Source organism: Talpa occidentalis, unplaced genomic scaffold (assembly GCF_014898055.3).
Source record: "Talpa occidentalis isolate TD23 unplaced genomic scaffold, MPIMG_talOcc4v2.1, whole genome shotgun sequence".
Classification (NCBI taxonomy): domain Eukaryota; kingdom Metazoa; phylum Chordata; class Mammalia; order Eulipotyphla; family Talpidae; genus Talpa; species Talpa occidentalis.
This window is the reverse complement of record NW_026555331.1, coordinates 35,833,863-35,885,403: the sequence shown is the minus strand read 5'-3', so window position 1 is coordinate 35,885,403 and position 51,541 is coordinate 35,833,863. Positions and strand designations below refer to the sequence as shown.

General features: G+C 36.8%; 1 protein-coding gene and 1 non-coding gene across 2 annotated transcripts; one reads left to right on the top strand and one right to left on the bottom strand.

The window, feature by feature from the left end:
- Positions 1–11,945: 11,945 nt before the first annotated feature.
- On the bottom strand, positions 11,946–12,051 carry LOC119251772 (U6 spliceosomal RNA). The gene has a single exon (XR_005126600.1). It is a non-coding gene; the product is annotated as a U6 spliceosomal RNA (small nuclear RNA).
- A 904-nt stretch (positions 12,052–12,955) lies between these two features.
- On the top strand, positions 12,956–50,668 carry TMEM67 (transmembrane protein 67). The gene is made up of 28 exons (XM_037504173.2): positions 12,956–13,188; positions 15,305–15,393; positions 16,996–17,089; positions 18,172–18,265; positions 20,331–20,400; positions 20,493–20,567; positions 21,864–21,926; positions 23,356–23,510; positions 23,618–23,726; positions 24,384–24,470; positions 24,798–24,863; positions 26,917–27,073; positions 27,647–27,770; positions 29,347–29,452; positions 30,523–30,579; positions 31,598–31,696; positions 33,262–33,360; positions 33,608–33,694; positions 34,688–34,787; positions 34,882–35,021; positions 36,868–37,008; positions 40,942–41,022; positions 41,484–41,600; positions 44,953–45,069; positions 45,173–45,277; positions 45,820–45,922; positions 47,870–48,012; positions 49,151–50,668. The coding sequence occupies exons 1-28, from the start codon at positions 12,996–12,998 to the stop codon at positions 49,229–49,231; spliced, it is 2,952 nt and encodes a 983-aa protein (XP_037360070.1). The 5' UTR covers positions 12,956–12,995; the 3' UTR covers positions 49,232–50,668.
- The last annotated feature ends 873 nt before the right edge of the window (positions 50,669–51,541 follow it).

Here is a 51,541-nt window from a genome sequence, read left to right as displayed (position 1 = left end):
TTAAGTAAATCTAAAAATTTCAGTTTTGTATTTTATAAAATCCCTTGCCTTTTTGGTAATGCATTGCTGGATTTTGGCAATTGCCTATTCATTGCTTGGTTAAAAAAAAAACCAACTATTTTATCCCATGTGCCCCTGACAAAAAGGTGTTATATACAAAAGTGTGTATGTAAAAAATAGTAACATTCTAAACACAGGACAGGTAAACAAGGTAAAGTAAAATAATTTATATCAAACACCTGTTTTATAGTTAATGACAGAAATGGTGAAAAACTAGTTACCTTCTTCACAAAAGAGACAGCATAATAACTTTTGTGTTTCCTGTATTTTTCTCTCCAGTATTATATGTAGACACTATATAAAAAAAAAATATAATGTTTAATTATTCAAAATTGGGAAAATATTATTCACTGTTTTGGTGTCACTTAATATCCAAGTGGTCTCTAGTCTCTATTTTATAAAAATTGTATAAAACATATAAAAATGTGTAATTAAAATATATATCTTTTAGCCATCCTTGTTCTGACATCAGGTGCAGGCTCCGGAAACTAAATCAAGGGCCTAAAATCCTTTTAACACTTTTATTAGACATAGCCTTCAAGGCCTACAGTAATATGGAGGGGACTTAGTAAAAAAAAAAAAAAAAAAAAAAAAAAAGAGGCAAAAAAAAGGGCCCAGTAGATGGCAGTTGCCATCACAGTATTCTGCCACCTCAGACTCACCCAAGGCCCCATGCGCCCTAGGGCATTCGGGACCTCAACCTCTCAATGGGCTGCCAGCTTGCATCCACTGCCAGCAACCAGGATACCTCAGCTGCAAAAAACTGTCCCCAGGGCCATGCCTTCAGTGCCATCATACAAGGCTCTAAAAAGGGGGACTGTCCCACTCTCCAGAGAGGGAGGGGGCCAGCCCAAACCACGGGCCAGGATGGGAGGACAGGCTTGACGGTCAGCTGCCTCTGATGAAGAATCCAGTGCAGGAGAAGACCTCTGAAGAAGCCCAGAGGTGAGACAAGCTCCCCTGTTTACTGTTTATACGAATAAGCCTCGGGTGACCCTAGAAGTGGCAGACAAAAAAAAATCATCTTTTTGGTAAATAAGGGGCCACTTGCTCTGCCTTACTCCAATTCTTTGGATTGACCTACTGGTCGATTGCCCCCCTCACTAGTAAAGATGGCCAGACTGAGCCAAGACACTTTACAGCACTGCTACCTTGCTCACTACGAGGCTACTTGTTTGTACATTCTCAGTGGTTAAATAAAATAAAAAAATAACATTGTGTTTCTTTGTCATTGACAAAGTTGCACCAGAAATGTTTATGAAAGTATTTCTTTAAGACCGTTTTATAAAACATAAAAATATAATTGTAAAAAATTTTTGTTTGCATGATCATGGTTGGCCAGGTCTCATTGTGCATTGATGTTGAGCATCAATTCAAAGGAACTGTTCATTGCAGATTTTGATTGGTACCGGTGAGTCTGTGATTTTGCAACTTGTCTGTTCACATTTAAAAAAAAATTATCATGTAAAATTTCCATTTTTCTGTAAAAATAGGTGCAATAATAATCAAAGTTTTAATGTCCTGAGTCTTCATCTTGGAAAATTACCTTATTCTGTTTAAACTTAACATTTTATGCACTAACATTTAGAGGGCCTCATTTTGATAACTGCAGTAACATTAAGTATGTATAAAACCCTAAAGCCCTAGACCTGTTAATGGCTAAAGTTAAAAAAAAAAAAAAAATTTGTGACCTACTTACTCTTGAACTAAAATCTTTTGTTTTTGTTTTTCTCTTGCTTGGGCCTTACATCCTCAATGCCTTCATCGAGGTCATTTCTCGCCTGGAGACCATCAAACTATGAAGCCTCCACTGTCCTTTCGAGGTCCCTTAGATCATCGCCCTGCAGTGGAGCCCTGACTGTTTCCCCTCATCGCCCACTTTCAGCAGGAAGCAGTTACTGATCAGAACGACGCCCCTTTTCCTAACTGCAGTTAGGGGCTCCATTCGCAGAAGGGGAGGAATAAGACATAGGGCAAGTTAGGGTAATTAGGCAGTTTTAGGGACAGTGCAGGAGGGGACCTCTGAAGAGTTTAGGAAGGCTTCAGAGATAACAACTAAAGGAATGTGTTAACGTTGGCCTTGGTTTCCTTCAAGTGATAACAGAGAGTGTTTTAATTGGAGCAGCAGACTCATTTATGCAAGGAGAAAATAAAAAGGGGTTAGTATTAAGACTGGTGGGCAGCAACCTGTTTTATTCAATAGCTGATGTTTAGTGACCAAATGAATAACTCTGTGACTGGCTAACTGGAGAGAAATCCCTTGTTTGAGCAGAGTAATTCTCATTTGTTACTGAAGATAATACCTCTTGCTGACTAGATAGATGGTTTAGAGTCTGATTTTCAGAGGTCATGGTCTGAGATGACCCAGAAAAAGTCAGTGTTTTGTATAAGGATGGCAATTTTAAATTTTCCTGTACCTATAAACCTGTGAACACATTATGTGGCTGAACTTAACCATAATTCTGAGACTGACTAACGGATAAAAGGCTTGGTAGCTGTTGTTTTCTTAGCTGACTAGCCGTTTTTCAGAAAAAAAAAAAAAAAAATGGGGAATGTGGAACCAAGCTTAGCCGAGGTTTCGCCATTTTGTATATCCTCCACCTTGCTATGTTAGTCCTTGTCCAGCCGCATTCCGGAGATAGTTTCAGCAGTCACAACCCTCACTCCACTTGGTGACGAAAAAGCAGACCACCCCAGCCACCAATAAGGGCAGTCCTATCCATAAATGGGACAGCATCTCTAACTGTCCAATCAGTTTGAAACTAACCGCACGCGCCAAAATGCCTTTGTAGTAGCCAATGAGTAATTGCCAGCTTCTTGCAAAGTTCGCGTCACTCGCGACCCAATAAGATACCCCTGCTTCCTCTATTCGGGGCTCTCGACCTCTGCCGTTGCATCGGTGCGTGTCGAGGGCCCGGTCTCGAGCCCGTAATAAACTCCCTTTTGCGTTTGCATCAGCTGTCCTTGGATTCTTGGAGGCTATGCTCGCCGAGTCTGCTGATCTTGGGCACAACAGTAAGGGTACCTGGAAATATTTTCATCCATCTAAATAAAAATACCGCTATCATTTAATCAGCACTTATTATAAAACTCATCTGGCCAAATGTGCTTAGATCAGATTCCTTCCCCTGGACGGGTTTAGACAGGTTTTGCCAGACTCCTTCACCAGAGACAGAGAAGATTCACCAGAGACAGAGGGGGAAACAGAACAGGCAGACTGATGAAACACACTGCTGAGGGGAGGGGCGAGACAGGAGAGGTCTGCCTTGCCATGTGGGATTTTCGCCGGCAGGCAAGCCAGGATCAAACCTGTGCTGCAGAGGCTGCAGACAGCTTCACAGTGCGGCGCTGAACCGCCTGCCCCACCAGAGAGGCCCTGAAAGCCTGTCTTTTCTATGCTATCTGCCTCTCTCAAATGGCTATACCATTACAATTGGGGTGGGGGGGAGGAGAGAGAGAGAGAGGAAAGTCTCAGTCTAGGTAGTTGATGTAATTACATGATATTCTATCTATTGAATATTTCTTGAGCTTTTGGTGTGTCAGCATGAAAACCTAGTCATGTTAGAGAACAGAGAGAGAAAACAGTATCGAAACAGAAGATGAGATCCTGAATCATGTGACCTACCCCCCAACCCAAGCAATGCCTATTTTTGGATCTGCCTGTGCCTCCCCGTGGGCTTTATCACAACTGCAGCACTACCTACTCTCCTGAATGATTCAGCTGCCCTTCCTCTCTCTTCAACATCCTTCAAGAATAGCCTTTCATCACTTAGTCTGAGTTCCTCAATCTTCTGAACTCCAAGGACTTTATCTTCTTGCACACCTTGACGCCTATTTAATTCCGCTAGCACTCATCATAGACTGCGCAAGCATCTTATTAAGGCTCCTGAAAGATGGAGGTGAAGAACTTAGAGTTCTCCTTCCTCACACTCTAGCTCATACTGTGCTCTAGCCGAGCAGACAGCACACACATGCAGCCAGTCATCACATGTGGATGCGTAGAGCTTAGGGCTAGAACTAGGCTCTTGAGTCAGGCAGAACAAGTGTAAGTTCCAGCTCTGCTACATCGTGTCTATGGATGAATTCTTTACCATTATGTTTCTCCATTTGTAGAGTGAAGATAACAGTACCCACCATACAGGTCCATTATGAAGACCAAAAGAAATAATGATTATAAAACACTTAGTGTAATCCCTAACTCACAATAAACTCCAATATAACTTAGAAATTAAGAATGCTGGCTCAAAAATCAGAATACCATGATAAGCCTCACTCTGACATGTACTAGCTGTATCACTTTTGTTGCTGAACCTTTGCTTCAGTTTCTTCACCTATTAATTGAAGATGATAATACGGCTGTTGAGCTAGTTATATATTAAAATATTAAAGGAATATAGTAAAGCACCAATAAAGGCATGTAACATGAAATCTTACATGTTACTCTGGTGACCTGAATTTCCTTGACAATTTTCCCCCTCTAGAGATCCTCAGAGGCACAACTGAAAGCACCTAGGGATGGTTGGAGCATTATTTGGGCACCGAGTAAATAAAAGAGCTTGGTCCATTGTGTATGACAGAACTCTGATTCTAGGAACTTAACAGAATCAACAAATGAGAGCATGTGGTAAATAAGAATCAAATGGGACTCCCAACATTCCAACTTGGACAGCTTCTCAACTGAGGTAAGAAGTTTCTGCCTGTCTGCACAGCAGAATGTTAGAGGAGATTGAGATGCTGAAAACTTACCACTGTTAGTGGTTAAGAAAGGAGTCATGCAGACAAGGTATTAGATAAAATCCTCATGCTTTACTGCTGAAACTTTGCCCCCAAAGCTCAGTGTAGAACCCATTCCTAGTAAGTGGGCAGGACCCCGTCAGAAATAGAATGTCTCCTCTTAGACTTCCTTTCTCTGGATTCTATCCAGTCCCAAGTACATAAACAGAAGAAGCTAGAGGAAGAAATCATTCTAAAGAGAAATTCTTAAGCAAATGTAAGAAAAAAAGAGACTCCAAAAGACCACGTGTTGAAAAAGACAATCTCATATACTAGTATTTTAGCTCTCACTCAGCCATATGCAAATGGACCTTGGAGAATGGAACACTTCCTTACCAAGAGTTAAAGAGCCTGTAGAGAGTATGCCTGGCTTATCACCTATCATCTTCCCTTGTTTCGGACTCAATGAGTACTCTTTTGTCTTTGCATAAAGTGTGTGGGCCATATGGCACTTGGCCAACCCCACTATTAAATCTGTCCTCCCAGAGTAGGGCACTGGATTCCTTCCACTGCAGCATGAAAGGGTGTCATGTATAGGCCAATTGCCTATGTCACCAACTAGAAGAGACCATTAGCCATGAGCACCAACACCAATTTTGAGACCGATCTTGCTCTGTCTCTTCTATGTGTATAGAAAGTTTTGTCCCATTCAGAATTTGACTGCATTGTGTTCTCCTTGGTCACTCTGATCCAAAGTAGAATGGACACAAGTGTTCAGAATCCTCCCTTAGAATTGATAACTGGTGTGTGATACTCTGTTTGACATCATGTCATGTGGACACAGAGAATTCTGTTCTTTAGTGCTGTAACCAGAGACCTTGTGGTCCAGACCCTAATCCACATTGGTCCTCTGCTCCTTCCCAGTGTTAAAATGAGAGGAGAAAGCATAAAGCTCCACTTAATTTGGAAGAAGGCAATAACCTAGTGGATGAGGGGAATAAGGCAAATTTTGAGACTTTTCCCATTGCAATAAATATGTGTTAAACTCTTGCAATGGGATGTGCACAACTCCAGGTACTAAAGGGACAAGAGTGAGGAAAAAATGGGCATGTCCTTGTTCTTCAGAAGTTTGCAGTCTCGGAGAGGAGAGAAACTCAAATGAGCAAGCTCTTCAACTAGATATAATTTTACAACAGGGATAAGAGCTATAAAGGAAAAATCTGTGGTTCTGTGACAGTATTTCAAGGGATGAACCTGCCTGGTCACAAAGGGCAGGGGGAGTTCCTTAAGGAATTGATGGATGAAGTGAGAGGAAAAGAGGAGTTAGCAAGGTACAGGGAAATAGGAGTGGTGAGGTAAGAGAGCTTGTTCAGACAGAGAGTGGACAGACAGCAGCATTCAGCAAACTGAATGAAGACCAGTGCTGCTAGAGTACACTGGTGTGCAGTGAGAAGTCATGCCCGGTGTGTCATGTTAAAGACTTTGAACTTTGAACTGGAAAACCAATGAGCTATTTTAAGATGTGACATTGGAGTTGTACTTCAAAAGATTAGTTCTACTCTGGTATGGAAAATGGGTCAGAGGGTGGGAAGAGTAGGTGTATGAAGACAGGTTAGCAGGTTACTTTGGTTTCTAGTTTTAGGTGGCAGTTTGTACACAGGCATTTACTTCAACTCCTTCTAGATATCGTAATAAAATAACAGAAAAGAAGTTCACAAAGAAGCAAAAGCTGACAAGAATGAAAATAATAGGGCATGAGGTAGCAGCAATAAAACTTTCCAAGCAGGAAGTAGATGGATAGGTGATCATTTCTTTTGTGAATCCAAGAGGTCTAAATCCTAAATTGACCGTGGGAAAAGCTCAGAAGCAATTGGAGAAGTCCTCAAAGACATACAAGGAGGTATCAAACTTGTGTTGGGGAAAAAGTTAATTGAACATCAATTTATAAAGCACTAAAAACATGAATTTAAGACCCCTTCCCTCCAGCACCAGAAACCTGTCTCTCCCCCACTACAGCAGAAGATTGCAGGTTTATTCTCTGGATGGAATATGACTAGGGAACAAACAGTACAGTTGAAATCAGGGGTTCTATATGTATATAAGAAGGGTATTACATGAATGATGAAACAGAATGATGAAACTTATACTCTTTTCCCACTAACCCTAGCAGCCAGGCTTAAATTCTCGAGGGAGAAGAGCCTGGAAATTTATTAGCACAACAAGGGGTGAGCAGTGGGGATAGAATGTACCAACATGGGAATGCCCTATGAACTGCCCAGACAAATCACCCTGGACATTGTAGACATGCCAAGAAGCTCCACCTAGTTTGTAAGTCTTCCAATTAGCTTTTGCAGTGTGCTCCATTCCAATGTACGTACAGTACAAAGACAAAGTATATATATATATATATATATATATATATATACACATACATACATAAATAGCAAAGATTCACCAGATTAATGAAGAAAGCCTTAATACAAAAATATAAATTTTAAGATTTTTTAAAATTTTATTTATGCATACAAGAACTAGGGTGCAGGCTAGAGGTGTGTTGGGGGGGGGGAGTGAGAGGATTCACCAGACACAGTGGGGAGCAGAACAGGCAGATCTACTGAAATGCACAGCTGAGAGAGAAGCAGCGGGTAAGACAGGAGAGGTCTGCTGTGCCATGTGGGTTAGCTCCCTGGCCAGGGATCAAACTCATGTGCAGTTGCTGGCAACAGCTTGACAGTGCTGAGGCTTTAACCCCTATGCCACTAGGGAGGCCCCCAAAAACATAACTTTGAAGAAACAGATGATGCAGGCAGAATCTTTAAAGGTTTAAGAAAACTTTAAGACAGTAATGTGTTCAAGAAAAATGCATCCATGAAAGACAACTAGGATATTATAAATAAGGTTGTTGGAAAATAAAAAGGGGCTCTTAGAAATTAATGACAGTGAAAACAAAAAGTTCACTGGAATGTTTCACAGGTAAATCTTAGAAAATCTTCCAAAAAGTATGAGCAAAACAAAATAAAATGGAGAAAACAATATAAGAAAATTAGAGGAATAGTTCAAGAGGTCCAATATCTGAAAAAAAAGATATCCGGGGGTGGGGGGGGGGAGAAAAAGGAAGGGAGTATTTGAAAGGAATTATTATGATCTAACAAATGCTCAACATGAAGACAGTGAAACACCCTATGACATATCAGTGTAAGCATCAAAAAAAAGGAGGACAGAGGAAACACCCTAAAGGCTTCCTGAGAGCAGAAAACAAATTACACAAGATTAAAAGTCAAAATGGCAACAGATATTTCTACAGTATATTAGAAAACAAAAGAAAAAGAGCAATGACTTTAAAATTCTGAGAGAAAATTATTTCCCAACTGTATTCTACACCCAAGTAAATCTATTAAGTGTGAGGGGGAAATACACATTTTCATCACGTGCACCCTCTCTCAGGAAGATGCTGAAATATATGGTCTAGCCAAACCAGGAAATAAGTTAAGAAATTAGAGGATATGCAATCCACTAAATTGGAGCTCTTTTTTTTTAAATATTTATTTTTTTATGCATACAAGAACTGGGGTACAGGTCAGAGGTATGGAGGGGGGTGAGAGGATTCACCAGAGACAGAGTGGGGAACAGAACAGGCAGATTGACATACACTGCTGAGGGGAGCAGCGGGCGAGGCAGGGGAGGTCTGCGCCATGCGGGTAGTTCCCTGGCTGGGGGATGGAACTCGTGTTGCAGTGGCTGTGGACAGCTTCGCAGATTGCTGTGCCATCAGGGAGGCCCTGGAGCTCTTTCTTTAACATCACCCTCTTTACCTCTTCCAGCTTAATAGATTACATATTCTCATCATTCTTGCTTTAATCCCATGACAAGAGACCTCATAACATCGTTGCTAAGAACAAAGATGCCTGAATCTTAATTGCAGTTCTTATTGACTCTCTCTCTGTACCTCAATTTGGGAGTATCAATACCTACCTTAAAGGGCTGTTATGAGGATTAAAAGCACTTGGAGGAGAACCTGGCACTTAGTAAATGTGTTAAACACATCGAAAAGAGGTTATTACTTCCAAGGAAAATTTCAGTAAAAAATGGTAAGTACATGATAAGAGCAAAGAAGACAATTATTCCCTTAAGAAAAAGACAAAAATTGTGATATGGCATATAACTCAGTTGGGAATAGGCTTTAAGTAGTTACAATAATGTGGAACTGATTGCTACTCTAATTGAAATTTTAAAATAAATATAAAAGATGGGGATCTGAAATGCACATTCAGAAAATATGCATTGTAGAAAGCAAACCTTCATCTTCCATAAAAGGCAATCAATTGATAGTGTCTAAAACTAAAAATTTAATTTTTAAAACACGTTGCTGCATTAATTCATATGGGAGAAGATAACATTTAGGATGCAGTGAAGGTAGAGGTTAAAAAAAGGATTCAGGGCCTCCCCGGTGGCGCAGCGGTTGAGCGCTGGGTTGCGAAGCTGCCCGCAGCCTCTGCAGCGCCGGTTCGATCCCCGGCTGCTCCCCGGCCACCAGAGGAGGGTCCCGCATGGCTGGCAGACCTCTCCTGCCGCCCGCTGCTCCCCTCAGCAGTGTACTTCGGTCCTTCTGCCTGCTCTGCTCCCCGTCTGGCTCTGGTGAATTCTCTCACCCTCCGCGCTTCTGACTGTACCCAGTGCTTGTATAAATAAATAAAAATAAATCTTTAAAAAAAAAAAAAAAAAAAAAAAAAAAGATTCAATTTGGGTGAGACATTTCAGAGATGATATTTGAGAAGAAGAAAATCAAGAAATCTTGCTATGGACTGAAATGAAAAGATAAAGGAAAATAAATATCAAAGTGCTTTTTTGGCCTAGATTACAAATTGGATGATGGTGCCATTAAATGACATAGAGGCCACTAGTGGCAAGAGGACAAGGAGGAAGGGGGAAAAGGATGGAGACTGAGCTATTCTTAGATACCCTTAATGAAAAATGCTTCATTCTACCCAGATGGAGCTTTCAAGCCAGCAATTGAAAATACTGGTTCAGATCTGGATATAAAGATGTGAGTCATCTGCTAAAAGTGGTCATTAAAGTCACAGACATAACTGACATCACCAAGGAGGGGAACCAAAGAATGAGAAGAGGCAAAAGTCTAGGACTGAGGGCTCAGATACTCCATATTTAATAACCAAGTAGGGGAGACTAAGCCTACAAAAGGCAAAGAGTAGGAGTAACCAGAAAGCTTATTCTAGAAATAACCTGGAGGAAAACCAGGAGTGTTTCATCAAGGAAGCCAAGTTCAGTCTGGAACGTATTGAATTTGACACCACAATTGCTTAAATATAGTAGTCATTGGCACAAAGAGTCTAGAGATTGGGAAAGTGCAGGGCTCACCACACAAAGTGCACCAACTTTAAGACCTTGAACTCATTTATTTCCCTTCCTAACCACAACCTCCACTTCTGCACTTTGAATCTTCTCTTTACCCTCTTTGTAGACTTTCAATTCATCAATCCCCTCATGTTCTCATTTGCCTTTTGGTTTTCTCTAGAGCAGCAGTAGCACACATATATGTAGACCCTAAAGTGAAGCCCCGCCTTGTTCTATAGAGTAAGGCACACCTCCCTCATCCCCATACCGGCCCCGGAGTTTGTACTGCTGAGCACTCTGACACCATGTTATCTTAGCAACAGCAGAGCCATATAGTAGCTCTGAAATACAGTAATATTACATTATAATAACTTTCTTCACACCTCCAAAAATTAAAGCACAGTTATTTTCACATTTATTTATTCTTTTTATAAATGCATTTGCTATTGGGAAAAAAAAGAATCAAGGTTGAGAGTGTGGGGTCTGGACCTCCTTGGTGGTGCAGGCGGTTGAGCATAGCGCTGTAAAGCTGCCTGCAGCCTCTGCAGCACAGGTTCAATCCCAGCCACCTGGCAAGATTCCCACATGGCGTGGCAGACCTCTCCTGTCTCACCACTTTTCCCCTCAGCAATGTATTTCAGTCAGTTTGCCTGTTCTGTTCCCCACTCAGTCTCTGGTGAATCCTCTCACCCTCCCGCACATCTGGCCTGTACCCTGGTTCTCATATGCATGAATAAATAAATCTTAAAAAAAAAGAGTGTGGGGTCTGATGTCAAACTGCCCAGGTTAAAATGATGACCTAAGTGTGCCCTTAGGTCATGCTTTCTGAGCCTTGGCTTTATCATCTGCAAAGCATGGTGGTACCAATTTGGGATCAAATGAAATATTGCAGTGCCTGAAAATGGAAAGCAAGGAATTAATGAAATTATTTCAATTATTATCCATGGCCTTAGTTGCCTTCAACATATTAAATAACCCCTATAATTTTCATTTTTGCTTTAAATTTATTTATTTAATCTATTCAATAAGGTGCATTTAGAAAGCTTTTATCAACCCCACATATTTTCTATCTATCTTAGCTACCCAAATCAGAAACCTGGGACTGATCCTTGGTTTCACACCCTCTGTCCAAACCATAAAAAATTCCTAGGATTCTTCCTCCTAAATGACTCTTTCATTCACCTTCTCCTGCCTCTTCCTTCTTCAGTTGCCCTAATTTAGACCCTGGATTTCTGTGTTAGCCTCACCAGTCACCTCTAACTCTAGATGGCATCTATGTATCTCCAGGATATTTTCTAAACTTCAGATCTTATAATTTTAGTCCCTAGCATAAAGTCTTAAGCTTGTAACCGTGGTAGCAAATATGAGCATTCAAATGCCTACATTTGTATTTCTTTCAAGCTGTCCAACCTCACCTCTTGTCATTGACCACACATACCCTGCACCCCAGGGACACTGAGATATGACTTTCCTGATATGACTGCTTTTACAAGCCTCTGTGTCAGTTCCTGCTGGGCTCTCAGTCTGACCTGTCCTACATATCTCTTCTTTTGTGACTTCTTTGCTGATATCCTTCCTTCCCCCAGCCCTCCAGGCAGAGTTCATCCTATCTTCCAGTTACACATCCTTAATTAGAACAGTAATTCCAATACATTTTAAGGATTTGTCTCTATGTTGATTTTTCTAACAAACTATGTGGTCTCTGAAGGAAAGCACCATGGATAGCCCTTGTCCTGACATGTGTCTACACATAGACATGCTCCATAAGTGTTTGGAAAATGATTTAACTCCCTGCAAGGATGATTACCACAAGAAGACTAAAAAATCTAGAACCCTTCATAAATTTGTGTATTGTCCCTGTGCAGTGGCCATGCTAGCCTTCTCCAAATCATTCCCATTTTAGTATATGTGTTACCAAGTGAGTCCCAAATACATAATAGACTTTGTAACACTCAAGATGATTCCCATTTCTAGTTCCAACTTCTTCCTCAATCACTAGACCTGCCCATTCATTTCTGCTATTCCTCTCTACCTGAGTCAGCAACTTATGTTCACCATAACAGAAGTATATTCTTCCCCACATCTTTCCTAGCCCCATCCTCTTAATTGCTCCCCTTCCAACATGATCTAGCCTTGCAAGCAAGGTGGAGACTTGATGCCAGTTTTCATCTCTGATTTTCCTTCCAAGAACTGTCTTTTCCCTTACTAAGGAAAGTGATCTTGCTCAGTTTCTCTGCACCCCAGTCCAGGACTTCTTTATGGCTTTATTCATCTCTCCTCTTTTCCTCCAGTCTGAGAGAAAATGACCATCTTCCCCCGAAATGGTTCTCCTACTCTGATCCCTTCCTGCTCAAGAGAAGGTCAATTATTGCTCCTCTTATATTTGACTCTCTCCTCTACGACTCTTTCGCCCCTGAGACATAGTACTATTCCACTATTGTATATTTAAAATTAATGTTTTTCATACTTCATTGACGTGTATTTTATAGAAAATCTTGAACATGAAAATTATCTAGTCTGGATAAATTATGATGTAAATAACATCCAACAGTTTAAATGAAACAATACTTACTCATAATTTATGTGACACAATCAGATATTTCCTTTGTTGTGATTTTCTATTTCCCGATCCCCTAAATTGATTTCAACTCCCACGCATGGGTCGCATCCCCCGGTTTTAAAAAGTCGGCGCGCCCCTAGCTCTCTAGCCAGCATCCGGCGGCCTTGGTAACCTAGCAACCAGGCATCTCGGGCGGACACCCGAACTTCCTGGTCGGAGTGGTCCAATCGGCTCTGTAGAATTGCCGCAGAGGCTCCTGGGACGCCGGCGTCTGCACCATGGTGACGGACGGCGCCGAGCCTGGGGAGCAATGGCGGCTTGGTGCATCTTATCGCTGGCGGCAGAGATTGCATTCCTCTCGTTGGTCCTCCCTGGCGTCTCGCAGGCCCAGACCTTTTCCTTTCCTTTCCGGCAGCCCGAGATGTGCGGCCACAACGAATACTTCGATATTTCCGCGCTCTCCTGTGTCCCCTGTGGAGCCAACCAGAAGCGGGACGCTCGAGGTGAGGCGGTTTGGGCTGGGCCCTGGGATAAGTAACACTCCCGCCTTGGTGTTGCGTCCAGTCCTTGTGTTGTAGAGCAACCCGGATACAAAACGGGGTGCCTGACTGTGGGTCCTCACCCGCGCGCTTAAAAGGACTTATCAATGCTCTACTGCAGGCACACGCGAAAGGTTAATAAAGGTTTATTTACAAGGGAAGGGGAAATGAGGAAATGTACAGCTCAGGGAGAAAAGTGGGAGACAAAGTTTTAAATGAGTCCTACCTGATCCGCCGATCAGGAATCCCAAAATGGCACTCTGAGAGCTGGCCGCGAGCCAGGAGCCGTGAAGCCAGGAGACGATGGACAGTGAGCCACCCCAAGGCCCACGTGTTTGGTTTTTATACCCAACCTGGCTGCCCAACTCCACCCTCAGGTCCCAGCCACCCTCCCTTTGGTGGTGATGGGATTTGTCTTTCCCAATGTCCTGATGGCTTTAGTCTGGACTGGGAGTGGAGTCCACAAAGCCTGTATGGGATTAGCTCAGGACATCATTTCTCCCTAACACTTGGACTTGTTGAAACACCTTTTCGTCTGTGTGAAGCATGGTTTAGCACAGTTAACTGCCAACGCCTGAGAGGATTTCCTGGAGGATTGCAGCTTGCATACACATGAGGCTGGAAAACCCTCAGTCCGATACTCCTTGAACTCGGGCTCGTAATTAATTTTTCGGCGCCAGACCTGCACACCTCAACTGAGGAGTCTTTAGGGAGGCATCTGGAAAGCCAGTCTCAAAGTAGAAAAGAAATGGGAAGTAATCTGAGGTGCAGAGGAGCCAATGACCGGACGGGGAGGATGTTATTTAGCACTATTTGCTTTGCAAATCCTAGAAACATTGAGCAGGAAGGGACCAACAGGTCCATCTTCGTTAGGATTTGGGAAACTGCTCAGAATAAAACTTTACCCAAAGTGTAAGATGTTTTCAATCTCAATTTGGTGACTCATCTAGTACTATCAGCCATCTCTAAATTTGATATGTTCATTTAAGTCATCATATAGGTCAGGTCAGGCTCTTCAAGTGAAGAACAATGAATGAAAAAGCAGTTCACAGACTTAAAGTAAGTGTAAGCTGTTGGTTTGATAATTATGAACCCAGATATCACATGCACTGTACTGCTTCCATTTATACCTCTTTAGAGAATACTGTCCTTTTCCAGAGTGCTGAACAGTGATTACCTTATAATATTTACTATCTGTCCAAACATATTTAAAAAAGCAATGGCTTGGACCTCCCCGGTGACGCAGCGGTTGAGCGCTGGGTTGCGAAGCTGGGTTGCGAAGCTGCTCGCTGCGGCGCCTGTTGGATCCCCGGCTGCTCCCCGCCCTGGAGGAGGGTCCCACATGGTGCGCAGACCTCTCTTGCGGCCCGCTGCTCCCCTCAGCAGTGTACTTCGGTCCTTCTGCCTGCTCTGCTCCCCGCTCTGGCTCTGGCGATTTCTCTCACCCTCCCGCGCTTCTGACTGTATCCAGTGCATGTATAAACAAACAAATAAATAAATAAATAAAACATGCCTCTATTAAAAAAATTTTTTTTAAATTAAAAAAAAGCAATGGCTTATTTGAATTAAGGTAATATTCTTTATGAAGTTTTGTTTGGTAAAGTAAACTTGAATTCATTGAATATATGTTTATGGTTGGGTAAAATAGAAATGTAAACTTTCCCATAATGGTTAATCAGTAGTTTGACTATTAGTTTATTAGTCCAATAATTTACTAATTTAGTTATGCTTGCACTTAAATAGTAGCAAACACAGCACCTACTGTATGCCAGACACATTCCAAGACTTCTACATATACTTGTACTAACCCTATGAGATAGTGGTGTTATACCCATTTATGAAAGAGAAAGCTGATGGCCAGAAAAGTTCAGTAACTTTTTCAAGGACACACAGCTAAGTAGCAGAATTGAAATTAGAACCCAAAGAATATGTTTATGGATATGAAAGCAGATGCACTGTTGCCAGAGTCTGGCCCTTAACTATTATACTACCTCTCAAGATCTTAAGAATTACCAAAAGTTTCCCTATCTTGGAGTTTCATTTTTATTGCTCAACATTAAAATTGGCTCTTCTTTTTTAGGAACTTCTTGTGTGTGTCTACCAGGATTTCAGATGATATCTAATAATGGAGGACCTAATATTATTTGTAAAAAGTGCCCAGAACCCATGGTATGGAATATTTAAAGTTATTTCACTGTAAAATTAGTTAATTAAATATCTTTATTTTTTTTAACTACAATTTAATGCCACACTCTAATGTTTTCCCACAGACTTTAAAGTTACTACACTAACTTTGATTTTACTAGAGTAAACTCTGGGAGATGGGTCAAATTTTATACAAGCTTAGAGAAAGCCCAGATGTACTATTTTACTTGAAATTGTTTTACTCTGAAATCCAAAAAGCACAAACCTATGAAAATTTATATATCTTTATTTTTCCTCTTAGAATAACTCAGTTATAAAGAAAAATAAAGATGAATGATGCATCTATAGGTCAATTTTGGATGTGTATATTCTTTGGTATAGATTGAGTTCAGTGCCTTAGACCTATTATATAAATTTTATATAAAAATTCAGGTTCATAATGACATCTAAGGTATAATAAGTTCATGAAATGTCAGTTGCATTATAAAATAGGTTAAATAATATCTTTTGCTGTTTTACTAGTCATTTCATTATATCATAAACTTTGGTAAATTGTTACTCTATGTGATGATTCTTAATGGACAACAATACATTTTCCAATCATTTTGGATAAGTAAGAGTCTCTGTGTGCCAGTTTTTTTTTTTTTTTTTTTATGGTACTGCTTCTTCTCATTACCTTAGGGAAAGAAAATTTATCTGAAAATTTAATATAAAGTTACCAGTTATCCTAACTTATGGTTAGGACATATATGTTTGATGATACTCATTTTTATATTTTTGGAAATATTGACCCTAGCTGAATTACCTGTGATAAAAAACAGTTAATATGAAATGTATCAAAGCAGATTTATTAATCAGTGATGTAATTAAACTATCATAATTTTAAAATAATCTTATATAAATATATTGTCACTATAGGAGCATTTCTTGATAATCTTTTCAGCCAAAATTTAAAATAATTTGCTGCATTGTTTTCTTATTACCATTGTTTTCTATTAATTTTGGTTCTATCCATGTTTGTAATGTATTTGCTGTAATTTTGTCCCAGGTTTTTCCTAACCCATATAATGTGAAAAGTCCAGTTTTGAACGATTGTCATATTTTACAAAAACCTTTACTAGAAACTATTAGTAGCTAGAGAAATATCCTTATAATTTGATTTAAATAACTATTTACATGTAATTTTTATATACCATAAAAACTTATTTTGAATCATAACTTAAATTTTTAAAGCTAGTGTATTTGAATTTTTTTAATTTACAGTAATTATTTTAGAAAAGACAAGACTAAGCTATTAATTGGCTATGGATTAAATTCTGTTGAGTTTTGCTGTGTTTTGTCTTTGTAAATGGAAAAACTGGATGGAAATACTAATTATGAAAATAAGGACTTATTTGAACTGGAAAATCACAAAAAAAGAACTATTGCCAGAGTCAGTGCATAGTATTAATGTATAGTTTAATTTTTGGAATATAAACACAAGTCAGCATCCAAGAAATTTTTATGTAACTCATATATATGATTTATCACCTGCAAATAGTAGAGTGTCTTGACATTTTTCATTTACATGATTAATTTTGAAAGGGTAAATTAAGAAGGATAAAATCATTTTTTTTCTTAATTTAGAATGGTGTTACTGAAGATGGATGGAATTGCATTGCATGCCCTCATGGTTTAACTGGAGAAGGAAAATGCCGTTGCCCCACTGGCCATATTTTAGGTAAGTAGATTCTTTATGACATAGTAATGTTGAATTTTCATTTGTGTTGTGCAAGTAGAGAGAATGCTTCATTTTAATCTATATTAAAAGGAGAGCTGACTGGATTTTCATATTTGCATATATATTTTAAATGTGGTGGATGGGCAGAAAAGTGGATACTAAGTATGGGACCTGAGTCAATGAGTCAGTAAATAATGCTGCCATTTACTGACACAGGAGATGACTATAGGAAGAAGCAATTTTTCACCTTTGCTTTTGTTAAGGTTATTTTTTTAATCACCTTGCAAAAACTTAAAATGTTAAGGATAAAACATGGAAACGTTATGGATTGGGACTAATGGTCTTGGGCCATTTTCCCAATGCTGATCTTCTGTTATTCCTTCAGCCATCAAGTAATTATCATTTTGATGTGTGACTGTGTCCTTCTAGAATCTCCTTTTTTTTCTGTTTTTAATGTACAGATAAACTTTGTAGCCACAGAAAATATGGTGGTATTAATAAATAAATGTTTCATACCAAAGATGTTGTTCTACATCATCCTTTTTTCAGCTACAATATAATCTGTTACATTACCTCATTCTTTTTAACCCACACCAGAGTATTTCATAGCATGGTTATAACACTATTTTGCTATTTTAAATATTTAGGTTGTTTTCTAACATATGCTTCCGTGACTATCCTTATACACATAGACAAGTGCTCTTATAGGTTAGTTATCTAAAATGAAATTGTAGCATTGTGAATTTAAAGTTTGAAGAGATTTTACCAAAAAGCTCTCCTAAGTTACAGCAACTTATCTGTAGTACATGAACATTATGCACTCTAAATGGATCATACAAGTAAGACATAAAATTTTAGAGGAAAAATATCACTTTATTATCATAATGCTTTGAGAAATTAGTTTCTGTGTTTTTATAGGAATGGGGAATATTTTACCTTTCTACACTTTGTTGTGGAGGTGCTTGACATGCCTTTTATGAAAATAAGGTGTTTTATTCTTACAGTAATAATTATAAGTGGATTTTACTAAGTATATAGAAGCTTATATGGTGACTAGTCAATTTTGTTTTTTAATTATTTAGTGGAAAGAGATACTAATGGAACATTGTTCTTTCAAGCAACTTGTAAGCTGTGTGCTGAAAATTCTTTTACAATAGCAAATGCTTTACAAAACAGGTAAGCAGTGTGCCGAGTCCTGTCTTCATGAATGTCATCTTCTAATGATGTAGAATCTGTGCTATTTTATTTTATTTTATTTTATTTTATTTTTTTAAAGATTTATTTATTTTTATTTATACAAGCACTGGGTACAGTCAGAAGCGCGGGAGGGTGAGAGAATTCACCAGAACAGGGAGCAGAGCAGGCAGAAGGACCGAAGTACACTGCTGAGGGGAGCAGTGGGCGGCAGGAGAGGTCTACGCGCCATGTGGGACCTTCCTCTGGTGGCCCAGGAGCAGCCGGGGATCGAACCGGCGCCGCAGAGGCTGCGGGCAGCTTCGCAACCCAGCGCTTAACCGCTGCGCCACTGGGGAGGCCTCTGTACCTTTTTAAAGTACTTTCCTATCATGTCATTTGCTAGTCTGCAAAGAATAAAATTGAGCATTAACATGTGAAGTTGAGACCCAGAGAAAGAGAGAGAATAGGGTTCAAATCTTATCTTAGTCTTCATCTGTTGTATGATGGTGAATAGCTCCCATTATTAACCCAGTAAATAGTCTCCTGTCTTTAGAATGAGGATATACCATCCATCTACTTCACAATTTATTGCATAGAAATTAAGTTTTTAGTATAATCCAGAGTAAGTGCTCAATGAAATGTAGCTATTTTTGTTTATTATGTAATTCGTACAAATCTATAGTGTAATATATAGTATATAATAATAAGTTCTATTTGCAACATACTTACTCTGTGCCAGGTACCAGGCTTTATGTTATTACATAAAAAGCATGTTAATAAATACATGATAATTGTAATAACCCGGGTAACCTGATATATAGCCCTGTTCTCTATTACTTCCCATTCCCCCTGTATGTACACATATGTGGACACACGGCACATATCCATCCCTCTCTCTCTAACTCAAACACATTATCCCTATTTCAACTTCTTTAGTTCAAAATGATAACTTCCTTCCAAATGATGACTTCTAAAATTATTGAAGATAATTTTATCTTCAATTCCCAAATTTAAGATAGAAACTACATGAGCAGCTTCTCCTGAGGATACTTAGCACTCATTTTTTCTCTCAAGCTGACTACCGGGCTGATCCCCAAGTCTTCCTCTCCCCAAGCCTAGTTTGAGTTCTATACCATGTCCCAGCCTCTCCTCTTACCAGCTCTATCTAGCAATTAATGCATTCTCATGTAAACCCATATTTCCACTAGTCCAATGTTCCCCCACCCTATCATTCATTAATAAAACATGTATTTTCCTAACATAAACAAAGATGATTAATTCACTTTGAAAGTATTTGTCGGAGGGATAGATCTATTTATCTTTTAGTTTATGTTACCTTTTTACTTTGTGGCAGATTAAATAAGAGTATATGTGATATAACTACTTATAATAATCATTGGGTTTCATTTATGAGTTTGTTGAACTTTTAATTGAGTAATTTAACCATTTTTGCTACTCATTACTACTTGTTTTATACATTTTATGTAGTTTTAAAAGAATGCTCTCTTGGGGCCTCCCCGGTGGCACAGCGGTTGAGCACTGGGTTGCGAAGCTGCCCGCGGCCTCTGCGGCGCCGGTTCGATCCCCGGCTGCTCCCCGGCCACTGGAGGAGGGTCCCACATGGTGCGCAGACCTCTCCTGCCGCCCGCTGCTCCCCTCAGCAGTGTCCTTCGGTCCTTCTGCCTGCTCTGCTCCCCGCTCTGGCTCTGGTGAATTCTCTCACCCTCCCGCGCTTCTGACTGTACCCAGTGCATGTATAAACAAAACAAACAAACAAATAAATAAATAAATAAAAACATGCCTCTATAAAAAAATAAATAAATAAATAAATAAATAAAAATAAAAGAATGCTCTCTTATTACTGATTTATATGATATATTTGCACCTTGCCTTATAATACAAAAAATGGTTAAAAAAACTATTCAAATCAGCATTGATTTGTCTGTTTTTAATTACTTAACAGAATGAATCTCTTCTAACCCAGTATTTAGGAAGATAAGTTCTCAAATAAATTAAGCTTTGTATAATTCATTAACATTTTAAATTATTCTTGTTATGTTGACAGGTGTATCCGATGTGAACCAACATTCATTAATGCCAGCAGGTCCTGTGCATGTCTAAAACCTAACATTTTAGTAAGCCTAATCAAATTGTTAAAGCACACATTTTAAAATTGAATGGCTTATACCTTTCCATAAACTTTTTTTTTCCCTTTTTATTTATGAAGACAGGGGGATTATGTTTCAGCAGCACAGTGAATTTTCCTCCACGTATGATTTCAACTGCCCGTTATGGAGAGCTTGTAAGTATGATTTGATGTATTTGTTCCATTCTTAAAGATCTTTTGCATTTCTATTTTTGCTAATTAATTTGGGAGTAAAATGAGAACTATTAACGTGTAAATCACTTTAAAGTAGAAATTATCAATCTAAAAACAATAGATTCACAAGTAATTATGCATTATAATACAGTTATTTTCTTCACTATCTTACCTCATTTTTTTTTTAGTGAATATCAGATTGTTTAGACTAGAAAGGTCTTTACAGATCCTGCAAATGCTTGTAATATTCTGTCCTTGTTATTGGCTTTTACCGGGTTAATTTTAATGTATATCAGCCTGGTATTATTTTGTATGGTACTCTTTAGACTTCTTGGATCAGGATGTCTGGTTCATCTCCCAGATTAAGTTGATTCTCAGCATTATTTCTTTAAATAAATTTCCTGTACCTTATCTCCTTCTGGAGCCCCCACTATATGGATATTATTTCTCTTTAGGTTATCCCAAAGACTCATACAGTTTTCATTTTTTTCTCTTTATTATTCTATTTGCATGTTCTCTGCCTCCGTGCTTCCAAGGCCACTAATTTTCTCCATTACTTGTATTGTCTATTGTTGTGCCCCTCTACTGTATTTTTTAAATTCAGTTATAGTATTATTTAGATTTATTACTTCTAGTTTCATATTTTCTCAACCTTTGATCATCTTGTTTTTGATCAACCATTGGCCCCATGCACCAACTCTGTACATTCCCTTTCCTCACTTCCCTTTCCTCACTGTGGTGCCTGGTTTTTAAAATCCCCACAGTAGGCATAGATATGCTCTTGTGTTAACAGCGGAGGGTCTCCCTATCATGGTCGTACTGTGCTGGTTTCACTCTAAACACAGTCAAATCAGTTTTCCTACCCGTTTCTGCTGTGCTTTTGCTCCTGTTATATGCACTAGTCATCTGTTTATCGCTTAGGAGTTGTGTTTGTTTTATTGTGATTTGGTTGTGAATATGTAGAAGAAATGAGCCCAGTGTATTTAGTCTGCCTCTATCCTGCTGAATTCCCAGTTTGTTTTTTGTATCCTTGAAATGGGCATGATAGTGTTTTGAATTCTATCCATAATTTGTCCCCCTATGTCTTTTGCCTGAGTGACATGATTTTGTAATGCAGTGCTATTTGTAGTAACTGACATTGTTAAGAATTAATTCTGACATTTCTTTTAGAATCTATTTTTCTGATATCGAGGAAGTATTCCTTTCAACAATATATGTATTAATGTCTTTCTAATAGTGTAGGGGACATAAAACTAAAATTCATCTTCTTGTTTACAGGGTATGTCTTTCACTTCAGAATGGTTCACAAAGTATTTGCAGTCATCAGCAACTGCTTGTTGGGTAAGTTTGAAATTTTGGAAAATAATTTTATTTCATTTTGAAGAATTGTGGTACCATTTTTCTCCAGATGATAAAAGTTTTCTCTCTAAGTAGATGCATCTCCTTGGTCACATTCTATAAGAAAATAAATACTTTCTAGTGGACTAAAAGAGAAATACATTCAGAAATTTTTATTTCAGTTCTCAGATATGTCTAAGTTGATTCAACTCAAAGTGAGTGGGAAGAGAAACTGATTTGTATTAAATTTATTGATGGGCTACTGTGGGCCAGACCCTGTTAACATCAAATTATGTTATATATTTCAGAAAAAGAAAGTAGCTCCCTCATGGCATTCTAGTCTAAGTAAATGTCAAGTGGTGCTAAGTGCTATGACAACAAATCTAGGTGAAGAGTACTGGGAGAAGAGGGGGTGCTAGTTTATATAGGATGGTCAGGACAGGCATCTCTGGGAGGATGGTATTAGAGCAAAGACCTGAAGTAAGAGTGAGCCATGTAAATATCTAGGGAAGAGTGTTGTAAGCAGAGACCATGATAAATGCAGATTTCTGGCATGTTCATGATTAGGAAACAGGAAAGGGGGTGGGATAGTTGGAGCAGATTCAGCAGGGAAAGTGGAGAGATGAATTCAGGATAAAAGAAGTAGCTATGCCAGGACGTGGAGTTTAATGTAAGGGAAATAGAAGTATTTTGTGCACAGGAAGATATAATCAAACTTAACATTTTGAAAGGCTTGCTGGTGTGAAGAATAGTTGTTATTGTGACAGGACAGAAGCAAGAAGACCAGTTAGGAGAGGAGAGTATTCCAGTAATCTCAGTGAGAGATAGTGGACCTATGCATAGGGGTCACACCATGGAAATGAGAGAAGTGTTTATTTTCTGGATGGTCTTGAAAGATTGAGCCAACAAGATTTACTGATGAGATGGATATTCGAAGGGAGAAAACAAAGATCACTGCAATGCTTGACTGGAATAAATGTAAAAGTGGAGTTGCCTTTTCTTGATGGGGAAAACTGAGAAATAAGTTTGTGGAGCACTCTCAACGAATGATCTTATTTTGCTGTTCATAAAACAATTACTTAAATCATATAAAATGGGTTAGATTTATATGCAAAAGCTCTTACATAAACATCATTATTCTTTCAAATACAGCTGTTCTACTTAATAGTTATTTTAAATGCCATGCCTTAAGTTTCTTTCAATAGTTTGTCTTTATATTTTTGCTTAAAATTTACAATTAAAATGTACACATTATCTGTCATGGTGAAAGTTCTTTTCTACCTAGAGAAAAAGTATTTTTAAAAAGTAATAGAATACACAGAAAAAGAATTTGTCTAATAGGTAAAATTAAAAACAAGCATAATTATTATATAAACTTTGGTTTAAGATATTAAAGTCCATATTACATTTCTTTGCCATTGTTCTCTCATAGGTACATGCCAATCTAACATCTTGCCAAGCTCTTGGAAATATGTGTGTGATGAATATGAATTCTTATGACCCTAATACTTTTGATGCATGTCAGCTATTTCACTATATCTTTGAAAATACTGCTGCATTACATACTATCTATTCTATTTCATTTTGGTAAGGATATTTTGATTGATGAATTATAATTCGACCAAATATTTTACAAATGTTAATAATAAAAAATATTGTCTCCCCATTATTAAAACAATTGTAATTGTTTATAGGAGACAGACTCTTCCATGGCTGTCCTATGGAGACCAACTAGGACTAGCACCTCAAGTACTCAGTACTACACCTCTTCCAACAAATTTCAGTTTTAAAGGGGAAAACCAGGTACAAGTCACTATATTATTAAAGGATAACTACATTTTGAATTATCCATAAAAAAGGTTATAAGAATGTTGCTAGTTGTGATTCTTGTTTCCTTTGGTTTTTAAACATGATATTGCTAAACCAGTATCAGATGCTATAGGAACTAGCAATATAGAATTTAGCTATCTGGAGTATATGGATACCTCTGGATTATGCAGTTATGGCACCAAGTTAGTACTTGTGGGGTTGGGAAGGGTGGTTTTCATCACCAAATGCAAAACTACCACTGTCTTTTTGTATCTCTGCATTTTTAAGAAGTGCTTTATAAGATTGGTTGGGGCTCTAAGCCATTTCTCCAGCAAATTCTTGCTGCCAAGATTTTGACCTTCTAGAATGAATAGTTTATACCCTCTCCTAGCCCCTCACCTCTACGTTTAATAAGTTTGAAAGAAATTACCTGTCAGTAGTGCTACCTCAATTCTGAACTAAAAGTTCTTTATGTACAAAAACACCAGTCCATTTTTTAAGGTGTGTTTAATAATGGAGATGCTTAGATTCATTTTGCTTCTAGGTAAAATAGTTGAATTTAATATTTGACCTCTGGAAAAAGTGATGATCATTCAATAGTTTATTGCTTTCGAAGTATATGACATTTTATTCTTGCTTTGCTTTAATCAGAACACAAAACTGAAGTTTGTCGCTGCTTCCTATGATGTGAGAGGACATTTTCTCAAGTGGCAAAATTTAGAAGGAGGTGTTTTACAGGTGAACATGATTCTAGTTAAAGAATTGCTAAGTGTCCTATTTTTACCTGAGGCAGTGATGAGGAAGACCAAATTATAGTTTAAATAGAACATCAATTCTGTTCTAAAGTTGATTTTTTTCTTGTGTTTTGAATTGAAATTTCTTAAACCTACTTGAAGTTATGACTTTGTAGCAAAGGTGCCCCTTCACCTTTTATACCCTTGATATATTAAATAAGTATTATGTAAAGCATATGTCCCTGTTGGAAATTGAGAAATCTTGAGTATAAGCAAAGAAAACCTTTATAAAAGAATTTTTTTTTATAAAATTTTTGTTCTTTTGCTGTAGCTTTGTCCAGACACAGAGACAAGATTAAATGCTGCTTATTCTTTTGGAACAACCTATCAACAAAATGTAAGTTTGAGCAGCTTTAAGAAAGTCTATATTTTAGCTTCAATTTTCATATCAGCAATAATTAGAATAATCATTCTATTTTCAAAATTGGAAATTTTTTATAGTAATGAATGATTAATTTTACTGACTGATAATAGTTTTTTATCTAGGCATAGAAAACCATTATTTAATCAGCAAGAAGAGAGGATTTTGTCATCTTTAGAGTCTAAAACATCATATAATGTTAGATTTCCATAATCATTTATTTGCTTCTAAACATAGTCTAAAATATAATATCTGCTTCTACACATTTTGGGATAAAATAAAAATATTTATTTTTAGTGACTAATAAAAATGTTACTCACACCTTCCTCTTCCCAGTAACTAAAAGTGCTTCCTTTTCTCTCCTCTGGGCATTCCTCTCTGCCTCCGTTCTTCCCTCCTTTCTCTCCCTGAACCTCCTCCTGTTAATAACCCATTTTGAAATCATAGTATGGTAGAAAGGAATATTATGAGCCATTAAATGTTTGGAAGACATTTACAACCTTGCAAAAATGCTTCTTGATAAAATACATATACGCACCAGAGAATAAAACTGTGATTTCTGTTTTGTTAAAATCACAATGAAGGGGCCTCCCTGGTGGCGCAAGGGGTTAAGTGTCAGCACTAGCAAGCAATCTGCAGCATGAGTTCAGTCCCCAGCCATGGCGTTGACCCACATGGCACAGTGGATCTTTCCTGTCTCACCCCCTGCTCCCCTCAGCAGTATATTTCAGTGGATCCACCTATTCTGCTCCCCACTATCATGAACATAGGTTTACTTATAATCAGAAACAACTTATTTTTTTTTAAATGATATTGTTTACCTGTCTTGCCCAGGAAAATCAGCACTTGTTAAATGCCTGCTGCTATGTGCTCAGCATTCTATCACTATTACCACATCTGATCCATGACAAAACTATGTGAGTTAAATATATATATATGTATATATATATACACACACACACACACACACACACACACACATATAATCTGTGCTTCACAGATGAGGATATTTGCTCACTGAGATTATTTACTCAAGCCAGTGTTCTCCTAGGTTTAAAAAACATAGTTTTGGGCCTCCCTTAGTGGCGCAGTGGTTGAGCGCTGGACTTTGAAGCTGCCCATAGCCTCTGCAGCGCCGGTTCGATCCCCGGCCGCCAGCAAGGGTCCCACAGGGTGTGCAGACCTCTCCTGCCACGCCCGCTGCTCCCCTCAGCATTGTGTTTCATCAGTCTGCCTGTTCTGTTCCCCGCTCTGGCTCTGGTTGATTCTCTCATCCTCCCGCACTTCTGACTGTACCCAGTGCTTGTATAAATAAATAAATAAATCTTTACAAACAAAACAAAACTAAAAAACATAGTTTTTCCATTGAGCCTGGTTATCTCTCAAGTAGTTCACACATTAGTAGAGAAAACAGCTATGTAGACATAAACTGCAAAGAATATGATGTTGTTCTTTAGGTATATATTGGTACAAAGGACAGACCATCAGCAATTCTTGGAGGGTGATATACAGAAAAGTTTCACAGAAATAGTGCAACTTGGACTTCTATAATGAGCACAAGTTTGCCACGAGAACACAGAGGGGAAGAGAATGTCAGGCAGTGACAGCGTTTGCCATATCAGAGAGACAGACTAGTATATCGTATTTAGGCACTGCAAGTGGATTAGTATGAATGGACCATAGACTGGTAGAGGGGAGTGAGAGATAAATCTGGCTCCAGGGATAACCACATCATAAATAGTTTTGACTTCAGGAAAAAGAATTAGGACCTCATCCCTTAGAATAGGGAGATTTTAAACTATTCCATTGTACCCTTAATTTGGGAATGAAGGCTTACTCTCTCCAACTGGGTTGTAGAAGCACCAGCCAATATTAGAGTAGCAGTATTTTAGAAGCCATGTGAAAATGCATATAAATAAGTTAGCTTATATTGTATTTTGTCTACAAAATTTTAAAAACATTCCTTTAAAGATAAGTACACTTTCATATTTTCAACTGGGTTGCTTTTCTTTTTAATTTTATTTTCCAGTGTGAGATTTCTGTTTCTAAGATCTTAGCCGACTTTCCCACTCCTATATTTTATGATGTGTACTTTGAATACACTAATGAAAATCAACAGCAATATATTTGGGCTGTGCCTGTGTTAAACCTAAAGCTTCAACGCAGTAACATATTTGTGAACCAAGGTAAGCCATCCGTACATACTATCTTTCTCTGAGCTCAAGCCAATAAATAAGTCAGCCATGATTATTTAATAACTACAAATTACAAGAAAGGTCATGAGTTCTCTCTTATGTGACTTTTTTGTATTATGCCAAAAAAGCAAAACAATAAGATTGCTGATATAGAATTTAACATTTTTCCTGAATGTGTGGAGCTTATTGTTAAGAAATTATATTATTGCTAAAAGTATTCTGAGAAATGCTAATACAACTACAAATTAAGGCTTCTTCAAACCTTGAGCTGCTTTTTATAAAAATTAGCTGCTTTTATTGTTTCCCATATTTTAAAACCCTACTTTTGCAAGGAAATTTGCAGGGAAAATTCTTTCAAACTGATGAAAAATCCAAAGAATCAGAAAACATTTAAGTGAAGTGAAAACCTAGGATTTTCTTATATGTGTAGCTATTTTTGCAATCATATTAAAACATGTATTAGTTTTATGTTTCAAATTTGTTCAGTAAACTTCTTGAGAGCCGTCTTGAATAATTTGAAGATTTTTTTTAATGTCATTCTTTTTTTTTCTTTTAACGTAAAAGATAGTAGCTCTGACAAGTGGCTTTTGACGCGGCGCATTTTCTTAGTGGATACACTAAGTGGACGAGAAAATGACTTGGGAAGTCTGCCAAGAGTAATTCGAGTTGCGACCCAAATATCATTGAGGTAAACAAACTTCTAATGCACTAAATTTGACTATGAGACCATGTCATAAAGAAAGTTTTTGTCAATAGTTATCAGATGACAACAGGAAGGACATTTGAATTGGAACAGCAATAAATTTTTCTAGATTATATACCAAATTTCTAGATTTGGTATATACCAAAAGAGATGAGGAGCCAAGTGAAAAATTTTATCAGAAGAGCTTGACTAGTTTTGTCAAAATTCACTTTCTAGGTCTAACTTTTGTCCGGCTGAATTAGAATGGGTTGAGAAGTAGAGGGAAGGTGAGTTATCAGTGGACCGAATGGGTGTTTTAGAAAGAACCCTCCCTCCCTACGATTGTAATAGGCAGGCCTCTTCTGTCTTCATTATCTTTAATAGCTACTGTTCCTGCTTAATACTGGTTAATTATCAACATCTCCTTCCTAGGGTTCTTTAATGATGACCCTTCATGGGGTACAGTGCAGCTCTTATTTCTCTCTTTTCCAGTATGAGACTTCTATCTCTAAAACCTTAATCTATTCTTCTACTCCATTACTTTATGATGTGTACCTTGAGTACACTGACCAATACCATCATCTTGCATTGGTCCAATATTTCATTGTTTGGTTTTTTGTTCACTGTTATTTCAGTTTGATTTACACAACAATCTTATAAAGTAGGGAGTACAGAAGTTTGTCTTATAGCTTGTTGAAATCCTGAAGTTCTGTGTTTTTATCATTTTCTCAATCTGCTAATGCAGTATCCCTGGTGAAACTGAGATATAGCCTAGTCAGACCTGACTTGATCTTGATGAAGCCATGTTTGGCACTTTCCTTTTTGAGTTTACAACCCATGTGTTACTAATGCATTGAATTCAGCAAAATGTACTGTATGGCATACCACTGTATGCCATAAACAGAACTAGATTCTCACACATATTTTTTGTTAGGAATTCATCTTTCTCTTGAAGCCTTTTTCTAGGCTTCATATAATACTTGCCTTTTGAATATTCCTCCAAGATGGTTTATGGTACTTTAGTGATTTCATATGTAAACACCATAGATCCTAGATCAAGAAGAGTTTCTAGTTTCTTTCAGAGTATATATGTGAAATTTAAAATTTTTTTTCAAAGATTTATTTATTTATGCATACAAGAACTGGGGTACAGGCCAGAGGTGAGAGAGGTGAGAGGATTCACTGGAGGCAGAGTGGGGAACAGAACAGGCAGATAAACTGAAGTACACTGCTGAGGGGAGCAGCGGGCAAGTCAGGAGAGGCCTGTTGCACCTTGTGGGTAGCTCCCTGGCAGGCCGGGGATTGAACTCATGCTACAGAGGCTGTGGACAGCTTCACAGCGCTGTGCTTAACCCCTTGCACCATCAGGGAGGCCCCTGAAATTTAAAATTTTGATCATTTAAGATAGTTTGTATTGGGACCATTAGCTTATATTTAAACTTCTCTAACAGATGTCCTCATTAACTAGTTGGTTCTGAAATTACCAAGACTATACATTTAAATTCAAAATAAATTAATAAGTTAAGTGTATTTTTAAGGACCTAGATAGCTTCATAACTAGAAATTATTTTCTCCTAAATAGCATCCACCTTGTACCAAACACAAAAAGTGGAAACATCTACCCTCCTTTAATAACCATCGCCTACAGTGATATTGATATTAAGGATCCTGACAGGCAGTCTGTGAAGGTGAGTTTTTTACTAATCGGGGTCCCTATATGATGCAAGTTATATTATGGTCAAAACACAGTCCTTTTTCAAATTTAAAGTAAACTCTCCTCTTTATATAGTGAAATCTGTACTATTTTTTTTTTTTAAGATTTATTTATTTATGCATACAAGAGCTGGGTACAGACCAGAGAGGACTTACCAGCGACAGAGTGGGGAACAGAACAGGCAGACTGACTGAAACACACTGCTGAAGGGAGCAGCGGGTGAGCCAGGAGAGGTCTGCTGCACCCTGTGGGTTTCTCCCTGGCCGGCCAGGGATCGAACTCATGCTACAGAGGCTGTGGATTGCTTCATAGTGTGGTGCTTAACCACTTGTGCCACCAGGGAGGCCCAAATCTGTACCATTTTTTAACTAGTAGTGGTAAGAGGTTAGTTCTTATGGATCCTAAGTGTAAAAAAGCAAGAATTAAGTTTTTCAGTGACAATGTCCCATAGCATTTGGGCATCCCTATTCAGGACTTTGGGATGTACAGAGATACAGCTTCTAATTTCTTCCCTCTTTGGCCACCTTGCTTCTGTTAGGATTTTGTCTTCCTGCCTATTTGAACTAGGAGCTATTTTGTGTAGGCATGTATATTTTCATCTCATCAGTCTGCCTGCTTGATAGAGACACACACTTCAGTAGGCAAAAAGAGATTCAGATTATCAGCTTTACTTACTAGTAACGCTGAAGTGAACTAGAGAATTGTTTGAACCTGCTGCCAGATAGGCTTTGTACTGCTTCTCTACCACAGTTAAACTTGTGTAAATGTCAACTATAGTAATATTGATAGTATAAAAATATGTCCTTTATGATCAAATCCAGCTACAAATGTACTTTTTCCAAAATTTGTTATTGAAGTAATAGTGCATTATAACATTATATAAATTTCACATGTTTAGTATTATAAATCAGCTTCTATATATACAATTTTAAGATCATTATTAAAAGTTCAATTCTTAATCTTTACTATAAATTTTTTTTATAGAAAAGTGGGTTTGTGTTATTTAATTTCAGTATGGCTAATTTGCTTTCTTTTAACTATCAGGTTTCTTTCTCAGTCAAATATGAAATGAACCAAGGAGAAGCATTTGTCCAGACAGATGTGAGTTTAACCTGTTAAATTTTTACAGTATATTTTTAAATTAAAATGGTTTTTTTAGATGTACAGGAAAGTTGTCAAAATGAAGAGCTTTGCCATACACCTGCCAACCAGCCTTCCCTAATGTTAGCATTTTATATAACCAAAGGACAGTGATTATAGTCAGGAAATTAATATTGATACAGTCCTATTAACTAATCTAGGTACTTTTGAACTTCACAAATGTTTTAACCATCCTTTTTCTGTTTCACAAGTGTTTTAACCATCCAGGCTTGCATATTGTTTTCAGTCATCCTGTCTCCCAAGTCTCCTTTGATTGTGACAGTTCCTTGGTCTTTTTTAGTCTTTAATAACCTAATACTTTTGAAGGGTACTGGTCAATTATTTTGGCCCTCAGTTGGGATTATGTAATATATTCCTGAGACTAGATATAATTTTAGTGCAGAGACCACAGAGGTGGCACTGTGCCTTTCTCAGTGCAGCATATCAGAAGGTCCTTGATGGCAGTATGTCTCATTTCTGGTCATATGGCTAAGATGGTGTCATTATATTTTCCATATTTATAATAATAAATATAGAGAGAAATTTTAAGATTATGCAGCTATCCTTCTTCTCATTTCTCTTTTGCCCTCTAACTTTTAACATGCATTAATGATTCTTGCCTGTAAAAATGATTACTTTGATATTTATTTATTGGTGATTTTCCATTTCCATCATTTCTTCTGTATTTGTCATTAAAATTCTAAAGAGGAGCTGTCCCTTTGCCCACATTGATTGATTTATTCAATTATTTTTTAAAAACAGTATGAACTTGTGGATATTTATTTTACTCAGTGGGATATAATCCACTAATATTTATTTTCTTATTCAAGCCATCCCTTATTTGGCTTCTATGTGCTTTAAACAGACCTTCTGCCATTTTTTTAATATTGTCTTATTATTTAGAGTATTTTTTTTAACATGAATGAGTGAGGGAAGGTACATAAATTCAAAATGTTCTCTTTTTTTTTTTTCTCTTTAGATTGCTTTGGGTGTGCTGGGGGGACTAGCCGTTTTATCATCTCTTTTGAGGACAGCAGGGTGGAAGAGGCGCATTGGGAGTCCTTTAATTGATTTACAGGTATGCTCTCAGGAGTTTTTAAAGTATAGTGTTATTTTTTACTGTTTCATATCCTAGAAAGACACAGAGGAGGAGTAAAAAGTTTCCTTGAGTTTTTCCGATGTATACAAGTGGGAAAGGAATATGCAGTGCTCATTTCCCTCCCACGCTGCTGTGTGTCAGTCTGCACCCCCACTAGCAGGACTCATTTCCACACACCTGTACCGACACCTGACTTTCCCAGTCTTTCCATTTTTTGCCAGAATTGTGGTACAAGTACTATGTATTTGTTGATTTTTTTATTGCTCCAAAAACTCTTCATATGTTTATAATCATTTGTGTTTCCTGTGAATTCTGTTTATATTCCTTGCTCAGATTTCACTTAGGTTCCTGGTTTCTCTTGTTTATTTCAAGGACTTATTTTGTTTTTTCTAAATATAAATATACTTTGGGTTTTCAACGTTAAAGTGTCTTTAAGTGTGACCTTTCTGTTATTTTACCTACATGTTCTTTTCTCAAACACGAAATTTTAATTTTCATATTTAACATTTTATTCTATTAACTTTATGGTTTTACTTCTCATTTTAAATTTACATGTAAAATTTTAGCTAATATTTATTGAATATTTACAATGTCCCAGGCCCTTTTTAAAGCTTTACTTGTATAATTTATTTAATCCTCACAATATTTCTATGAACTTAGATATTATTATCATTCCCATTTTACACAGGATAAAATTGTGGTAGAGGTTAAATAAATTTTCTACTCATTTAACTACTCAGTAACAGAGCTGGCATCTCCATTTTGCTCTTGAAGAGCATGAGGAAAACCACCAAGTGACTTGGTTGTGCCAGGATAATTTCCTGATTCCAAAGCCTATGTGCTAAGGAATCAGAGGAGAGGGAGGGGCTTGGGATAGTCAAGAAATGCTTACCAAGAAGTGAACTTTATGTTGAGTTATTAGTACATTCCACAAATAGTCACTGAGGGCCCTTTCTCTATGAGATGCTGGGAACAAAGACAGACATGTTTTCTGCCCTCTGAGCTCACCAGGGTTTGTCAGAGAGAAGGGAAAAACATTTGATGAAACAATGTCCATTTCATTCCACAAAATAATTGAAATGAAACTGTGGAGTGGTTATTGAGTAAGTGGTTGGAACTGGCAAATGAGGGTAAAAGCCATTTTTGGTATAGATTGTGAAAGTTTATATTTTAGTGAGGATTCACCATACATTTTTTTAAAAGAAAGATGTGACTCAGTCTTACTTACATTTTAGAAAGCTAACTCTGCTGGTAGTACAGGGACTAGATTAGGGTGAAGGGTTCAAACTCGGAGAAAATTACGAAGCAGTCTAACTTCCTTAGATAGTGAAAGATGAGAAGGGTTGAATAAGAAAGCTATTGGAAATGGACCAAAAAGTAGGAACCCAAAAGCTTATCTAGGAAGTGGCCACAGTCTTTCTACCTGATGCATGGATACGTGAAACAAGGCTTCAAGCCTGAGAAACTGGTAAATACTGTATTATTAAAAGTGATAGTATAAATGGTTGCATCTGTAACAGCTGTAATTCTCTTTTAAATTACAGGCAGTTATGAAATTTTTAGTATATTATGCTGGCGATCTGGCCAACGTTTTCTTCATCATCACAATGGGAACAGGACTTTATTGGCTGATTTTCTTCAAAGTGAGTTTCTAACTATAACCTAAATGCCAATATCAGAATATCTGGTAAGCTCTCGTTATAAAGGAACTCTTGATTTGGGGGTATTTCTGATCAAGAGTATTGAGGTGGGTGCTAAACTCACCATTCCCCAATGTGCTATGTTTATTCAGTGCATCACCAGCTTCCCTCTTTTGTTTTCTTTGGCTTATAAATTGTGCTTAATACAAGCCTTGTGTGGTCATTTTTAATGGTGTGATTTTTATCATAGGCACAGAAGTCTGTCTCCGTTTTTCTACCATTGCCAGTTCAGGAAAAACGTTTTGTTACTTATGTGGGATGTGCTTTTGCTCTGAAGGTAAATTTCAAAAATACAGGTTACTGAATTTAAAAGATGTGTTACTAAACTTGTTACACCTTTAAAATGCTTTCAAAATCCTTGGTGTATAATTTAGCTTAATCTTGAAGGGAAGTTCGAATTATTCTGCTTTACATAGAAAGTCTACTTTTATTATAATAGAGCTCATTGGAAAAATCTACTTAAATAGTTTTTCTTAAGCTGTAAATATGTTTGGATTAGCATGAAGTATAGGAAATTTGATAAGCATTATTTCTTCTTTAAAATCTGATGACATATTTACAATGTGACAAACTACCTTCAGGCATGAATTTTGTCTTTATTAGTTGAAGCAAATTACAGTTGAAAAACACCTTTACTTAATTAGTCAGGTAATCTCAAAACCAAAGTATGCTTTTGAAAACCGTGGGAAAGAGTTGATTATGCAAGATCTCTGTTTGAGGAGGAAGGGTATGTCTCCTTTTTCTTTTCTTTTCTCTTTTTTTTTTTCCTGCATTTTTTTTTTTTAAGATTATTTATTTATACAAGCACTGGGTACAGTCAGAAGCGCGGGAGGGTGAGAGAATTCACCAGAGCCAGAGCAGGGAGCAGAGCAGGCAGAAGGACCAAAGTACACTGCTGAGGGGAGCAGCGGGCGGCAGGAGAGGTCTGCGCGCATGTGGGACCCTCCTCTGGTGGCCGAGGAGCAGCCGGGGATCGAACTGGCGCTGCAGAGGCTGTGGGCAGCTTTGCAACCCAGCGCTCAACCGCTGCGCCACCGGGGAGGCCCCTGTCTCCTTTTTTGTATCCCTATTTTAAAGAAAGATGTAAGAAGGGAAGGTAAATGAGCATGTGTATGAAAATTCTGTGAATTTGGTGAGTCCAGGTTATTTGATGACTTCTAATATTGTAACTTCATTTGTCACTTGTGAAAATTACATATTCAAGATGCTTGTTTGGTTTCACAAGCAGACTAATGTGGATATTTTTTGGTGTTTTGTTTATCATTTTCAGGCTCTGCAATTTTTGAATAAACTCATATCCCAAATTACCATAGATATATTCTTTATCGATTGGGAACGTCCTAAAGGAAAGGTTCTTAAAGCTGTTGAAGGTAACTCAAATACCCAACTGTACCAAAATTATTTTGCTGCACTTGGGGAGCAAATAAAGTAAAATCCTTTTACTCATTTTATCTCTCTGACCAGGTGAGGGTGGTGTTCGAAGTGCTACTGTTCCTGTAAGCATATGGAGAACTTATTTTGTAGCAAATGAATGGAATGAAATTCAGACTGTGAGAAAAATTAATCCACTCTTTCAAGTACTTACTGTCCTCTTCTTTTTGGAGGTATGAACTGTTTGACATATTGTATGAAATTTTGCGGTACCGCCTAAATGTTAATTTCAATATTCCAGCTAATTTTTCATGTCAGTGAAAAAGTTTTCATAGGTAAAGTAATGTGATCAAATCACTAAAAAGGAACGACTTTTTAAAAACTGATAAACTACACATATCATGAAATTTACCATTTTACCCATTTTTCAGTATACTGTTCAGTAGTATTAAATACATTCACATTGTTAACTAGTCTTTAGAACTCTATTTTATAAAACCAAAATCTGCATCCATTAAATAATTCCCACTCCCCTGCAACCCTAGCCCCTGGCAACCATCTTTCTGTTTTCTGTCTCTTTGAATTGTAGGACTGTAGATGAGGGGTAGCTTTTAAACCACTGGTTTGTAGCAATCCCTTGGGAAACGTGCAAAACACCTATGCCTTACCTTATCCCTAGAGATTTTGTTTGATTTATTAGCTCTGAAATGACTCCAGGAATCCTTTTTTTTTTAAAAAGTCTCCTCCCTCTATCATTCGTATTCTCACTCCTATTTTAAAGCCACTATTAAAATGTGAAAATTTTCCAACAAATTATCATTGAACACCACTCTGGGCTCTGTTTTATGCCAAGAGCTGGGGCTACAACTGAACAAGACTCTGGGTACATGCTTATGATCACTTTACAGATATTTCATGGATCTAGTTGAAATTATTAAAGAGGAAGTGTTTAGTACTGAATATGAGACAGAACTGCGGAAACTTTTATATGAATCATGTGTTCTCAGGAATTAACTGCTTAAATAAGTTACACATGAATTATTAACTCTTAGGCATATAAATAATATTTTAGAGCCTTAGGACATAGGAACAATATTTGAATAATTCATTTAGTGTTTGCTAGAGAATGTTTTATAGAGCCTTAAAATGTATTACACGAAAAAAGTTCTATAGTCAAGTCAGAAAATTTGGAAAATACTGCATTCAATAAAGTCATGTAGATTTTCTTTACTATAAAACTTGTCAGAATTTATTCTGGAAGGGTGGAAGGCGTGGAGGTGATTGTGCTAGTCACACCAAACTTAATCATGACATCCTTTTATCAAAGAAGGTATCTTCCTCAGAAGACATTTTGAAAGTCAAGTATAAAAACATGTTTTGCATAATTCCTGGCTTATGTTAAAAACAGAAGGAATACTGATTGCTCGTTGGTAGTTTACTAAAGAAAATTTCATTCTTTTGACATATTTTTGAGCTTTGTTAGTGCATACAACCATAAGCTTGTAGTTGTCATATTGAACGGAATACATATGATCTAACTAAACACTTTGTAACTAAAAACAATTATTATTATTTTTTTTTACAAAATCATCATGGGCTTTTATAAGAATCTAAAGCTTAAGAATCCAAGTTAAATGTGCAGAGGTGTATCAGCTATTACACATTGTAAAATCAAGTATCTGCATATAAGAAATCACCTTATTAAAATTTTTCATTTGTTTATTCCTCCTTAAATAATTTAAAATTCTACATTGGACAAAACAGATGCAAATGTATGTGTGCAAATTAACTTTAAAAACATAATATGGCTTAAAAGTCATCAGTTCCTTCTGCAGCTTCATGTTACCTGAAAACAACACGAGTCATTCTTCTGCTTCGGTCAAATATTCAAGTGAATTAAAAACAATTATTTTTATTTAGATTTTTCTACTGTTTGTACACACTTGAATATTTTAGTTTTTTCAAGATGAAGAGGAGGGAAGAGTGTCTCATTTTCAGACTAGAGGAGGGTTCATTTGTTTGTTTTAAGACTTTTCTTTATGCCTGTCTGTTTAAGTTACCATTTTCCTTTTACTCCAGGTTGTGGGTTTCAAGAACTTAGCATTAATGGACTCATCTGGCAGTCTTTCCAGAAGCCCAGCAAGCTATCTAGCTCCATATAGCCGCATCCTAAGATATGCAGTGTCTGCTGCTCTTTGGTTAGGCATTGGAATTATACAGGTAACAAGAGATTTTACTTTTAAACAGCATTGCTTCTTGATATCTATAACTGTTTACAACTTATTGTCCTCAAATGCTGACCACATCCTGATCTCTGTTGCAGAAAAAAGCTGACAAGAACAATAACTAATTCTTATATAGTCTTATATAGTCTTATAAACCATACACTGTATTTATTAATTGCATTTCACATACTAACTTAATTTTTATAGTAGCCCTCAAAATTAAGTTCTACTAGTATACTCATTTTACAGATAAGGATCCTGAGGGACAGAAATATTAAATAATTACCTAAACTCATGTAATTAGTGATTCGCAGAACTGGAACTTGAACCCAGGCAATTTGATTTCAGAGTTTATCTTATAAATAGTGGGACTCTAAAGGGACTTTCAGGTAACATAAAACAGCTTTCTAGTCATATAATGGGCTTTAGCTTTCTAGTCATATAATGGGCTTCTTACACACATATGCACGCGTGCACATGGGTGCACGTGCATGCACCCACAAACACAACTGCAGGGATAGCTAAGCTACCCTTAATATTCTTTTCTTCTTCTGTTTATATTTATTTAGATACTGTTAAACTCACTCAGATTGCAAGTACCCCTTGTGAAATTTTTTTAGAAGTATTTATTGAAATAACTGAAACTTAAATCTACTTAGTGTCAGGTCCTATGACTGCAGTGGAGGCTCCTTTCTGTGCTTACTTCCCATATCATCTTTTTTTTTTTTTTTTGTATTTTGACATCTGTATATACTGTTCCTTTGTATGTTAAAACTTAAGGGAAAAAAAGAAATGAAAGGGAGAAAAGAAAGAAGCAGCCAAAGCACTTAATTCTAATATCTGCACTTTTTTTTTCTTGTTTCCAAACACTCCTATCAATGCAGAGACTTTTTGTTTGATTAAAAATCCCTTTAACTTTCAAGTCAACAAATGAAGATGGAACCTCTAGAAATACTGGGTTAAAAACTATTCTAATAGAACTTTGATTATTAAAATCCCCAAATTCCTATAGAATTGGAACCAGGTGGCATTTCTGTAACCTGAATTTAGACTATTTACATTTACGTTTTATTTTAATTAGTGAGACTTGTTCAAACTTAAAACTATAGGAATGGAGTAATGAGAGATAGTTTGATAATCAGAAAAGAAAGGCAAAAATTAGAATATGAAATAAGATAGAATCAACAGAGTATGGGGTTTGATAGTTTGTCATCAATATAACAGTCAGAGGATTTTCTACATTTGCCAGTGTAAGTTTTTGTGAATGGGTCATATTCATCTGGATGTAGAGAATTTAAAGGAATAGCATGCCTACAGCCTTTCGTAATTTGATTGTGTACAACAACCAAAATAGCAGTGGCCAAATAAAAGTGACCTTTATTACTTCTATGAGATAGTAAAACAAAGGTCAGCAATGCAGGGCTGTCATGACCCAGAAGCCTGTTCTGCTCTGCCACTCTGTACTCCCATGCTCAGGTCTCCTCCTGCTCCATAATGGCTGAAAAAGCTCTCGAAGAAGAGCACTTCTTGAAGAGGTGCTGGAACTTAGCCGCATGGCCACACCTCGCAGTAATGACATCTTTTTTTTTTTTCATTTATTTTTATTTTTTTATTATGCGACCAATATCACATTTTATTTTTTTATTTTTTATATTATTTTTTTACGTCATTGCTCATTTTTAAACTATTTGCTTCCCCCCACCCCCTCAGGTGTAGTCCCCATACAGTTTCCTTCCCCAATGCACCCGTGCACCATCACCTCAGTCCCCTGTGCTCCTCCCTCCCTCCCTCTGATCCCTCTTCCTGACATCTTTTATCTGAACAGCCTTGTGCCCACTCAAAGGAGGGGTCTGTACTAGGAGAAAGGATTGTTGGAGCAGCAGCTGGCGATCTCCAGCACCACCACCTGAACTCCTTGGTTTTTCTCTCTTGCTTTTATTCTGACCAGGAGTATTTCTCTCCATGGAAATATTCTAAAGTTTTAGTGTTTATTCCTCAAGTACCTTTAAGGGTTCCTTTAACAACCTGTTATAGTTCCATTAAGTTTGTTTACAAAACCTTTTGTTGTTTCTTATAATGTTAGAATTTATTGTTTACTCCTTTTATTTACCTACCCTTTTCAACTTTGAAGTGGTATTCTTCAATTTTGAAAATTTGAATGTTACTCTTTTAAAAGGGCTTAAAAAATATTTTTACAGAGTGTTTAGTTAAAGTGTTTTGCTGTTACCGTGAGGCTGGGATCACGGAGGAAGGCTTGACCTAGTGGTCTCTGGTAAAGGACTATAGCTGCTTCGATGGTGGGAGAGGTGTGGTAACATACACATCTGAGGAAGTGTGAACTTGCTGCCCTCTATCATGTATAGTATTGTGAACCATTGTTACCTCAATCAAGATAAAAAAGGGGGAAAAAGGAAAGAGATCCCGAAGCTAAGTTGGCTTTCCCTCCTTTTATTTTTATTAGAAAATATCATATTGATAGTTGGCCAAAAAAAGACTGATCTTATTAATGTTTTTAGGCCACTAGATGGAAGAAGTGCCTTTTAAATAATGAGCTGCCATTGCTTCATTTATTTTTTTAATTAATTAATTAATTTTTTATTTATACAAGAACTGGGGTACAAGCCAGATGCGCGTGAGGGTGAGAGGATTCACCAGAGACAGAGTGGGGAACAGAACAGGCAGACTAACTGAAATACACTGCTAAGGGGAACAGCGGGCAAGACAGGAGAGGTCTGCTCACCATGTGGGTTGCTCCGAGGCCGGCGGGGATCAAACCAGCACTGCAGAGGCTGCAGACAGCTTCACAGCGCTGCACTCAACCACCTGCACCACCAGGGAGGCCCCTGCTTCATTTATTCATTTACATATTTGAGTACATTTTATATATTATGCACTGTGCTAAAGGAGGGATATGCTGTAATAAGAACAAGTGACAAATTGTGACAGCTGCTGTGAAGGGCATCCACAGAGAAATAGTAAATGGAGGTGAGGGGAGTGGAGGTTAGGAATAGGGAACACCAGGATCTGTGGGGACAGCCTTAGAGTGGTTGGTTAGGAAATGTTGTCTTTCTCTGAAGAATGTCCAAAAAAGTCTATAAGATTTCCCTTTATTAATATAGTCATTAAATCTAAGAAAACATATGAAACCACAATCTTTAAATACTTAACACATTATCTGTAGGTGAAATAAAATACTTGATATGTTTTTATGTGCTATCTGTCAAGGAAGACCAGGGTTGAAAGAGGTATGGCTTTGAGATGTATGCGATGGCCAAAACTGTAGAATTAGACATAAATCTAGTTTATCCTAAATTTTTAATTGTTTAAAGTCACCTTCTTTTTCCTCCCCATGTTTATCCTTTCATGTTTTAATGACACAAAAGAGGTTTTAAAACTCAAAGTAGGATCCCTCAATGAATCTTTTTTTTTTTTTAGAGGCATGTTTTATTTATTTATTTGTTTGTTTATTTATTTATTTATTTATACAAGCACTGGGTACAGTCAGAGGTGTGGGAGGGTGAGAGAATTCACCAGAGCCAGAGCAGGGAGCAGAGCAGGCAGAAGGACCGAAGTACACTGCTGAGGGGAGCAGCGGGCGGCAGGAGAGGTCTGCGCGCCATGTGGGACCCTCCTCCGGTGGCCGGGGAGCAACCAGGGATCGAACCGGCGTCGCAGAGGCCGCGGGCAGCTTCGCAACCCAGCGCTCAACCGCTGCGCCACCGGGGAGGCCCCTCAATGAATCTTAACAGAATTCCAAAATCATCTTCCTTTGACAGAAGGAATGACAGCAGAATTATATTCCATGGGAACCATTAGAGGTCACTGTGTTCTTAGTTGCAACTTTTTTTTCTTAAGATTCTACACTGTGGCTATAAAAGAAAATTAAATCCTGAAAGCTAATAAGTGTGTACTTGGCTTAATGTTTCAGATCATGTTCTTTGCTGTGTTTTATGAGAGATTTATAGAAGATAAAATTCGGCAATTTGTTGATTTATGCTGTATGAGTAATGTAAGTACTTCCTGACTATCTTGTAACTCTTATTTTCCCTTTTTAAAGGTCATATGCACATTAAAAGAGGTTTTGAAAGTGATTTGGTATAATTGGATTTTTAGTCTAATTTTCTACTGGTGGTTAATTCCAGAGATAGTTACAATGCGCTACAAGTTAATATTTACTGCCTTAGTTTTTTTCTTCTTTATTTTCAGTTTCTTAATGATGTATTTTTTATGCCACCACTCAGCCAAGAATCCCTGAAAAGTTTTCTTACATCAACCCTAAGTCTTCCTTTCTTGGAAAATATCTTCAATCTCTTTTCTATGCACTTTTGCAAAATAACTTCATTATCATTTACCACTTTATTATCCCCAACCATCATTAGTTTGAGAGAAAGGAAGCAATTTTAAGAAAACCTTAATTTTGTTGTTTTACAGATGAGTTGCTAATGGCTCCTTTTTCTTCTGTTTTTATAGATATCAGTGTTTCTGTTATCCCACAAATGCTTTGGGTACTATATTCATGGTAGATCAGTACATGGGCATGCAGATACTAATATGGAAGAAATGAATATGAATCTTAAAAGAGAAGCGGTATGAATTTATTTTATATCTTTTTGATTTTTGAGAGATGGGTTTCCTTTGCTTAATATAGGATTTGTAATAATGTTTTAAAGAAATCCTCTTTGATTACTTTTGAAAGTTTCTAGAATACCAGCTCATTGCCCTGAACATTGATAAAGAGAAAGAACCAAATTAAATCCTGCAGTTCCTAAATGAATTTTAGTTCAGAGTAACCAAATAAACCATGAGGAAAAGTTCTTCCTTAATAGAAAAAAGTAAAAGGAATTCTAAGTTAGCTCATCATTTTATATAATGACTAATGGATTAATACATATATAGGCTTTAATCATCAGTGGATGCTAAAACAATTAAGTGAAGTTTGACAGGAAATTTACTATAGTAAGGAATCGGGCTGACATAATTTGTACACTGGCTCAATCTTATTTCAAGTAGAAAGTAGGAAAACTGAAATTATGAACTTGCGGTTACGATGTCATAGAAGTAACATAACATCACCCAAAATATAATCTCGCCTAAGAAAATTGAACCCAAATATGGTCAAACCTCTAGGCTAGCCAAAACTAAAATTTTAGTGCATAAGGAACAAATTGAATAAAACCACAGGAGCTGATTAGCCAGATCTTGAATATATGACAGGTCACCCAGTGTATCCAATCAGTCAGTGGTATAAAATGAAAAAGAGAGATAGTGGTGGTAGTAGTGGAATCAGAAATTGAGGTAATATAATATATTTAAGAAACAAAATAATCAAATACATTGTGTAGACATTGCTTGGATCCAAGTCAGACAAACTATAGAAAGAATCTATGGGGAAAATCTTGGAGATTAAGTAGGCTAAATATTAAATAATATTAAAGAATGGTTAATGTGATAGGTATAAAAATGATAGTTTTTAGAAAGACTATTAGAGAAACATACTGAAATATTTACAAATGAAATAACGTGGTACCTGGGATTGCTTTAAAAGAAAAAAAAGTTAGGGGCCTTCCTGGTGGCACGGGGAGTTAAGATGCAACCTATGAAGCTGACCGCAGCCACTACAACATGAGTAGGCTCCCCAGCCAGAGAGCTGCCCACATGGTGCAGCAGACCTCTCCTGACTTGCCCGCTGCTCCCCTCAGCAGTGTATTTCAGTTGATCTGCCTGCTCTGTTCCCCTCTGCCTCTGGTGAAGCCTCTCATCCCCCATACCTCTGGCCTATACCCCCGTTCTTGTATGCATAAATAAATAAATCTTAAAAAAAAAAAAAAAAGAAGAAGAAGAAGAAGAAGAAAAAAGTTAGGTGAATAGATTTTGGTACATAGGGTGGTAGAAATTGGTGACATGTTGGTAATTGTTGAAGTTGGATGATGAATGATTTACCCTTCTCTCTACTATATACATTAGAAAACTTCCCTAATAAAACTTGAAAGAAAAATATAATTTAAGAGGGTTCATTAAGGTACTATGCCTTCATCTTATAAGAATTTTAATACATAAAAATTGTATCCTCTAAGGAGAATGATTTATTAAATCCATTAAACTAGATCAGTTGGTTAACTATTAGAAATCACACTGGTTGAAAGTGTAATGTAAAATTAAAAAAAAAAAAAAACCTAGAAAAGAATATTTCCATTTGGGAGATGACATTCTATAGCATAGAGAATAGAAAGCATCAAGAAAGGATTGATTTTATTTTATTAGTATAGAATATTCACATGCCCAACAATCTTACAGATCTTAAAAATGTTTGACTTATAAAGAAATGAATAAAAAAATAATATTTTTGCCTTCTTCAAATTAGCAAACTTTTTTAAAAGATAATGCTTAATAACCCCAAGAACATAGTAAAATAGGCGACTCTAAAACTATTGGTCTCAAGATAAAATTTTACAGATCTTCCAGAAAACACTTAGCAAGAGCTTTTTAAGAGTTCATTATCTTTTACTCACTATTCTATGAATGTAACTCTAGGAAATAATTAGCAAAGTGAATAGCTAATTCATTTCAAGATCTTTATCTCAGGTGGTTTTTTTTTTTTTAATAAGGGCAAAAACATGTAAAAATGAGAGACTATTAAATAAATTGGTTAAACCAGTACTTAGGCAGAAATTAAAAATCATGTTTTATAGAATATCAAATGAGATGGAGAGCTGCCCAGGATATAATGTTAAGTGAAAAAGAAATTGGTATGATCCTATTTTATGCCATCTTGGAATATCCTAGACAAAACTGGGAATAAAATGCCTGTGTCTTTGTGTGTTGAGATTATAGGTGATTCCCCGCCCCCCTTTTTTGGGTACTTCTCCATATTTTATAAATTCTCTGCAATAGCATGTGCTTTTTTTGATCAGGGAAATATCTCTGCCTCCCCTTTTTTAGATAGAAAAATTCACTACATGTGTATTTCCATTAGGTCCATGGAAAACCACATGTTATATTGTTTGTAATTCAGTTTAAACAAAGAAGAAACTCTGGAGTAGGCAAATAAAGGCAAGAGAATAGAGGCAAGAGGACTTGCACTGACTTGGAAACATCAATGGAAATTTTCTAGAAGGGGGCAAATTTTACATGTTAATAATTGTCAGGATTCAAGTTCTGTCAAGGAGCTCTCATAAGGGTCTCTAGCCCTTAACATTAACTCTTCATTCATGTATTACATTTTTATTGTTGTTAATTCAGAAAGCATTATATAAATGTTAGAAAACCAAAGAGATCATTTGCAGTTGTAATTGTAGTTAATTCTAAAACTAAGGCCTCCCCGGTGGCACAGTGGTTGAGCGCTGGGTTGTGAAGCTGCCCACCGCCTCTGCAGTGCCAGTTTGATCCCCAACCACCGGCGAGGGTCCCACGTGGCGCGCAGACCTCTCCTGCCGCCCGCTGCTCCCCTCAGCAGTGTACTTCGCCAGTCTGCCTATTCTGTTCTCCGCTCTGGTGAATTCTCTCATCCTCCTGCTCTTTTGACTGTACCCAGTGCTTGTAAAAATAAATAAATAAATCTTTAAAAAAAAATTCTAAAACTAGATGTTTGGTATCCTTTACAGAATGATAAAGTGATTCATAAAAAATGCTGAGCATTTCAGGTTACAGCGAACTTAATATGAAATTTGTTTTTAAGTAGGGCAGAGGAGATGAGGTGATATTATATAAAAGGTATATAAAAACCTTCGAGACAGTATCCCAAAACAGAAATTAGTCAAACCTAGAGGGAAGTAGGAACCTTGGGTAACAAGGAATCTTTATCTCAAATGCAGTTTTAGTAAAATTTCACTTGACTTCCAAACCTGGTAATATATGATACTAGCTAAAAACTGTATTTTCTTTTTGAGATATACCACATTTTCACAATCTTTATTCTAATTTAAATCCTTTAACTTTTCAGGAAAACTTGTGTAGCCAGAGAGGTTTGGTACCCAACACAGATGGCCAGACTTTTCAGATTGCAGTTTCTAGCCAGATGAGACAACACTATGACAGAATTCATGAAACGCTAACAAGGGTTTGTATAAAGTACAGTTCAGATATATATTGCCAATATCTGTTATTTAAATACCACAAATGTAAGACATGTTGAATTTATTCTTGTCTCTTTTTGACATTAGAAAAATGGCCCTGCTAGACTGTTGAGTTCATCAGCAAGTTCCTTTGAGCAGAGTATAAAAGCGTATCATACTATGAATAAATTTCTTGGATCTTTCATCGACCATGTATGTATGTTAGCAATTCTATTTAAGACAGAATCAAAATGCAATTTAAAAAAAATTAACCAAGACAGAGAATTAAGTCAGTTAGGAAACCCACTCCCCCCCTTTTTTTGGCTGTCAAAGTAAATACTGTGAGGTAGGGCTAGAGTCAAGTTATATAAAAATAAGATGGAACTTTATGTGTCTATTGGCACAATGATTACTTTAAAACATGTCTGCACTAGAATTTTGTTAGCCAGTTACCAAAATAATAGTACTATTCACTGTAGAAATAGTCTATGGTTGTACACTTGAAAAGCTTGTTATAAATTGATTTTCATTATATCTAGCTCTAAATACTTTTATTAAGGGCATTTCAAATTTAAAAAATTACTAAATATTTTAGGATATAAAACCGGGTTATAAAACCTTGGTGTAGAAAATTCACTCTTTTTAAAGACCATATTTTCTTTGCATGCGGTTCAATTTTCATTTCTCTCCTGATTTTACATTAGTTTAGGAAACATTTCATTGCTATTTTTGAAATGACTGTCTTTTTATATTAGGTTCATAAGGAAATGGACTACTTTATAAAAGATAAGTTGCTTCTTGAAAGAATTCTGGGCATGGAATTTATGGAGCCAGTGGAAAAAAGCATCTTTTACAATGGTACCATTCAAATACCTTTGTTGAGCTTCATTGCTGTTTGCAAAGTTTGAACAAGAAGAGCTTGTTACTTTTCTTTTGTTATAACTTCACATAAAAACAGGAAATGTAATTTAGTTAACATCACAAAATTAGTTTTCTTTGTTCCATTTTATTATATCATGTAGTAAGAAAAACATAAGAGATAGTCATTCTATAAGAATAATCATTCTACAAGATAGTAAAAAGACTGAATTCCAAATTCAATGGTGCAAGTAGAAGAGAGGGTAAAACAAATATAACGGATTCTTATTTTTCTGAATGTTATTAGTTCATTGGCAAATTTATGAAATACATAAAGAATAATATTTGTGATTAATCTTTAATCCTTCATTTTATCCAAATTCTTAAAAATTGCATATAGGGCCTCCCTGGTGGTGCAGCAGGTTGAGCACAGTGCTGTGAAGCTGTCTGCAGCCTCTGCAGCACCAGTTGGATTCTTGGTCGGCCAAGGAGATTCCCACATGGCGCGGCAGACTTCTCCTGTCTCGCCCATTGCTCCCTTCAGCAGTGTGTTTCATCACTCTGCCTGTTCTGTTCCCCACTCTGTCTCTGGTGAATCCTTTCACCCTCCCATGCCTCTGGCCTGTACCCCAGTTCTTGCATAAATAAATAAATCTTTAAAAAAAATTGCATATAATCTGCAACAGGAATAGTGCCTAAATCTGGTTTTTTGGCATTACAAAGATAGTATATTACATATATATATCACTTTGAATATGATAGTGTCATGTATGGCTTGATAAGAATAGAACCAGTATAACCAATGTCCTGGCCTACACATTACTTAGCATCACTGTTGTGCCAGTCCTTGGGTACCCAGATCAGTGGTCCTTCCCTTGGGCATCTTGTTGAGTAAATAATGGAAGATAGGTCCATGAATGGGTGATTGGAACGATGCTGGGCTAGAATTCTCTGCAGGCACAGGTTGCACTGGTGTAGTGATGGTGGATAAAGAAAAAGAAGAGATTGCCAGTGATGTTAAGGAAAAAAAGAGGTAGAAGAAAAAGAATGGTCAAACTTGTCCAGGTTTCTAGCTTGTTTGATTAGGTGGTGAGTGGTGGTCCTACGTCCTGGGAGGAACAGGTTGTGAGGGGAAGAGAAAGAATTTGGTTTTGGACTGTGTTGTCCTTTTTTTTTTTTTTTTTTTAAGATTTTATTTATTCATTTATACAAACACTGGGTACAGTCAGTAGCGCAGGAGGGTGAGAGAATTCACCAGAGCAAGAGCAGGGAACAGAACAGGCAGATTGATGAAATACACTGCTGAGGGGAGCAGCGGGCGGCAGGAGAGGTCTGCGCGCCATGTGGGACCCTCGCCAGCGGCCAGGGATCGAACCAGCGCTGCATTGGCTGCAGGCAGCTTCGCAGCCCAGAGCTCAACCGCTGCACTTCCAGGGGAGGCCCTATGTTGTTGTCTTGAGGTATCTTTGGGACATCTAGGAAGAGATGTCCAATAAGGCATTAATTGTAAGGGACAGTAAAGGTGTGCAATACGTTCAGTCTCACATGAGGTCATTCATTGCTGGAACAGAGGTGGAAGATCTTGTTTTTTAACTTACCTTATCTGAGAAAATCTTTTGAAACTCAGTTTAGCCTTTAAATTTCTAAACAAATAGAGGAAGAATATTACCTGGTCTTTGAAAAGTATTATATTAACTGTATACTCAGAGTGCTAGCAATTACCAACCCATGATGCAAGTGTTAAAACTGCTTTTAAAAAGCAAAGTTCCTTATCTTGTAGATTAGCTAATTTTAATGCTCTTTATTTTTTTGGTAATTCATGAAGTATTATAAGTAGTAACTAGTTTATATTGTTGTTATTAAACATCCAAATTTTATGACCAGAAATTGTCACCGGTTTATTCTATTTTTTAATTTCTAACTTATATCTTATAATTTTTTTTATAGATGAAGGTTATTCTTTCAGCAGTGTTCTGTATTATGGAAATGAAGCCACTCTTCTTATTTTTGACCTGCTGTTCTTCTGTGTTGTGGATTTGGCTTGCCAGAGTTTTATTTTAGCAGCCTGCCTTACATACCTCCAACAAGAGGTAAGTTTAAATTTTTTGTCTGTGTTTCTTTTAAAAGACTTGTTGGAAATAGATATATGTTCTCGTAGCAGAGAGTAACCTTTACAAACAGGGGCTTTGTAAAGGTTTGTCCTATGATTAACTCTACCAAAAAGGAAGTAAAATTTCAATAACCTCAGTCTACACTCTCCTTCAGATTAGGAAAATACATCAGGGGAGGGTCTAGGTTGTTTGAGCAAATGTGAAAGGACTGTAGTAGGAAGGCACTTAATTTGTTGATATCCTAAGTGCCAGAAGTGTCAGTAACAGTCCTGTTCACCCTCTGCACCAGATGTTAACACAACAAAAGACAAGTCCTAGACATCTAGCTCAGAGCTCAGCCACCAGACAGCCCCTTTAATTTGTAACTCATGCATTCCCCACCGGTGTGGACAAAAAGCATCTGCATAGATGGGTTTGCAGGCTGAAATGGCGATTTCAAGAAATGACAGCTTTGTTTTTAAAGTGTTGTTATTAATATTACCCAAATATTCCCCACTATATTGAGGAAGTATATGACTAAATAAGATAATTTATTAGTCACTGATAGAAATTAGAATTACGAACAAATTCTATCCCTAATCTGTAGCTTTTAGAGCTGGAGGAAAGCTGCCTTGCCAAATATTTAAAGGTGAATTTCTATAAACTTGAGAGGATTTGTGTGTGTGTGTGTGAGTGTGTGTAGAAGAACTGGGGTGTAGACCAGAGGTGCGGGGGATGAGCGGATTCACCAGAGACAGAGTGGGGAGCAGAACAGGCGAAATACACTGCTGAGGGGAGCAGCGGGTGAGAGGTCTGTTGCTCCATATGTAGGTTAGCTCCCTGGCCAGGGACTGAACTCAGGCCGTAGCAGCACCATGGAGGCCAGAGGAATTGTATTATTAACAAAATATATTCTTAATAGGAACATATGCTACTTTGATATTATTTAAGATGATAATAGACTTAAGTAATTCTGTGTATCACCATGGCATTCAGATGTCTGGTAGAGGAAAGTAAATAGTTGAGATAATTAGCTTGTTTCATTTAAATATTTAATTTAAATATTTTAATTGAAGTGCATATATAATTTTCCTTTTATAAATTTCTTTTAATTCTGAATTGCTTAATTTTTTTCCAGATTTTTAGATTTATCCGTAATACAGTAGGGCAGAAGAATTTGGCTTCTAAAACACTGGTGGATCAAAGATTTCTGATTTAATTTGTTGAGTAACTTAAAAGATGCCGTATAATCATGGCAAAAGAAAATGTCATGATTAGCAGGTTAGTTTGCATTATTTTTTCAAAATTTTTTTTGTTTTTTAATATACAAAAGATTTATTTTTTTATGACTTGTGGGTTTATAACTTTGTGACTTTAATGTGATATAATGGAATATATTTTCTTATTATGTATGGTATTTTACTTACCAACTCATAATTTAGAAGCATTAACAATGAAGCAAAACAAAAGCCTGACTTCAGCTTTCAGCACTTTTTTATGATAATCAGAACAAATGTCCTTGTAATTTATAGATCATTTTTACAAAATTATTTGATTCCAAGTTGAAGCCTAGATTTTAGTTCAGTATCTTATTTTAAATATTTTATAGTTTAAAATGTTGAAAAATATTTTCAAATTTACTTAGAAATTTTAAAATGTATTATTACCGACTCATTTTGCCTCCTTTTAATTGCTTACCCTGTTTCGTAGTGGATAATTCACTGTTGGATTAGTAAGCATCACATGAAATGGTACAATTTAATTCCTTTGTGTGTCTATATTACTAGGTCAGCCCATTGAGTGTATTTACAAATCTAATGTCACTTATACTTTTTAAGCTATAATGTGTGACATTTCCCTCAATACAGTTTTTTTAATACATATTTTCAGTTAACATTTTAAGAGCCCTCCCAAAGTTTTGCCCTTTATAAAGTTTAAAGATTGTAAATAACAAAATAAACTGTAAAATTACCATGTTATATTGACAAGATGATTTTGCCTAAGGAAACTTTCAGGCTTCATACATTAGGGTTGATTTTTTTTTTTTTAAGAAGAAAAAAATTAGAATTAAAAATATAATTAATAAATATTGAGCCATGTGACTCTTTTCCATGATGTGATTTTTTTCTTCAGTATGTTCTTTAATGATCCTTTTCATTGTATATAAGGTGCTTGAAAGACACCTTGCATTTCAAGTATAATTAGTGTCATTTACCCCAAAACTAACAGTTCTTACTGCCTTCTTTTTAATGCTGTGTAAAAACTTATGTGTAATATGTGTAAAATATGTCTATATTTCTGAACTGTAAATAAAGAATAAAATATTTGGTGTTATTATATATTTCATGAAATAGCATTTAGGAATATAAGCCAATGCCAAAATCAAATCTTGCTTTTCCCTAAATCTTGAGGATGACTGAGGGGAAAGAGGGAGGGCTAATAAGTGTTTGAAACTTCAGTTTCTTACAGGTCACAGTACAGGAATGCCTTTATGAAAGCCTAAGACATAATTAAATGTGCCAGCACGGGTTTTTTTTTTAACCACCCACTCAGAAGCATATGAAAGAAACTCAACTCTCATTCCACATAAAAGTTCATGTTAGTGTGAATGTTTTTAAATGGAAATTTTTTTTTAAAAAGGGATATCTTGACTCACCTGCTGATAAATTAGAACAGAGAAAAAACATTTTAAAAATCATTTTAAACTAGTTTTATACATTACTTTTTATTTTGGTTAGATCCCTAGCGATGTGTTCAGATTTTAATATACTGTGGATTCCATTGTTCACATGGTAACAATTGAAACTGTATGATCACAGGTATAATTTTCCACTAAATCCATTATCTTTTGTCTGTTGCTGTAGCACCAAGTCATTGTATTCTGTGTCTTATATTCCTAATTTTACTGATTACCTGGAAATACTTAAAAAATCTCTTCATCATTTCAAAATGGACCAAACTCTAGGTTCACCTAGAAGTCATTTACAAGCTACTATGTGCTTTGTAGCCTCCTTACAAATGCATAGGCCGTTAAAATATTCCACAGATCAGTCTCCCTGTTGAGATGTTTTTATTTACTTATTTCACTGGCATTACTGTCCTAACAGCTGTCTTTTGAAAAGACTGCTCATTCTCTAGATTGAGAAACAACATTAACTCAATGCTTGCAATCATAAAACATGTATCTTTTTATCTCTCTCTAAGTAAAAGCTGAGGGGCCATATGTAAGTTGCACATTATCACTTAATGGAAAATGCCCCAGGTTAGTAACAGAAGCCCTAGATTTGAATTTCAATTTTGCTCCTGTCACTGGCTTTGGGACTTTAAACAAGTTATCTGGTACCCTTGAGCATCATTCTGCATCTCCACAATGGGAATAACGTTTGCTTATTGCTTGCAGATTAACTCATTAAGACAGGCATCACAGTGAGTAAACTATGAACACTGACATTTTTATAATTTTTAGTTTAAATATCTGCCTCTGTATATATTTTCTGTCTTGCTAATAAATTAATTCCATGATATTAAA

Bases quoted from the DNA above. Each gene is read 5' to 3' on its own strand.
- TMEM67 (XM_037504173.2), top strand. From the start codon at position 12,996: ATGGCGGCTTGGTGCATCTTATCGCTGGCGGCAGAGATTGCATTCCTC. The intron at 15,394-16,995 runs GTATGGAATATT...TTCTTAATTTAG, and splicing joins AAAAGTGCCCAGAACCCATG to AATGGTGTTACTGAAGATGG. The intron at 48,013-49,150 runs GTAAGTTTAAAT...ATTTTTTTCCAG, and splicing joins TTACATACCTCCAACAAGAG to ATTTTTAGATTTATCCGTAA.